Source organism: Candoia aspera, chromosome 2 (genome assembly GCF_035149785.1).
Source record: "Candoia aspera isolate rCanAsp1 chromosome 2, rCanAsp1.hap2, whole genome shotgun sequence".
Taxonomy (NCBI): domain Eukaryota; kingdom Metazoa; phylum Chordata; class Lepidosauria; order Squamata; family Boidae; genus Candoia; species Candoia aspera.
The window spans coordinates 19,887,046-19,947,993 of record NC_086154.1 but is presented as its reverse complement, the minus strand read 5'-3'; the positions used below and the strand labels follow the sequence as shown (position 1 = coordinate 19,947,993).

General features: G+C 43.7%; 2 protein-coding genes across 2 annotated transcripts; both read right to left on the bottom strand.

Moving 5' to 3' along the window:
* Nucleotides 1-2,141: 2,141 nt before the first annotated feature.
* On the bottom strand, nt 2,142-3,535 carry LOC134489041 (epidermal differentiation-specific protein-like). The gene has a single exon (XM_063291463.1). It carries the CDS (start codon nt 3,469-3,471, stop codon nt 2,422-2,424), a length of 1,050 nt encoding a protein of 349 aa, XP_063147533.1. The 5' UTR covers nt 3,472-3,535; the 3' UTR covers nt 2,142-2,421.
* A 7,273-nt stretch (nt 3,536-10,808) lies between these two features.
* Nucleotides 10,809-27,979, bottom strand: LOC134489042 (serine/threonine-protein kinase pim-3-like). Its single transcript, XM_063291464.1, has 6 exons — nt 27,771-27,979; nt 22,136-22,236; nt 18,081-18,131; nt 17,346-17,712; nt 14,686-14,862; nt 10,809-13,246 (listed from the first exon to the last, which is right to left on the bottom strand). Exons 1-6 carry the CDS (start codon nt 27,853-27,855, stop codon nt 13,089-13,091), a joined length of 939 nt encoding a protein of 312 aa, XP_063147534.1. The 5' UTR covers nt 27,856-27,979; the 3' UTR covers nt 10,809-13,088.
* Nucleotides 27,980-60,948: the final 32,969 nt, after the last annotated feature.

The following is a 60,948-nucleotide window of genomic DNA, read 5'->3' as shown; positions in this document are numbered from 1 at the left end:
ATGTACTTTTGGGTACGTGAACTAATGACTCATTTTTGAGTGACTCTCTGCAATCATCAGGGCTAGAAACTCTTTCAAAGCAAATTCTAACCAGCAGAGAGACACTTGTTTTAGCAATTGTTTCCTGTGAACATATGTCTCACTTCTTTCTCTGTTCTTATACCAGCTATGAAGCCCCGATGAGAACTGCATTTTGATTTACCTGCCATACCTTCGCACAATATATTGACTATTTTGGAGAGGGGCAAAGGAATGGTTAGCATAGCAGGGCAGGAAGCTCAGATATGGGAAAATGGGAACAAGCAAGCATTTTTATGTTGCTAAGATGAACAAATCCAATATTCAGAGCTGCAGCCTTTCATAGCCAGGAAAGTTAAATCTTGTCCTGCTTGTGTTGTTATGTTTTCCCCAGGTCATGTACAGACATAGTGGTTGTATCTGCAGAACTTGATAATATTGGTAGTTTTAACAGTGGTTTGTCTGATTTTGTGACTGTGGGTTTGTGTGTATCTTGAATGTGGGTATGAATCTAGCTTGTTTAATTTATGATGCCATATATTTTATGAACCCAGAAATGCGTAAACTAAGTAACAGAGTTAGAAGTGTTATATATTGGATATACTGTCATGAGCACTGATGGTGAGCAGGAGGGGGCCTCTATCCAGGGGGGAAAATGCATGCGTAATACTGGGGAATTAAGCAGCCATTCAAAGAGACACAGATCAGACCCGCCTTAACTTTTGGGGTTTATCTGTCTGGGTTTTCCCACGCTTCTTGAGTTTGTTAGGATTGATGTCCTAACAGTCAGAAATCACGCTGAGACGAGGAGTAGGTCTCTAGTGTTTATTACTGCTACATAAAACAGAATCCTAACAAACTGAAGCGTGGGAAAAACCCAGACAGATAAACCCCAAAAGTTAAGGCAGTCTGATCTGTGTCTCTTTGAATGGCTGCTTAATTCCTCAGTACTACACATGCGTTTTCCCCCCTGGACAGAGGCCCCCTCCTGCTCGCCATCAGTACTCATGACATATACGGTGCTTGAAATAAGCAAATAAAATCTGATTAGACACAGTAAAGCAAGACGTCAGCAACTGAGATCAGAGGGATAACTTTAATGAGAAATAAAGCTGGATCAGTAAAGTAAAAAAAAAAATTTCTTGAATTGAGTTTATGTAAGCTAATAAAGAACTGCTCGTTCATTTAAAAGCCAATTTCATCAGGCAAACAAAACAAACCATGACAGGTAGTCCTCGCTTAACAACCACAGTTGAGACCAGAATTTTGGTTGCTAAATGAATTGGTAATTAAGCAAATCCAACCCAATTTTATGACCTTTTTTGCAGCAGTCATAAAGCAAAACATGGCGGTTTTTAAGTGAACCACATAGTTGTTAAGTGAATCACATGGTTCCTCACTGATTTTGCTTGCCAGAAGCTGGCTGGGAAGGCCGAAAATGGTGATCATGTGACCACAGAATGCTGTGACGGTCATAAACATGAACCAGTTGCCAAGCACTCAAATCGTGATCATGTGACCATGGGGACGCTGTAACGGTTGTAAGTGTGAGCACTGGTTGTAAGTTGGTATTTTCAGCAAAGTCATAAGTCTGAACCATCACTAAATGAATGGTCATTAAGCGAGGACTACCTGTACTTCCTCCCCTTACTGAGAAATATGGATAGCCTTGTACATCTTGTAACTGTGCTATTTATGATAAGTACCAAGAATAGCAGGAGCTGTTCAAATTGGGGGGAAATTACTACAGTACACCCATCCTTGATTTTGCAGGTGCGGGTTAAACTGCTGAGCTGTTGAGCTGGCCAATCGGAAGGTCGGCGGTTCGAATCCGCGTGACGGGGTGAGCTCCCGTTGCTTAGTCCCAGCTCCTGCGTACCTAGCAGTTCGAAAACATGCAAATGTGGGTAGATTAATAGGTACCACTTCAGCGGGCAGGTAACGGTGTTCCGTGTAGTCATGCTGGCCACATGACCATGGAAGTGTCTACGGACAAACACCGGCTCTTCGGCTTTGAAACGGAGATGAGCACTGCCCCCTAGAGTCCGACACGACTGGACTTAATGTCAAGGGAAACCTTTACCTTTACCTTTTAATATATCCCTGAGAGAAGGTTTATGTTTTTTCTATATAAATTGCCATTCTGATTAAAATATTATCCCCAAACTATCTATAACCTAATTATCTAAACTCAGAAACCATCACCATGTCTAGGAACAGCAGACTCTTGTTTTCCTCTTCCTTCTCAGTCTGGAAGTATATGCAACCACAAGATCATCGATCCAAACGGAGCTTATTCAGGAACAACCTAAGCTCTCTCCCTTGTCCCTGGCCCAGCCTGTGCTTGGAAATGCTCTCCTAGATTCACACATGAGAGTTGAGCATAGCTGGGTTCCTCCTCGGTCATGCTTGCGGTTTAGCTTGGGAATCCTTTGGGGCTGCTGAGACAGGCTTCATGGTATATCTGGTGCTGATGGTACGGCCTGACACACAGCAGTATTCAGCATTCTCTTTCCTTTCTTTGCCATTCTGACAAATGGTGAGCTCAACCGGCACTGAGGTGGCGGTCTCTTTCTTGATCACCTGTATGGAGAGTTCAGTGCACGGAGGGATCTTGGCAGGCAGCAGGACTTCCACCTTCTCATAGGTGGTGGTGGACTCACATTTCCCTTTTTCCACTATAAATACACTGGAACATCCCAAGGTCACCTGGAAAGAAAAGCCAAGTTTTATGGAAGTGGTGTTGCTAAAATGGAAGCTCTGGAAAACTGTGGCAGTGTATTCCCGAGTGGAGTTGGTGGTGAACGCTTGTTCATACTCAGTGCAGTTGGTTCCCACAATCTCATCAATCAGAACATCCTTCTCGGCTTCCACTTTCTTTTGATTCCATAGAACCTTGGCAGTAATGATTGGGCGGCCAGGTTTCAGGGGCTGCAGGTGAGATACACTATCATCAAAGTTAATCTCGCTTTTATAATCATGAATACGTTCTCCTGGCCAGGCGATGTGAAACCATCCACCACGATTTGGATGTTTATAGAGCAGCCAGACACCCCTCTGCACCACATGAGAGGAGACACGATCATTGAAGTAACCATAGGCGAGGTTGGTCTCCTCCTTTACCACCTTGCTCTGACCTTCATAGTTGGGGTGTTCATACAGTGTAATTTGGGGGTCAGAGAGATCATAGTGAACTAGTCGGAGGGATGAAATCTTGTTGTTGTTGTCAATCTCAGCATAATCCCCTTCCTCAAAAACAACACCATCCTCTTCAAACTTTGAGAGCTTATAGGCCACCCAGGGCTGCCCGACCACCTTCAAAGAGGAGATACAATTACCAAAATCTAATTCATGCAGGTCAGGGACATCACTGGTGAATTCTTTGCTGAGGCCTTCAAAATTGGGCTTGTCATACACAACAATTCTATTCATGCTGAGCTCTTGGGAGGACATTGAGGCTTCTGCCTAGAGCTGCTTCCAAGGCTAGAGGAATCCAAAGTGGGTCTTATCCCAGTCTGTTTCCTACAAAGAATTTAGAGAGTTAATTTCTTGGTTCCACTGTAAACAATCTCCGTGAAGCAAAAGATTTGATATTACCTGTATGGGCCATCGCCTATCTTTCTCTTTCAGAACGTTCAGAAGGCCTTTTTTGTGAATCCTGTGGCTTAAGGAAAGGATGGGGAGATATCTTCTGTCTGAAGGAGGGTGGATCTGTTGGGTGGGGCACTTAGCAGATAGGACCAGAGTCAAACGTGGGGAGGATGACCCCTACCACATTCCTTGGTTTTCTTTCGTGCCTCTTCCTCTCTGCCATGTGGGCTGATAAAAGAGTGGCAGATCACTCATCCTAGAACTCTGATCTGACTGCTAACCAAGGGTTTTGAAATTAGGTCAAGGGTCATTCAGATTAGGTCCAGAGCTGCAAGAGGTCTGGAGGCCAAAGCTTGTTCACTCCTGGCTTAATGCCTCAGCACTCATCCTTAACTGCAGGAATTAAGCCCAATGGTATTTGCTTGTATCCACCCTTTATTATGTTTACCTTTGTCCTTCCCTTCATTGCTTTTCTCATCGCCAGTGAGTAGGCAGGATCAGAGGTTCCAGGGTGCAGGAGCAACTGAACCATACTGCATTGTCTACAGAGTTATGGAAAGCCACTGCTAATAATTCCCATGATTTTGAAATTAATTCAAACAGGGAGCCAACTGCTTGTTTGTTTTAGTGTGACATGCCATTTAACCTCTTGAGCCAGAAATAATCTTTAAGACGCCCAGCAGGTTCATAGAAAGGCCAATCAACAGTCAAGAAGTTGTGGACTCTCAGAAAGCAGAAGTGTTATACTGAAGAGAATGCTGAAGAGCCATGGGTACCACCAGCAGATATTGTATGGGCCATGCCTGTCCCAACATGTGCTTCCTTGATGTGAACTACCACATGGATCACTGTTTCTCAACCCTGGCAACTTCAAGATGTGTGGACTTCAACTCCCAGAATTCCCCAGCCAGCATGCTTGAAGTTGCCAAGGTTGAGAAACACTGACTGACGTGGATGCATATTCTGGGGCTGTGCATAAGAGAGAGATAGGAGAGACAGGGGATAGCCAGCTACTGTACTCTTTCTTGCAAGTTTCTTGAGAGATCAGGTTAAACCATGGTTAGAGAGGCTGCCTCTGCTTTTCTTCCCTCCCCTTTTGCTCATAAAGTTCCTTCAGTGTAGCAGTCCTCCTGTAATTTCATATAGTTCGTTTTGTAAGAGGGCGAAGGTGATTTAATCTGCTTGACAGATGTAAACCCGTTCGCCCCGTGTTGCAATGCTTGGGGGGCCGAAACATAGCATTCCACTGTAGCGTCAGCAACTTGTAAACAGTGAACCCCTGGGCTCCTAGAGACAGACCAACTTCTTCTCCAGCGACTAAGCTGCCAGGGCCTCACATCTGCTGAAATTAAAACACTATCAGCAGGAGCAGTTAAACTTTCTAACTCCCTGTACTGATTACTCTTTATCCTTGGTTTAAGCTTTGAACAAGAGGACGTAGCCATTTTAGGTAACGAGACATAGGATGAATTACAGTCAGTCTCTCTCTTCCTCTTCCTCTCCTTCCGCTCTCTCTCGATTACACGCACACACACATTTGCAGCACACCGTGGCACAGTTGCAGAAGATGTTAGCAAATGGTGAGGGAGAACATGAGGATACTGCAGGCATGGGATGAAATATTCATAAAACTACTGTTTGTCTGCTAGGCCAGGCCTGGAAGAAAATGTTTAAAAACTATCTTTGAGCCCTTTCTTGGCACATATATTGGGTACATTACACCACATATTTATATCTAATAGCAACCCCTTACAATCAGTTTCCTCCCCTTCCCTCGTTTCCTTTCTTGCCTTTTCCTCAGGAACATTTTACTGGGATCTCAAAAGATTTTTAATTTAATTTAATTTAATTCCTTTAACAACAAGGTAGATTGCGCTCAGACAAAGCAACCGATCCAAAGTCATCCAGGAGTTTCCAGACCAAAGGTGGATTTGAACCTGCGTTTCCTATTTCAACATTACAACCACTTGCTACTCTAGTAGCATCATACTATGCTGACTCTCAGATCAAGTAAGCTCATTTCAGAACTCATTCATATGACCACAGAAAATACAGATGAAGTAGATCCACACAAAATCGAGCAGGTGGGTAGTCATGAAATTGTTGATCCATGTAATTGGCTCGCAGTTCAAAGAGTGTTTATTGCACTCATAGTCTTTGTGTTTGGCAACTTCTAATTAATATGACTTAGACTGCAATCTGGACAAGTTCATGAGCAATTATATAACCGTTTCTCTGCATGAGCAACAGGTTCCTCACTCAACCTGAGTTTCCAGCATGCCAGTTTGGTTATTAGAATTGGCTAGGCCCTTGCCTGTCTTGGCACTACCCACTTTGACTGGGGGTGCCAAGAAAGCATGATGATGACTGAAGCTAATAGTATCAAACTGACCATCAAGTAATAATCTTTATTATCACAAGATTAGTATGCATACCCCACCACTCAGCTATCACTCTCAAGAGCTATTCTTAGTCTAATAAGTGGAATTTAATAGACTTTAATAAAGCTAGACTGCAAACAGATCATGCTATATGAATGACATGATGCTTTTCCCAGTTCATGCTTACAGTAGGGCCACCAGATCTGGAATGGTAAAATCCAGACAATCATTAGATGGGAGCAAAGAAACACAGAAAACTCTAATTATTTGCTGCCATCTAGTAGTCATTTGGATTTTAGCATTTAAGGTTTAGTAAGGGCACAATTTAAAGTGTTAGTGTTGACGAATAATGTTTTAAACACTTCAGGGCCCAATTATCTGAAGTACTGCATTCCAGCTCAGGCATTAGGTCAGGTCCTTCTGAAGGTGACCTGCAGTCAGATGCCCTTTTATCAGGTCAGCAGGAGGGGATCTTCTCTGTTGCTCCCAGCTATGGAAAGCTCTCTCAGGAGAAGTTGCCTCCATTCTCTTAGGGATTTAGTGAATAATTAAAATATGCCCTCTTTGGCTGTCTTTTAATCATTAATTGATTGTAGTATTAATTTTATTGTACCTTTTTAACTTTCTGGATTTATTTTTCAGCATATGAGTCATCCTGAGTTTGTAAACAACACTGAATAAAATATAAATCAAACAAATGAATAAAAACAAATATTCTATCTATCCTCTGATTTGTGCCCAACATTCTACAATTTCAAATCATCCTACAGAATCATGGGATCCAGAGGGGTAATTTAGACCACCAACTCCAAATCCTTACTCAGAATTAAAGCATCTCTGACCAGACAGATCCAGTGAAAAGGAGCTCACCATCTTCCTCTGGGAACTATCGTTATTTGGGAAGTCCTTTCTAATATCCAATTGGATTCTGTCTTCCTTTAAAGGATTCTGTCTTCCTTTAACTTAAATCCATTATTCTTGAACTCTGGGTGGTAGAGAGCAGCTCTTTAGTCTGATATCTGTTCAAGCATTTGAAGAGTGCTATCAGTCTTCTCAGGGTGAAACGTTACCAGATATTTCCCCATCTCCACTACAGGTAGTTCTCATTTAATGACCATTCATTTAGTGGCAGTTTGGACTTACAATGGTGCTGAAAAAACTGACTTATGACTGGTCCTCACACGACTGTCACAGCATCCCCATGGTCATGTGATCATGATTCAGGTGCTTGGCAACCAGTTCACATTTATGACCATCGCAGCGTCCCATGGTCATGTGATCATCATTTTCACCAAGTCATCATTTGATCATCACCAAATTTATGTGATATAAATTTAAATAATAATAATTAATAAATTTTCGACCTCCCTGGCCAGCTTCTGGCAAGCAAAATCAATGGGGAACTGTGTGATTCACTTAATGACCACGTGGCTCACTTAATGCTCGTGGTGATTAACTTAACCACTGTAAAAAAGGTCATAAAATTGGGTCAGATTCAATTGTGGTCATTAAGCAAGGTCTACCTATACAGTATTTAAAATATTATTTAGGGACCACTGGAAAAGAAAATGGGAAAGCCCCAATCATATTAACTGGTGAGGAAACAGTGATATTTGGCTGAAGATCTCATTTGTTTCTTCTAAGATCTACCTGGCACCAGATTCAACCTTGTCCCTCTGACATATCTTGTCTATATATTCTGGATGTGAAAATCAACTCCCTAAGCCACCAAAAATATTGAGCAATTCCAAGATTTCTCAACCCTGGCACACTGGATTGGAACTCTGAGCTGCAATCCCAACACATCTGCAGGGCACCAAATTGGAGAAGACCCATGCACATGAAGAAACACACACTATTTTAAAATGAACGAATAGGTGTGCACTGCAAACTGATATAGGATATATTGAGATGATAATTGATAAGCTGGAAGTTCCCAGTTCAAATCCCAAACATTTTTCTAGTGGTAGAGGGAGCATCTAAGACATGATCTTACAGTTCTCTCATTCTGAAATCTGCAAAATGAATAGAATACTATTGAGTTACCTTCAAAGCATAAATCAAGATTACTATTATAATGCAGGTAAAGCACAGATCATCAACATTACGCCTTCCAGATGCTTTGGATTTCAGCCTCCAGTAATCCAAATCAATGTGGTAAGTGATTGTGGGAGTTATAGTTCAAGACATCTAAAGGCATCAGGTAGTTATCATTGAGTTGGGCTTGACTCTAGCTGACTGCATGGACAAATGCTCACCATCTTGATCTGTCTCTAATATTAACTTGCAGCCCTTCCACAGACTTCCTGTAATTTATTCGATCTTGCCCCTCTACTTTATCCATTGTCTTCTTCCATGGCCTCAATTTGTCAAGGTTAATTTCTTCTAGTTCATAAACCACTTGTATTAGGACATCTAGGTATGTGAGTTTCAGTTCAGTTCAGCTTTTACGTTTTCCACTGATATTCATAATGATATTTTCTTTTTTACTTGCACTGAATGGTGCCATCTGTGCGTCTCAGATCATTAGTGCTCCAACCTCCAATTTTGATTCCTGATGTCACCCTTTTCCTATCCATTTTTAGATTTTTTTAATCTTGCCTTTATTATTTTTATAAATAACTCAAGGGAGGGAAAATACCTAATACTCCCTTCCTCCTCCTGTTTTCCCCACAACAATATTCTTATATTTGCCATTTCAGCTGGACACATACAGTGATGGTATGCTTCCTTTTCTCACTCTGATCTGTAATTTGAACAACTGGTTCTCCGGATTAAATTATTACAGTAGCTTCTTGTTCAGTGGAGAAGTATCATACTAAACAGTATTATTGTGGTACCTTTGTTCAGACTTTTACTTCGCTACAAACTAAGATGACCCTGCTTGAAAACTGTTGGCAGTTAACCACTGTAGTAGTAGTAGTAAATCATCCCTCTTAAAAAAATACTAGATTAATATGAGTATCTAATGAAAGAGACATCTGTGACATACTCACACCCCACCTGCTTCGCCAAAGCCCATTCTCTTACCTGAAGCACTCACTCCGTTTCTGCATCTCTCAAAACAGTTGCCCCAGCAGAAGCATTTATACTCCAGCATTAGGAACACACCTCTTTTAATAGGATGCTGAGCTGCCTTAATCTTGTCAGGACCTGACTGAGAAACCTCACACTTTATCTGCCTCAGACAACACCCACGTGCTTGGGAGAACTGGAATTTCTCATGCCCAGAGTATGAAATGAATGCCACTCCACTCACCCATCTCTTAACAAGATAGTGACACCTGCAACTTTGGTCCAGATTTTTGGTCTAATACCATCCCTGCTTCTATCAAACATTGCTGAGGGAGAGTTTTAATGGCAACTCCCTGTGGCTCATGAATCTGTGGGCAATCATGAACTCCTCAAAACAGGTTGAATCAGTCTCACAACTTGGCAAGGTAGCCAGTCTCTCTTGCTGCTTCCCTTGTGTCACACCACATCCAATTAAATTCAGATTCACACCCTGGAAGACAGGTATGCTACTCCAAATGAGAAGGAAATGCCTTCTGCACACTTCCTGAAAAGGTGTGACCAATCTTGTTAATCAGAACACAAGCACCAGGAACACATTTTGAGAAATTTAATTACATTTTAAGGTATCTGCAGTAGGAAAGACCTTTTAATGTCGGGTGATATGGAAACTGATAGAAATGGCATAAATGATAGATAGCAGTAGGGCATCCAAACATGGGTTTTGCTCAAACCAAATCTGTGGACTATATACTATACAGAGTGGATATTTTGTACATAATTGTTTGAGGGAAAACTGGTAATCAGCCTTTGACTAATGGATAAAAAAGGATTGGCAGCAACAATTCTGGTAATTCACAAAGCATCATACATCTTTGTAGACCCAGATATCCAGCTAAATTGCTAACGAAATTTGGCAAAAAACAAGAAGCTATGCAAACTGATGCCTTGCAACCCTCACCACCCAAAACAAACAACAACAAAAACAGATGGGGCTCAGGATGTTTAGCTTTTGTGGCTTAACATTTTGCATAAATCCAATTGATTTGATAAGCCATGAATAAACAAACCAAGACTTAGTACAATATGTAGATGCAGCATATATTCCCATCCAAACTGCTTTGAATGACTAAAAAGCAGGAGAAATTTTATTGTAAGGACCCGCGATGGACATCAATCTTGCCAACCTTTAGCTATTGCATAACCTCATTTTTAAAAAATCTGTTCAATTGTGTCTGATTCTTGGAGACTGCCTGGACAAGTCCCTGCAGTTTTCTTGGCAAGGTTTTTCAGAAGTGGTTTTCCATTGCCTTCTTCCCAGGGCTCAGCAAGAGGGACTGGCCCAAGGTCACCCAGCTGGCTTGATGCCTAAGGTGGGACTAGAACTCCCGGTCTCCTGGTTTCTAGCTTGGTGCCTTAACCACCATACCACACTGGCTCTCGTGTAACCTCATACACTTTCACTATTAGTTAGGCACTGTTTTCTCTGCATGTTTTACTATTTTTGTAATAATTTCAAAGGAGATTTTTAACACATTTGTTATCATTTATATTTCAAATTTACTTTGAAAATTCTTCAAAGTAAAAATGATGTAAAGCATGTGCAATTGCAAACCTTTGTATTCTTTGCTCTCAACCTTATTTGAATTTCTCAGAGGATGAAGAGTTTTACAAATATAAAAGTTCTGGAAATGAGCACTGAATTGGCCAAAAGAAGATCTATTTACCTTAAACCCAGGTCAGTTACACACAATGGCACTCAACAGATAATGTCCCCAAAATACATGTGCATACAAGAGAAAACAACTCTTTCTTATAAAAGTTTATTTAATCCCAGATTGGGCTTTGTAGATACAGGGGCCCAAAAGGGCGAGGCACTGTGTTATGTGGTTGCATAAATGTATATGAGAGGCAGTAACAAGACACACAAGTCCACAAATATAAAGTAACAACCTGAACTGGCATATAAATATTCTTTAGTTATAATTGCTAGCGGCAGTAGGGTTAGAAATGGTTGCTGGTAATATCCCAGGCTGGATCCCCGGTTTTGCAGCCCTTCCCTTTTTTGGATACAACTCCGACCCAGCTCCCACTTAATTAAGTATCAAGAGGCACGATACTTGTGTTAAATGGGCAGGAATTTTAAGACTGCTCAGCTTTGTGCAGATACAGGGAACCACAAGTTCATGCTTTGGTATGGCCAGGAAGCAATCAAGGGGAGACTTTGCTTTATTTTTTCTTCCCCATGATCAACAGAAGCAGAGGTCACTCCAAACCCTGGAGACACTCAGAAAGTAGTTAGACTTTTGTTTTCCAAATGTCTTTGAGATCCAGATTAAGAATGGAGTCTTGTTTCCCTTTCCAGATGAGAGCTAGAGCAGAATATTCAAGCTTTTGGTAAGCCTGAATTGTCAACAGTAGGATACCAAGCAAAGTCATTATCCCCCGCTTCGTTCTGGGCAAATTTGTGGCAAGCACTCCTCCTGGCTGACTACCAAGGCTGGCTAAAGTTTGTTGAGGCCTGTTTAGATGACCATGACTGATAAATCTGCCTGAAAATCAGCTTTAATCTTCACCTCTATTGTCAGTCTTAACTGCTTGTGGAGGTAGCGTCTGCCTCTCTTTACTAAGTGGCAAGATCAGAATTCAGAGCAACCGGAGGAATACAGAAATCTCCCTACTACAGAGGGGAATTCACTGAGAATCCCATATAGCCCAAAGTTTTCTAGAAGGCCAATTCACAGAGCCAAAAGGCCCTTGCTGCTACTCTTTCAAAACAAAGTTCTCATTCAAAGGTTAAGAGCACTTTGGCCTAATTCATTAAGATGACTAAGGCTAAACAGAAAAGTCCCCTGTTGACCCCTCAGTTTCTAAGGAAAAAAAAAAAAAAGCATGTGGGGGGGAGAAGAGAAGTCTCACAAAAACCAATAGATGAAAAGATATTTGCCAAGGTTAAGAAAACATCCATGGCACCAGACTTTCCCTATATTAACTAAAATCTCAGCTGTACTTGCAAGCCATCTCTTGGGAGGCCTAAGACTGAAGTGATGGAATGAGCAGCAACCAGGGCCACCTACATCCACATCTAAAGTCTCCCAGATGAAAGATCTATGAGAAGAGTCAAGAATCCTATCAAGAATTTCAAACAAGAAACTCAGGATTCTGAAAGCCATTAGAACCACAAGATTCTGCCAGCATTTTTGGAAAAGGTAGCATTTTCTTTGGAATGAAAGCTTGGCTTGAACGTGAACAAAATTTGAGGCTCTTGTTATAATAGAAGAGGCTTGGAGCCAGGATTTTTCAGAAGTTCAATTAACCCCACACCCCAACCTTGCCCTTATTTGTGGACTAATTTTGTATATACCCTTTTGAATGAGATTAGGTCTTTACTTTTTATTCCCTTCACCTTATAAAATAGGGCAATGCAAGGGAGGGCAGGGTAGAGAAGTCAAGCACTAGAACTTGGCTTCAGACTTGGAATGGCTGAACAGGAATGGATATATGGGGTAAAGTGGGGAGATGTTATTGTGTCAGTTTTGGGCTGTACTGGAGAAAAGTATTCCTAGACTCAAAACTTTAACAGGTAAACGCTTAGCATCAGCATAAAACGAGGCTCCCCAAATGGAATATCATGCTAAATAAATAAGCTGGCACCTCCAGAGACATCACCATATATCCAAGGTACATAAAAATGCAATGCAAACCATTCCTGCTGCCCCAAGGAGGTGGGTCCTGAGGTGCTCAAGTCATACAAGAGAAAGCGTTGAAACACTGCTTGCCTGGTGCCAGTCTCTGCCCCTTCCCAGCACACAGGGTCAGGCAGAGTCCTTGTGTAAACAAAACGGTACCCCTTGGTCTCTGTTGCTTTGTGTCGGGGCCGAGCGATAGCCCCATTGTCTAGTCAGTTGGGCAGGATTACTGCCACACCATTGAGATTTCAGAAATTGCCCCCAGTGGCAATTCCCCGCTCAGCTAATCAGCAGGAATAAGAAACAGTGATTATATCAGTCCATTGGTGCAGGAGAAGCCACAATGCCTTTGCTCCTTGTATGGCAGGCTGCCCCTATTCTGTCTGGAGGCTACCAGTCACAGGCTGGTACCACCTTTGTGGGTTGTGGGCTGTTGCACTTTGCATCCGCTTGGCTCTGAGAATGTGAGGAGCCAGGGGTGAGCCAGGATCTGCTCCAAGGAAGGTCGCTTCTCTGGTGTTAACGAGAGGCACCACTCAATCAAGTGACGGCAATCTATCAAAGGAGGAAATAATCATTGATATTGCACCATCCTATGGACAAACCACTCAACAAGGCTGACATCATTAAAAACAGGCAGTAATTATGCCATTTAGCCAAAGCATAGCTATTTTCCCACAGCCAAAATCTATGAATTGATTCATTGATTAACCAAACCAAGGGACAGTCATTCAGAGAAGAAAATTAATAATAAACTCATACAGTAAAGTGGCCCATCCAATGGCAACTGCTTGTCACATGTCCCTAACATTCCCACAGTCAAAGCCATTGTGAAGGTCTAAGTATTCATTGGCTGCCACTAGGTTTCTAGATCCAAATCAGAGCACTAGCCTTAACTCACCTAGCTCTACATGGCTTGGCTCCAGTGGGTCTTCAGGACTGTCTCTCCTGCCCAGGTTGTACCTGTCCAATGTGTTCTTCCTGAAAGGGGATTCTAGAGCTCATCCCAACATGGGGTGAAGGGCCTGGTGAGGGGCAGCGACAGTCCTCCTTGGGGGCAACCCCCACATTATGAAATAGCTTATCCAAGGTTTCTGGGGGCCCACAAACCTGCTATTCAAAGCAGTATGACCATTAAGTTTCACAGAACATTTGTGTGTTGATGAGGGTTACAAGCTCCTTTAATTTTGTTATTGCATGTTTTTACTGTGTTTTACTGGCCTAAAAATTTATTTATTTTACCTGTTGCAGCTGGGCTCTGCCTGCTGTAGGGGGTTGGCCTTGTTATTTCAACCACCTAGAGTCTCTGACTGGGGGATGGGTGGGAGGACATATACTGATTTTGTTAAAAAAAATCTGCTTTCCAATGGCATACACAAAGAACTCAATGGGGGAATGGCCAATTTAACCCTACTAGGGAGCCAGTTTGATGCAGTGGTTAAGGCAACCGACTAGAAACCAGGAGACCATGAGTTCTAGTCCCGCTTTAGGCATGAAGTCAGCTGGATCACTTTGGGCCAGTCACTCGCTCTCAGCCCTAGGGAGAAGGCGTCAAGGGCAAACCACTTCCGAAATCTCACCAAGAAAACTGCAGGGACTAGTCCAGACAATCGCCAGGAGTCAAACTGACTTGAAGGGACCAAAAATTTAAAAAAAAAAGAAAAAGAAACTAGACCAGGCAAAGAATATTGGCCTGGACTGACACCTGAAAGAACACCAGTTTTCAACAGAAAGCCAGGTAACTTCCTTAGACTAGAAGTTCCCAGACCAGCCCCCATTTGGGTCCTGTGACAGGATCGGATATACGTATTCATTGGCCTAAGCCAGTGTTTCTCAACCTTGGCAACTTGAAAACATGTGGACTTCAACTCCTAGAATTCCCCAGCCAGCATTGCTGGCTGGGGAATTCTGGGAGTTGAAGTCCACACATCTTCCAGTTGCCATGGTTGAGAAACACTGGCCTAGGCTCGCTGGGACCAAAGAGCAGTGCTCACCTGAGGATATCCTACAGTGATAGTGGAGTTTCCCAAGCAGGATCTCCTCATCACGTTCAAAAGGGATGTCCCCGCATACCATATCATACAGCAGCACGCCCAGGGACCACACTGTGGCAGGCACACCATGATAGCGGTGGTATTTTATCCACTCGGGGGGGCTATATACCCGCGTGCCTGTAGCAAGAGAAAGGAACAGCTGACAACATTGCCCAAAGAGACTTCCTCAGAACTAAATGCTTGTAAGCCAAATCTTATTTACCCTGGTAGGTCAGATTAGCCATACCACAATGGTCAGATAAACAGTTCCTCAGTAAAAAAAGAAAAAGAAAAAAAGAAAGTTGACCATATGCTGCTCCAGCCTCAGTTTTCCCATATATAAAATGGGACTTATTCTATCTGCAAGCTTAGGCACCATTGAAAATATTAAAGACCTTCTCTGTGTAAAATACAGTTTGTAAAATAATTATTTTGGAGGAAAAACCACCACACAAACTTTCACCTACAGTGTACAGTAGCACACTCCAGAGCAAGGTTTCTCAACCAGGGTTCCATGGAAGCCTAGGGTTCCGCGAGAGGTCACTAGGGGTTCTCTGGGAGACGATTTATTTAAAAAATTATTTCAAATTCAGGCAACTTCACATGAAGGAGATAAATTTCATTCTTCATTTTTAGTTTAAGAACGCAGTTAATGAATATAGACAGGCTTACACATAAAACGAATATAATAATTTTGCAACTTCCGGCCTATATTTGAGCCTGAATGTGCAGAGATTCCCCGAGGCCTGAAAAATATTTCAAGGGTTCCTCCAGGGTCAAAAAGTTGAGAAAGACTGCTCTAGACACAGATTTCCTATCTCATTTGCAATCAACCCTATGAGTTTAATAATATAAGGGAGAAGACACAGCTAAGAATCTGGAGTACGTAGAATTATTTTACAAATATATCAGGTATACACTTAGCACATAGAATTTCTGCTTCCCAGAAATATTAAAATCAGAAGGGTGCAATGAATCAAAAGAGTTAACTAGCAAATATTTGGGCAATGAAAGTATTCTGAAAAATTCCTAACCATCTGAGCCTCTTTAAGAAACAATGGCCAGTCTTAATCTAAAACAAACAGCCTAGCTTAAGAAAAAGATCAGTTTGCTTTTACCTTTAGCATACTTTTTAAAGGAATTCAAAATATGAGATCCCTGGGAACCAGATACATAGCACAAAACATTCTTAAGGTCTTCGGACACATGACAAGACACACAGAGGAGTTCTTAGGAGCAAGAAGGAAAACTATGACTACAACTGGAACTGAGCTCATTCCACTGTAATGTTCTGCACATGTTCTGGCCCATGCCTAAAATGTAACTCTCCACAGATAGTCCTTGCTTTACAAGAACAATTGGGACCAGAATTTTGGTTGCTAAGTGAAGCAGTCATTAAGTGAATCCTATCTGATTCTACGACTTTTTTGTGGCAGTCTTAAGTGAAATACTATGGGTGTTAAGCGAACCATGTGGTCATTAAGCAAATCACACAGTTCCCTATTGATTTTGCTTGCCAGAAGCCAGCTGGAAAGGTTGAAAATAGTGATCACGTGACCATGGGATGCTGCGACAGTCATAGATGTGAACGGGTTGCCACATGCCCAAATTGTGATCACGTGACTGTGGTGAAGCTGCGATGGTCATAAGGGCGAGTTCCGGTCATAAGTCGATTTTTTCAGCACCACTGTAAGTCCGAACTGTCACTAAACAAATGGTTGTTGAGCAAGGACACAAGATTTGTATATATAAAGATCTTTCCTTATAAATGTCCAATGGATGTTTATCAAGGGAGTTGTGGCATAGTTCTCTTGGTGAAAAGGTAGCAAGTACGGCCCTAGAACTCCTCTGTGCATTCACTAAACGTATGGGTGAATTCGTGTTAATTATCCATGTAGCTACTCATTCTACATTAACACACAGAACACCTTTTGCTTTTCTTATTGGTCAAGTGCTTCAGCAGGTGGAAACATCTAGGAGGCTAAGCAGATAAAGGAGACCACTAGAGAACACCAGGGCTATCTAGGCTAAACTGGAAAGTTTTTTTAAATTTTCAGAAGATGACGACATCAGACTACTTATTGCTAAGAACGTCTATAAAGTCTGCAGAAATCAAGCTTGGTTCAAAGGAAGGTTTACTTAATCAACTCAGAACTGAGCCTTTTGGGAAAAAAAACCCCAAAGAGCTCTTGCCTTTCTCTACCAATTCTCTGAAATCCTACGATCAGAAACTTTTCCGTGTCACATTTCAAGACCAGCTTTTCTGAGCCTGATTATCCTCCAAGTATTTTGGACTTCAACATCAAAAATCTCCAGCCAAATGGTCACTTCAAGTTCAGGGGCACCAAGTTTAGGAAAGCTATTTTGGAGACATTTCTGTGACAATCTGTTCAAGAGATCTGATCTCTCGGTTTGCGCAGGAGATTGCCACTATATGGGGTTCCGTGTCTTCTCCACCTTCCATAGAAAGTTGTCTTGTACAGACCTTTGGTCCACCTAACCCCGTGTAACTCCACAGTGACTAAGAGTAACTCACTGCAGTTTCAGACAAAGGTCTTGGCCTTTCCTACCTGCAAATGTTCCCCTTCCTTCTACCTGCCAACTACATAGCCTCTACTCACCATCAAAATCTGTGTACGGAGAATCCCGCAGCAATGCACCTGAACCAAAGTCTATGAGCTTTAAGTCGCCATGCAGAAGATCTACCAGGATGTTTTCGTCTTTTATGTCTCGATGCAACACACCACGCAGATGGCAATGGCGCACTGCCTCCACCACTTGTTGGAAGTAACCAGCAGCCACATTTTCAGGGAGCGGCCCCTGGTCTGTGATAACATCAAACAGATCCTGAGAAACAAGCGGTCGCTCCATAACAATGAAGTACGAGTCAGGCTGCTCAAACCAATCCAGAAGACGGACAACACCTCGGCAACCTGGAGATGACACTTTCTTCAGCAGAAGGACTTCCAGAGGAACAAGGGTGCCGTTCTAGAGAAAGAACAGAAATCAAACTGATAAAGCATTTGCCGCAGTTCTCCAAACAACAAAGGGTACTGCAAGAGTTTATTTATTTAATTTTTATCCCGCCTTCATTTTTATAAATAACTCAAGGTGGTGAACCTACCTAATACTCCTTCCTCCTCGTATTTTCCCCACAACAACAACCCTGTGAGGTGAGCTGGGCTGAGAGAGGGACTGGCCCAAGGTCACCCAACTGGCTTTTGTGCCAAAGGGGACTAGAACTCACAGACTCCCGGTTTCTAGCCCATTGCCTTAACCACTAGGCCAAACTGGGTCTAATTTTAATTGCAAAAATGTTTAATTGCGAAAACGTTCAAGATGGAACAAAGGCTCACCATATGGTGGAACTGCAAAACTCGGTCCTTGGCAACATATTTAATAGCCACCTGAAAGAAGAAAAATGAGCAAACTTTTAAAATGCAATCTTTACTGCAATCTTTTCAGGTCTAGAACAGTCTTTGCTACAACCCACAATGGTATCTAACCCAGTCCTTGGAAAGCACAGCTCTCCAGCATCCTTAGTACAGGCCTTCCTTATGCCTTCAAAGCTGGATCTCCTCAGTATAAACTATACAATTTTTCTCAAAAACAGATTGCCTCAGCTTTCCTTTCAAAAACAAATAGAGGTAGTCCTCATTTCAGTCATCACAGTGATGAAAACGTAACTTTGCAACAAGTCTTCACATTTACAACCTTCCCAGGTCTGTAAAGCAAAGAAAACCTGAAGTAAGATCATAAGCAGTCACAGTTTCACTTAGCAACTGCTTTGCTTAACAACCAAGTTGCTGGTCTGTCACTATCGCTAAATGAGGTCTACTTGTATAATAAAGTACATTGAAAGAGTCTCTTTGGCATTGGGAGAAGTATCTCTCATTCAGCATTATGGATTCTCCCATGAGTACTTTAACAGCATGGACCAGCAGCAGCCGGTTTGAGAACAGGGATAAAGATATTCTCATCCAAATCACTCTGTCTAAAATAAAACACAAGTTGTGTCCATTGTGTATACTGTATGATTTACAGTAACTCCTTTCACAGCTTTGGGGAATTCCTTACCAAGTCTTATCAGACACCAAAGAGAATGATCTGTTCTCCTGCTATTTCAGCAGATGCCAGCTTTGGCTTGAAATCAGCCTCACAATCAAGGTTATCCAGTCCACTTGGATGGGTAGAGTACCAGTAACCTCAAGAACAACCCAGCAGTTCTGGGCATTCAGTGAGGTGTCGCAGCTGTAGGAAGGGGTGATGCTGTCTTTGACATCATTTCTTGTGATCTACAATATCACTGGCTACACAGGATGCTGCTTTCACCACTTTGTGATGTTTGCCTATAATCTAAAGTTCCCTATTTGTAGAGAAGTTGCTTACAATATCCTGCTTCAGTATTCTACAAGTAGAAATTTTATTTATTTATCATATTTCTTCACTGTCCATCTCTTGTTGCAACGACTCTAAATGTCTAAATAACTGGAATGTCTTCTTTTGCTGGGAGCTTAACTCCTTTCTCTCTACCCACTCCCCCCATCAATACCAATAGTTTTTCTTAGCAGTTGAGGAAAAAAAATCGATGGAAACTGTAGTTGCCTTTTGATTGCCAACCACAAGCATGTGGCAAAAATCCCTAGGAATGCATGTAAATTTCTAGGTACTCATGTATTGTATGAGGATAACTGAATGCCCTAATCCAGGGTTCTGTAAACCAGCAGATTCGGTGCTATTTCACAGTCCCTTGTAATATTTTGGTTAGCCCTAATAAAAGTATCAACAAGATATGGAGTTAGATTCCCCTCCCCCATCAACTACTATGGCTATGATTACCTTTTAAAAATAGGCAAAGCTTTACAATCTCACAATGGAACTATGTACCTACCCAGAAAACTATTACAGTATCGGTGACCTTAAACGTCTTCAAGAAAATATCATACTTCCACAGTCCCTATAGCCAACCCTGATTTTCTTATATCTCCAATTCCCAGCATTCTTGACTCCATGGAAAAAATGGGATTTTAGTCCCTCTCTTTTTAATCTTCTGCTTGTCTCAGATCTAACTCAGGCAGTCTTTCAGACATGGGGAAGCATTTCAGTTAATGGAACATGCATTTCAGGGGTTGTTTTTTATGTTTTACACATAACCCTCATTGGGCAGGCTAAGGTGTACATTAAGATGTATTCTACTGGTTGTACTCAAATATGGTACAAAATTATTAGACTATACTGGACAGCAGAAAATTAACAGACCTATTCATATATTAAAACAGCTTTCTCCTCATCACAGGGTGACTACTGCTAGGCATATGTTTCTATTCAGTATTAAAGAACGCAGCCGTGTTCTGGGGGTCCTCCTGGATTCACAACTCCTGCTCAAAGAGCAGGTGGCAATCATGGCCAGGAGGGCCTTTGCTCAACTTCATGTTGGGCACCAGTTACGCACCTTCCTGGGTCGAGGGGCCCTTCAAACAGTCACTCACGCCCTGGTCATCTCCCATACAGACTACTGTAATGTGCTCTACATGGGGCCACCCTTGAAGGATATCTGGAAGCTACAACTGGACCAGAACGCAGCTGCACAAGCAATTTTAGGTGCCCCAAGGGTGACACATGTAACACCTTTGCTACTTGAGCTGCACTGGCTCCCAGTTTGCTTCTGGGTCCAATTCAAGGAGTTGGTTATCACCTTTAAAGCCCTACATGGCATGGGGCCAGGTTACCTGAGGGACCGTCTCATCCCCATCTCATCGACCTGTCCCACCCGGTCATGCAGGGAGGGCATGTTACAACCCCATCCATAAAAGAATTCCACGTAGCGGGGTCCAGGAAATAAGCCTTCTCTGCAATAGCTCCCGCCCTCTGGAACATTCTTCCCCCAGAGGTGAGACAGGCCCCCTTGCTCCTGGACTTCCATAAAAAACTAAAAACCTGATTGTGTCAAGGGGAACAGTCTTTCTTGGGGATGGCTAGCACCCTAGAATGGCCCTTTATACTCACGGGTTGAGATACACTCTTTAGCCATCTGGACTTTACTACGTTTTATATTTTTATTGTTTATTTATATTCATATTTATTGTATTTATAATGGCATTGAATTTTAAATTTTTTGTTGTAAACCACCCAGAGTTGGGCAGTGATAAAATTCAATAAATAAATAGCCAGTTCCTAGAAAATCCATCCCATAAGTTATTAACTACCCAGATGAAGTCTAAGTTTCTATAGGCAACTGAACACAGTGTCTAGGTCACCCTCCCAAATAATAATAATTTGGTTAGTGAATCAACCTATTTTCTGGCCCTACACAATATACCAAGTCAGGAATTAGGGCACATACCATATTAAGCACAAAAAAACAAACCACAGCTACCATGTTGTATGAAGCCAACCAGCATAGAGTCTAGAGCTACAACATACAGAATGAGGGGTTTTTTAAGGTTTTTTATAATATTTAATATGGGTTTTTAAAAAAATGATTTATTATATTTAATATTATTATGTTACATGAGTTTATCAGCATACTAATATTTATTAAGGCTGTGCTGAGATCAGGCTTCAAAGGACAAAATATGCTTCTGAATGAGTGCAGAGACATGGGCAGCCCCTGTTGGGAACACCTTAAACCAAATGCCTATTTCCCAGAATCAAGGGCAGCTGTGTGAGCCCACAAAAGCCACAGCAGGTGTTCCCAATAGGAGCTACATGCATGCCCACCCATTTTCCAAATTACACTTTGCCCTCCAAATCCAGATTTCTACACAGCTCAAATTAGTTAACTCTGTAAACAAGTTAATTATCCATGTCTCTATTTTCTGCATTTCCAATAGTCTTCTTCCCCAATCTCCTCCAATCATGGGTATCTACATCCTCTTGAGTAAAAATAACACCATTTCAAGCAGTTCAGGAAATTGGGCTATAGTCCACAGAACTTTATGTTCAGTTATGGTTGTCAGTCTAGAAGCCCTAAAGCCCAGATAATGGCTTAAATCAACAGCAGGAGGCAACCACTAATATATGCTCTAGGGTTTTTTTTTTCCATTATGAATTTTTTAAAAAGAAGGCACTCATGTCGTTAACAGGGAATCTGAAATATCTGAATGGTTGGGATGGTGCTTCAGTGGACCTCTCCTCTTTCCGAAGCCGATTGTAAATCCATCCGAGCACCGAAGAGGATAAACCCTGGAGCGCCTCGCCCTCCAGAGGCTTTAGACCCCTGCTTACCATTAGCCACGATAGCTAGAACTGATGGGAGTGGGCTCGGAGCGCCTTGAGGGCCGCTCGTCCACCCTACCGGCACCTTCCCCGCGAGAAGGGGTTCCCCGTTTCCTTACAGCCGCGGGGCTCTCTCTGCACGCGGTTGCTCCAGCCTGGTCTCAGAAGAGCCGCCGCTCACACGTTCACTCACCGGGAGGGAGTCGCTGAGCCGCGTCCCTGCGTAGACCGTGCCGAACCCGCCGCTCCCGATCAACGCTCCCAGGCGATAGCGCGTCTCCAAGGCCACCTTCCCTGCAGACAGAGAGGGGAAGACAAGTAAGGTGAGGTGCGCTCTCGCCTCCTCCTTTTCCCAGCGGGGACGCCCATTCACAAAGACGCCCGGGCGCTGCCACACGTGCTGCAGGCGCTGGGATACCTAAGCAGCCGGGCTCCTCTTGCACGGCGTCCGGGGCCAGCGGCCCGTCAGGACCCTGGTGGTGGCAGATGGGTCCCTGAGCCACAAGCATGGCCAGCCAAAGCAGCGGGCAGCCCCCCGCCTCAATCCAGGCTTAAAAGACTACGCCCGCGCCCCGCCCTCCTCCGCGGCCGCTGGCGCTGCCTCTGCCGCGCGCGCCGGGGGGATTCCTTCGTTTTTACGAGGCTACCCACTCCACGACCTCCCTGGCCAATAGGAAGGCGAGCCGCATGACGGAGGGCAGGGATCGACCAATGGGAAAAAGACCTTAAAAGTTTAATGGGCAGCCGGCCAAGTCTAATCGACCGGGCGACGAAACAGTCGGCGAAATTCGCGGGGCGGGGGGAATGCCCTACCCGGGGGCGGGCACGCGGAATACTCCAACCAATCAGGAGGAGAGCGGCGCGCGACGCCAGCCAATAGAGAAGGGGCGCGCGAGAACTCTCCCCAACCCCGCTGCTTGTTTATCCACGTGGGAGCGACCGGCGGATGAGTGTTCGAGTTGGGCATGGCAGAGAAGAAAGTTTATTCGCCGGACGCGACATCTCTGCCCCAGACCCGCACCCTCTTTTATGTTTTGTGTCTTTCCTCGTTCCCCCTAGTCAAAGCTCAGTCTTTTCTTCGCAAATGCGGACTAGGAAAAGCACGCGAGGGTTGAGCGGTGAAGTCAGGGAAAGTTTCAGTCGTGGTGGATTTGTGGTGTAGACTTATTCCTGCTCCTCATTCAGACGAACACACTAACTAAGAAGCGCACCTATGCATTTTTGCTTACAGGTAGACCTCACTTAACAACCATTCATTTAGTGATGGTTCAGACTAATGACTGCTGAAAAAAGCAACTTACAACCGATCCTCACACTTACAACTATTGCAGTGTCCTCGTGGTCATGTGATCACGATTTGGGTGCTTGGCAACCAGTTCACATTTATGACTGTTGCAGCATCCTGTGGTCACGTGATCACCATTTTCAACTTTCCCAGCCAGCTTCTGGCAAGCAAAATCAATGGGCAACGGCATGATATGCTTAACAACCACTTGGTTTGCTTAATGACCACCACAAAAAAGTAATAAAATCAGGTCAGATTTGCTTAATGATTGCTTCGCTTTGCAACTGAAATTTTGGTCCCACTTGTGGTCGTTAAGCAAGGACTACCTGTACTCTGCCCATTCCAGACAGCCTGTTTAGCTTATATAAAATAGGACCACAAGGCCTCCCTGCTCCCCAAACATTTTTTTTTCCCTTTGCAAACATAAAATGCAGGTATGCGTTAGTTAGCTCACGGATTAGGTATATTGCTGAAATTTTCCAGCTGAGACCTTGAATCTCTCTAGGTGGCCCCTTCCCCATAGCGGTGTCAGAACAAACTGCTGCTGACTGCATCTTTCCTGTTTGGTGCAACCTTTACTAACAAATAGTGCGGCAGCTGGGTCAAGGTCTGGATCTGGTAAACAGGCAAACAAAAAGATCCTTTTGTGCATCCCAATGAGAAAGAACAGCTGCTAATTCAAATCTCGTGTAAACAAAGGTGAAATTGGTTAATTTGAAATTTCAGTTTTCTAAGTACAGGTCCTTTAGTCAACAATTGACTTTATTTCTTAAATTGTATAGGGTTAGTATATTTCTGATCCTCTGAGGCCAAAAGTAGAGAAAGACAAGAAAAATATGCAAATTTTAATCTTTCTCTCTCTTTGTGTATGTGCATGTCTGTTTTTCACACAGCATTTTGCTGCCTCATCTTTTCAAAGTTTTCTAATGTATTTTACTCCTACTGAAACAACATAGGTTTCGGTATACAGTAGATGTGACAGAACCAGGTTGAACCTGGGCAATTGTAGCACAGTTTGGCTTGGTAGTCATGCTTATAGTTTCAAACCTTTACATATCTTTAAAATGAACCAGCTGAAGAAACTGCTAACAAACAAGCTGTTGACGCAGGGAGGTGTGAGACACTGAATTTAAAAACATTTTGTCACCGAGCAGATGAAACCTCTCCCTCAACAATTTAATCCAGATACCAGATGACTGAGCAGACATCTCTTTTTCTATCTCCCCCAGGAGAGTCTGCCAATTCAATTTCACTTTCCTACAATGCAACCCTATAAAGATAAGCCCAAAGCTATCAACTTTGCTGACAGACATAGCTAAATTCCCTAGGAATGCAGGAGTTGCCCTTAAGTCAGGGAGCTCTGGCTATAAATGACATCATCAAGGGGTCAGGATGAAGTAGGATAGTTTGCTCAACCTGAGAGAGAAATTGTGGCAGCAGTGACTGGTGGACAGGAGTCTGGACAGGATCTTGCACAATGGATTTGGAGGGACATGCTGTTTTTCTGCCTTCTGGGCAAAGAGACAGGCAGTTTTATTCACTGTGTACTTTACGGGAGATCCTATGTTGCTGGGAAATGGCGGGAAGGGGAAAGGACAGAGTAGAAGATATAACTATCATGTGAAACCGTGCTGTGAGGCCAAAGTACTGGCTAGCTCTACATCATCCCAGTGATTAAAGGTAGATCTTAAAAGGGCATTTAGAAAGGATATTATGGAGTGGAGGAGGAACAATTTTGTCACAAGGACAAGAGAGCAACCTTGACTGAAAATGTTTTTCAGTGACACATACATTTAGAAGGGTCACTGAAAAAAATAATGCAAACAAAATAGTTTTTTTTTACCCTGATATATCTGCAAGAGGGTAAAAAATAGAACAAGATTTGTTTCCAGCAAGCTTTCTTTGTCAGGCAAAGGGATCTTGCAAAGACATTTTTTCGCTTTACTCATAGACATGAACATCTAAGCCGGAAACATCAAAAGAAGCACAGAGGCAAATTTCTGTCTCTGCTGTCATCTGGCTAGGTGGGTTTAGATCAGGCAGTGTATCTCAACTCTGCTTTGCCTTCAATGAGAAAATAATTATTGCAATTTAATGTATAGAATTTTTAACAGAATTATTGAGATGATGTCTGGGTTCATACATGTACTAAGCCAATAGCCTAATGTTAAACAGTGGCAGGATCCACATTTTTGCTAAGCAAAACTAAACAAAAAACATTATGGCATAGTGGGTCGTGTGAATGTAGTCCCTGTAAAATACCATTATGAATATATAAATGCTATGTAATACATTATTTATTTATTTAAATTTATTGGCTGCCCAACTCCAGTGGACCCTGGACTTTAGAGTGGCAAAGCCAGTGTCTCTTTGTCTTTGACTTAATTATGTTTTTTTCTCTGTGGTGAATAGCTCTTTATCTGGTAATGCATATTATTTTATGTACTTCAAGCCACCCTAGCTAGGTCTGTAGAGCCCATATGCTCATCTAGCACCAAAGTCCTATCACAATGACCACATGGATTGCTTTAAAGGAGAACAGTTAATTTTTTAAGGACAGCTATTTATAAACAATTACAAATGATGGGCCACAGTGGTATCAATGGGGGATGGAAGAGGGCAGAGTCTGCATCTTGGCAGGTATGGCATCATAATTGAAGCCCTGCCCCTTTTGGAAATATGGTTGTGTTGTACATTTATACAAAAGGGGCAGGTTTTGATTATTTCCATCTTGCCCTTGGTTAAGAATAGTGAAAAAAGTCTGCCTATCCATCCCAGTAAACTGTTCATTCTTTTTGCAACTGCTGGGCATAAATTTACCCACTAATGCAAGGATAGGCACTTTTTTTAGGTGAAGGATATATTTGGAATTTTGGAAGCATTCACAAAATAGCCACCATGGGATATTTGCCTGTTCACAAAATCACTGCCATAATGGACATGGCCAGTTACAAAACATCCAATTAACAGAAGGAGAACCAGTTCCCAAGGAGGTTCTCCAGTGGGGCATTTGTAGAGTCCAAAGGCATTGCTGCAAATAAATGTGATGGTACAGACTGGTATTTGCATTGCCACATGTCCATTTCCTGTTTCACTTTAAACAATTAGAAGATTAAAAAAACAAATAGGAACAGGATCCCAAACACACAGAGGGTCTAAGGGCACATTTTGGTGCACATAGGCCATTCTGTGTACCCTTCTGCTCTGGCCATTGAACCCCCTGAGCCTCTGTGAAAGCCTGGTCCTTGCATCATTTTAACCAAACCTAATCCAGACGTGAGCTGGAGATAGGATGGCCAACTAGTGGATCACAACTCCCATCCTCCTCAGCCAGTGCTGATGCCATGCTGGCTTTGGGTGATGTGTATTGTAGTCCGATACCAGTTTAGAGAAAGTTAGCTCTAAGCTTCAAAGGAAGTAGCTAAAAAGCTTGTAAAGCTAGCAACTGCTGACAGGAGTCAGCACTGAGCTAGAACACCACAGTCTTCTTTACATTTGGCAACAAGCAACATGATGGAAATATCTCCGCACTGGTCTTCAAACTTTGTCAAGAATGGTATCCTTCCTCCAGTCAAGGGGAAAAAAAGCTATTAAAATGTACCACATCCAGGCATAAAATATAGCTTGCAGTGTAAATCCTTAGCAAGTATATCAGAAGTTGGGGTGAAGGAAAAGATGGAAAGGGGAATTTACACAAATCACAACCAGATTTAAACATGGGGAGGGTGGAAACAGCCCAAATCCCTGACATTTAAGAAAAGCAATCCAGCCAGTCTTCCCCAACTTGATGGTCTCAAATTGTGTTGAGAGTACAACTGCCAGAATGCCCAGCGTTGCCTACCAAGTTGGGGAAGGGTGCTGTTTTCCACTGTGGCAATTACCTATCTACAGCTGCAGCCTCTGGTGCGGTGTTTCTCAACCTCAGCAACTTTAAGATGCTTGGACTTCAAATCCCAGAAATCTCCAGCCAGAATGCTGGCTGGGGATTTCTGGGAGTTGAAATCCACGCATCTTAAAGTTGCTGAGGTTGAGAAACACTGCTCTAGTGTCACCAGTCTCCGATCTGTGAGGAGTCTCTAGAGACACATCTACATGGGCTTAAGAGTCATTCCATCTCCCCATGGAACACTGGGAACTGTAGTTCACTTGGGGTGGGAGTGAAGCAGAGGGTTTAGAAAAGGTCAACCCTCCTCGACAAACTACACGTCCCAAGATTCTTTGGGGGGAAATGGTGACAGCTAAATTAACAGAAAGCCAATACAAGGTCGTAGTGCAGATACCATAAGCCCCCTTAGGCACGCAGAACTTTTGGTAGGAGGCCAAGATCCCATAACCAGTGGACAATTTGAAGGCACTCAGAGGCGAAAGCGGTGGTGAAGCGCCCACTACAAGCAAGATCGAGCCTGCTCCCTGAGAAATACCCAAATGCTTACAGTACATTTGTGCATAACCAGGACGGCTGGGGCTTGTAAAATATCCCCCAGGCAAGCGATCCCCAGCCCTCTCCATTTCCCTTCCCTCAAGTCTCTCCTTGGACGCTTACCCTGAATCGGATCATCTCTGAGGCATCCCGGGTTAATCATGCTGTGATGAATCTTGGGAGGGTAAAGAACCTGCACGGAGGACATCGCGGCCCCCTCGACCCCCGGGGTGACAAACGAGCAGAGCTCTGGCGAACCAGGAGCAAAGAAACGCAACTCTAGCGACCCCCTCCCGCAGCAACGACCAGAATCCCAGCGAAGCCTGCAGGGTTGGGAAAGCGACGTCGCCCCGCCCCCCCCCCGGTGACGCCACGCCCAGCTGTCGCTCCCGGCCGGGCTCTTGCCCGCTGGGACAGCCACCCCCCTCCCGCTCGCTCCTTTCTTGGCGTGCTCCTCTGGACTCGGTCGACCCCTTCCTTCGCGCTAAGAGACAGGAGGGGCTGCCCCATTGATACTGAAGGGGAAGGAGCCCATTGGGGAGGAGGGACAATTCAACGGTCTACAACATCTCTTGCTGCCCTTTTTTTTTTTATCCGTTCAGTCGCGTCTGACTGCCCAAACAAGTCCCTGCAGTTTTCTTGGCAAGATTTTTGGAGGTGGTTTGCCATTGCCTCCTTCCTAGGGCTGAGACAGAGGGACTGGCCCAAGGTCAACCAGCTGGCTTTGTGCCTAAGGCCGGACTAGAACTCACCGGTGTCTAGCCCTGTGCCTTAACCACTACACCAAATTGGCTCTCCCTGCTGCCTTTTGGTGGCCAGCAAATTATTTCCTGGCTCTTTCCTCTTCTGGATTCTGCTGCTGCTTCTAAGATGGAGGAACATCTGTACAAAGGGAAGGGAGCATCCATCCTTTCCTTTGCTTCCTTGCTTAGATTTCTGGGTCCTGTGAAAGACACTTTGCCCCATAATGCTGCCTGGAAGCAGAGACTGATCATGCTTATGACTAGTTTTTTTTTTTGGTGGTTTGCATATTTATGGCTTAACACAAAATGTAAATCAATTAATTCTGGTTATTCAACAAACCATAGTTAAGCAAACTATGGTGTAGTGGAGTGTATGATTTGGAGCAGAGCGTAGACAGTTTCGTTTCTTTGCTTGCTGTCTTACCGTGTTGGGAGCTGCCATATTTGGAGGGCTGGTGATAGAAGTGTCACTCATGCACTTCCAGTGTCCTGAGGCCAATTCCTCACGATTTACCTTCTAGCATCACCTAGCCATCCCTCTGGTGGCATACAGTTCTGTGCAAAAGTATTTGCCTCCTTTTGGATTTTCTGAATTTTTGCATACTTTTTCCACTAAAAGTTACCAGATCTTCATGTAGATTCTACTAATACATAATGAACAAATACCATTTGTTGTTCGTTTCATAAAGAAAGTAATCCAACATGCAATGTACCAGTGGGAAAAAAATCAATGCAATCAGAAGGGCCAGTTGTGTAAGTACTTCTTTAAAGAATTTATGTATCAATTTATATATCAAATTTAGTCGCCGCCCATCTCACTCAGCGACTCTGGGTGAATTAGGGTTGATCTAGCCAGCCCTGCCCTAGATAAATCTCACAGACTTGGGCTTCCTGCATTACAGTGAAATTCTTGCCACATGGAGTCTAAGATGCATTTTTTGCCTGGTTCCAAAGAAAACACTGAAGGCCTCTGTAAAAAAAGTAACTGATGCTTCTCAATCTGGAAAAGAGCACAAAACCATTTGAATGCTCTTAGACTATACCAATCCCCAGTCAGAGACGATCTTGAAAAGGAGAAGATTTGAGCTGATAGCAAATCTTTCCTAGAGTGATTGTCCTGTCAAAATCACCCCAAGAGTGCAGCATTAAATTGTCCAGGAGGTCACAGAGAAACCCAGGATGACATCCAGGGATCTGCAGGCCTCTCTCATCTTGGCAAAAACAGCGTTTGTGACTCCACAATCAGAAATGTCCTGGATAAAGGTGAGATTCAATGGAGAGGAGCAAGCTAGAAGCCATGGTTCACTAAGAAGAACATCAAGGTTGGCCTTAAATTGGTGCAAAAGCACCTGGATGACCTTCCAGATTTCTAGAGGAATGTTCCATGGACACAGGAGCCCAACATTGAACTTTTTGGGCCACAGGCAGTGGTGTTTCAATAATGTTTAACAACCGGCTCTTCTAGTTCCATTGCTGCCACCACGCCACTAGCCACTGAACAGCCGATCTGTGCACTGGGCATAGTGGCTCAGCTTGCTCTCAACTGGCTCGCAGAATTCCTGAAAACTTAACAATCAGCTCTTGCGAGCTGGCTCCAGCACACTACTAGCCACATCAGTATGCTTGTCTGATGGGAACTAGTGGTTAAGGCAATGGGCTAGAAACCAAAAGACCATGAGTTCTAGCCCCGCCTTAGGTCTGAAAGCCGGCTGGGTGACCTTGGGCCAGTCCCTCTCTCTCAGCCCAAGAGCCAATCAGGTGTGGTATGAGAGTTCTAGTCCCGCCTTAGGTCTGAAAGCCGGCTGGGTGACCTTGGGCCAGTCCCTCTCTCTCAGCCCAAGAGCCAATCAGGTGTGGTATGAGAGTTCTAGTCCCGCCTTAGGTCTGAAAGCCGGCTGGGTGACCTTGGGCCAGTCCCTCTCTCTCAGCCCAAGAGCCAATCAGGTGTGGTATGAGAGTTCTAGCCCCACCTTAGGTCTGAAAGCCGGCTGGGTGACCTTGGGCCAGTCCCTCTCTCTCAGCCCAAGAGCCAATCAGGTGTGGTATGAGAGTTCTAGTCCCGCCTTAGGTCTGAAAGCCGGCTGGGTGACCTTGGGCCAGTCCCTCTCTCTCAGCCCAAGAGCCAATCAGGTGTGGTATGAGAGTTCTAGTCCTGCCTTAGGCACCAAGCCAGCTGGGTGACCTTGGGCCAGTCCCTCTCTCTCAGCCCAACTCACCTCACAGGGTTGTTGTGGGGAAAATAGGAGGAGGAAGGAGTATTAGGTATGTTCGCCACCCTGGGTTATTTATAAAAATAATAAAGGCGGGATAGAAAATAAATAAATACTGCATTCCCCAATATATATCTAATAACAACTATCAAGAATAGGAGTGTAGTGTCATGTTTTGGGGTGCTTTGCTGTTGTCTCAGGACCTGGATGACCTACCACCATTGAAATAAAGTGCTCCGTATCACAGATTTCAAGGGGAGGGTGTCAGGCCATGAGCAGAAGCAACAAGACAATAATTCCAGACATGCAAGTCTGCACATATAAGGGCTGAGACTATTAAGATGGGAATCAGGGCTGGAAAGAGACATCACATAAACTTTTATTAGCTGCCTCCCAAGGCCAGCAAAAAAACCCAATCAAGTATCTGTTTACTGAGACAGGAAAAAAAAAGCCTAGTGTTTAAATACTGGAGCATAACTTGATACAAGTGCTCTGACTGCCTTGTGGTGGGCAAATCAACTCTTGCACTGAAGGATTCATTCACACCTGCAATAAATCTTCTGACCTAGTCCTGCCATGTATGACTCTTCAGCCAAGTAAAGCTAAGTGCTGACTGAAGAGTTAAGTATTTGGAGAAATTGAGATTTACTACCAAACCCAGGTGTGAAGTCTGACAAGATTTGGCAAGAAGAACAACTCCAATGTTCTGGATGACAGACCCTATAGCCATTTTGTGGTGGGACCTGAAATGAGCTGTTGATGCTAGAAAACCTTCAATCTTCTTGACTGAAGTAGTTTGCCAGGAAGTAATGGGCCAAAACTCCTTCCCAGCAAAATGAGAGGCAGATCACACACTCCAGGAAGTGCTTTATTGCAGTTATTGCAAGTTAAAAGTGGTGGAACCAGTTAGTGAATCTAGAAGGGCCATTATATTTTTACAGTGGCCCGCGATGTTATTTATGAAATAAAAGAAACAGGCACCAGTTGCTGGTGCTATTTCTCCACTCGCCCTGTATATATCAGTTGTTCCACAAAAATCCCTGATACTCTTCAGTGGCAAAGATACGCAAATATATGGAAAATCCAAAAGGAGAGAGTACTCTTTCATAGAACTCCACAGCTCATTATTATCAACTCAGCCCAGGATGGTTGGATGATATGGGCTTTTCCTCAGCCAGGCTAAGTTTAGACACAGGTTTAGCGCCCTTTCAGAAGAGCGCTATACCTGTGTTCAGAAATAGCCTGATGGATCACAGGCATGGAGCAGTTGCACTAAGCAGGAATACTGGGGGCATCCTACCTACTTCATCCTGTGCACCCCTCTGCGCTTATGATCTGTTAGTTGAGCAACTTTACAGGTGACAGGTGACTATCTCTTGTTCTGAGCAATTTCCTACACTTGCCCAGCCCCACCCCATCCTGGGTTAAGGAGCATATAGTTGTTTTCCTGCCAGTAGATGGGAGGGGGAAAATAGCTGAGGAAAATCATTTCCTTAACTTTGTTGGCCAAGATGCATAAGGTCAGCACCTTTTGTCAGCCCTGTTACAATAGGGGCACTACAATTTATGCTGGCATGCTTTTCTGCCAGCTCAGGGACTGATGGATAGCACTTTAAATGCAGCCGTCTGGCAAAGCTGTATAAGACACTACAAATCACTACTAATCACTGGGTGTCATTAGGGGTGATGATGGGGCCCATCTAAACTGGAGAAGACTGATCTATTTCCTTCAACTTTGTGACTGTGAAATGAGAAATAAAAACAGGCTGCTATTCCAGATTAGTGGATATGAACTCATGTATCTCCTGCTGCCACAAGCAAGGACCATGTTCTCTTATGATGTTTAACAGATACCAAAATTGTAGTTATTTCCCTAAACAAAGGAATAAAACTTGACATTACTGGAGCAATTTATGGCTAGAATGCTAAGCACCTGTGAGACTTCCTGATCCTCTGCAGATTACTGCAAGGTATGTGCAGTTTAAATCAGCATTATTTCAAAGTGGCTCCTATCAAATGTGAATGTAAAATCTTCCCTAGCCAGGATATTGAGGATGGCACAGTAGAGTCAGTTTTCCTTGCAAATTCCCTCTTAAGATTCATCCATGGTATTTCAGAAGGGCCCAAGCAAATACGTTTTTGAATCTCATCTATTGATGTCTGGTTTTTCTTCTGAAAAGAAGAAACAGAAATAGTGGAAAAAAGATACTCATTTGGTGGTGCATCAAGCTGGAGTTTGCTGTTTTTAACCAGTGGTAAATGTTTAACAACCTGGCCGGCTCCATTGCCACCGCTGTGCTGCCTGCTACCCACCAAACACCTGATCTGTGCACTAGGCATCAGGGCTCAGCTCTGCTCTCAATAGGCTTGCATAATTCCAGAAAATTTTAACAATCAATTCTCACAAGCCAGTATGAGCCAGCTTCATCACAGCACTGTTTTTAACCCTTTCTTTATTAGTAGATGTAAGCTGCTCAGAGTCTTCGGGAATTGTGTGGCATAGAATTCACCATACACTCCTACGTATCCAGAAAACTGATCATTCTTACAAGTTTTATATGTACATTCCAGGCAGGCTGAAGATATTCTTAGTCTGGGTTCATTTATTCACTCGTTCATTCAATTTATATTCCTGCCAACTTTCAGGTGCTTAAGGAGGCTAACAGCACATTCTCTGCTCCCATTTCCCCCCATAAGAACAACTGCTGTGAGGAATGTGGGACTGAGAGAAGGCCCCATTGCACCTCACGACAGGACAATCATTCCTCAAGAACACTATCCCCCCCCCGACACTCCCTGACCTCCAGATATCTTTCCCCAGACCATGAGTGAGACAGCCTTAAATTGTTCTTAGATGTATCAGTGTTAGAGTAGTATTTTCCCTCTTATTCTGAAACCAGCCAAGGGTAGCCTTCAAGCATGTCAACAGATTTTGACACCTATAATCTGGAAGGGAAGTCAAGTGACTGGGAACAAAGACATGAGAGGGATCTTAAAGGGGAACAACAAAGGTGATGCCAGCATATAGTAGTTTTCTGTAGATTCAAGAATGAGTGGTTAACACTGGAAGTCCATAATAGGGAAGGGCTCAGAGAATGACTAACCCAACAGTATCCAGTAAGTTTCCATGGCCATAGGTGAACCTCAACCTGGATGTCCTTGATCTTAGTTTAATGCCTTAACCCCTATGCCATAATTGGCTGGGTTTACACAACACACTAAGCCATAAATATTGGCTTACTAAACAGTGACTATGTACACAAACCATAGTAAGTAAAAGCCAAACAGGCCACCCTATGGCTTAATGCAGTGTGTAAAAGACAGTCATTATACTGTTGGCAACTTTTATAATCTTTGCTGTATTGAGCATATTCACACAAATACCTCAAGACAGATTTATATATTCTTCTTGTCTTGAAAACATTCTTCAGCTTGTTTATTTGATGCAGTAATTAAACATTTGTCTTTTCAGATGCCTGGGGCAATGTGCAGTAAATGCTGTGTTGCACTTTGTAAGATAGATGGCTGATGCTAGAAGGGGTAGCCATATGCAAAGCATGTATAAAAGGGGCAGGATGTTGATTGTGTGGTCTCAGGTGCCTCTTGACTTTTTTGACCCTCTCCGTGAACACCTAATGTTTCAGACCTACATGCTTTTTGCAACCCCCCGCCCCCGGCTTCTCTGACCAAGCTGTAGAATATTGGTGACACAGTTTCCTGCCTTTTTGCAATGGCAAAGACCACAAAACTGTAATGTGAGACCAAAGAGAAGCTTTGCATAGTTCATTCCTCCTAACCTGTTTAAACTTCAGCTCCCAGAATTCTCATCAATGGCCAAACTGAAGTCACCCAGGTGAAGATGCCCAGGTTGGAGAAGCGTAGCCTAGTACAAAAGCAAGCAAGACCCCCAAACTCCTCCCCCAACCCCCACCCCCAAAAGAAAAAGCAGACATTTGACCTTCTCCTTTGGCTACATCACCCCAGTCTTTGTGGCCCCCTCCCTCCCACAAAACATAATTTATGGCCCCACCCACCAAAAGGTTGCCCAGTCCTGCTTTAGGATTGGTTAGGGTAACCTTGGGCCAGTCACTTTCTCTCAGCCCTAGGAAGGAGGCAATGGCAAAGCACTTCTGAAAACCTTGCCAAGAAAACTGCAGGGACTTGTCCAGGCAGTCTCCGAGAATCAGACACGATTGAATGGATTAAAAATAAAAAACTTCCATGAGGATGGTGAAAATATGAAATACACAACCTCATTTGTTTGTTTATAGATTTAAACCCCTCATTCAGGACTAACAAATCCCTCCCAGGATGAATTTAACTTCTAAATTTAATACTTTTCTTCATATCACAAGTACACGGACTGAGTCATAACACCAAACATGGATTCCAGGCTGTGTGACCTTCAGTAAACTATTACAACGGTTGTGTTTTTCACAATACAGAAAAAGCAGTGCACCCTCTTTCGTGACTCACAACAGCCCCGTAAACAATCAACATCTTGGTCTGCCCATGCTTTTCGAACAAATCAGTCTTTCCCATTGGATCTGCAAGGAGAGGATTCTGTTCTCTTGGAAGCCAGTGGCTAGGTCTGGCTGAAGGACTGCAAATCTTCTCTGTGACAGCTGGCTTTGGGTGAGTTCAGTGTGTATTATATTGTGTTGGTTTTAAATGATCAATTTTTATGTTGCTACCCAATTAATTTTCCTCAACAGTAGCTTCTGTAATGGACAGGGCTAAAATCAAACACTCCTGCTGGCCCCCACAATAAATTAGAAATCCCCCAAGACCTCATATTAGGTAATTAATACAATAGAGTTAATCATTAACATTTCAAATCAGCCTGCTGATGTTATGATGTTAAGATCCTGTATGCTCAGCAGTAGCCAGAGAAACTGCTTATCATGCAGCAGCAACAGCAGCTGAAGGTTCTTAGTTTCTCCAGTCCTGGTCAAAACTAATCATTCCCATTCCTTGCCACAGTGTCTGATGTTCTTAAAATAGGACTCACTGCTTCTGTAGAGGGAAGTGGACACCGCTGGCATTACTGTCTGAGCATTAACTCCACAGCCATTGTACTGTCTGAACTAACTACCTAGCAGCCTTTCCCAAGCAGATGCCTTTTGCTGGTATTGGATTTCAGCTCCCATAATTCCCCAGCCCTCAGGCACAATGGCCTTACAGGCTAGGGAATTATGGGAATTAAAACTAACATATCTCCAGAGAAAAGGCCACAACATTTCTTTATGTGATGAATGAAAATTAGTTTGATGAACTTTGGGAAGATTTAAACAAGGTTTCAAAATTCTGACAATGTGAAAGAACAACAACAGTAAAACCATAAAAGGAAACTACAGTAGTAACTGGCAAAGCAAACATAAAATTGATTATTTCACTATTTTAAGAAGAACCAGTTTAAAATCAAATTGAATGAGGACCCACAGTAATTCCTGGGGCAAGGGGAGTGCATTTGCCTGGGGCTAAAAATACATGAATGTGGGAGCCAGCTGTGCCTATCTAGAGAAGATAAGCCAAGATGCCATAAGCCATGATGCCATTTCAGAACACCTTCTTCCTCGCAGCCTGGTGAGGGTCATGCAGAAGAGAACTTTCAGCGATGACTGAAGGGCCCACTCATGTATTGTATGGACAAATCATAGATGGTAGTGCTATTAATAACATAAAGGATAATAATGGAATGTCCATCTATGAGGACAATATCAGTTAACTGCTTGTCCTACTTATGTGCTTCCAAGAAGTGGTTACAATATGGACTTTGATTGGGGAGGTACAGCTTCAAATCCTCATCAACCATGAAGTCTGCTGAATACAACTTGGAATGGCCTAATCAACCTTACAGGGTTGTCGCAAAAATAAAATAGGAGGGGGAATGGACTCTTTGAAAGGGAGCAGAGGTAAAAACTAAGTAATGAAGCTTTCTTCCGTTTTCTCTGCTTGCAAGTCCCCAGGCAAATGTGGCGGTCTTTGTTCTCCTCTAAGGGACCCTGTGATGGCTTATTGTGACATTAACTGGGTTTACTGACACTCCAGAGTCAACAGTGCCTATGTATTTCTGAGCAAACCTAATTGCTGGATCAGTCATCCCAGAGACAGACCTTTCATTACATGGTTACTTTCGGATCTGTGGAAACAGAGACGAAGTTGCTGCAAACCAGGGAAATCATTTTAGTGCTTGGAGTGCCCCAAGCAAAGCCCCTTGTGCCAATTTCAGGATAGAAAATTTCCAGTGCTGAGAATGGAAAGTGAAAGAGCATTGGAATAACTTTCTTTTTATTAGGCACAATTTTGCCTGCTGTGCTAGCTGTGCCCTTCCCGGAACAGGTGGAAGTGACCCCAGTGATCTACTTGTTAATCTCCTCTCTAAAAATGTTTGTAAAGTAAGCTAAACAAAATGTTCTGTCCAACCTTCAGGGTAGAGGCACTATTTTCTGTTTCACTTCTACCCGTAAGATGCTCTTTGCCAACATGCCAATGAACTTTTTTTATTCATCATAGGGTAAAAAACACGTTGTCAGTAGATTGTTATAACAGTGGGCATTGCTACTTGTGAATATACAGCAGCAGTGGGGGTTATTCCAGGCTCCAGTTTAATTAATTTAAAATAAGCAGTTAAAGTTTTGTATTTATATTAGGCATGTTTCACTCCTTCTCTTTCTGGTGGTTCTTGTACTATCACACACACACACACACACACATGCATTCAGTCTTTTAACTTTTCCATGGGCTTGAGAGGGAGTAGAAGGGTAGCAAAAATAAAATAATTAAAACCTAGTCCCTAAATAAACAGGAAACATAATCTCCAACAAAACAAAACATCGTTATACATGTAGTCCTCGTTTAGTGACCACAATGGGACTGGCAACTGGGTCGTTAAGCAAAGTGGTCACTAAATGAAACCGTGACTATGCTTACAATCTTACTTCAGCTTTCCTTTGTTTTACAGACCGTTAAGATCATAAATATATGGGACGCGGTGGCGCTGCGGGTTAAACCGCTGCGCTGCTGAGCTTGCCGATCGGAAGGTCGGCGGTTCGAAACCGCGCGGTGGGGTGAGCTCCCGTTGCTAGTCCCAGCTCCTGCTCACCTAGCAGTTTGAAAACATGCAAATGTGAGTAGATCAATAGGTACCGCTTCGGCGGGCAGGTAACGGCGTTCCGTGTAGTCATGCCGGCCACATGACCATGGACGGGTCCTTACGGACAACGCCGGCTCCAAGGCTTAGAAACAGAGATGAGCACCGCCCCCTAGAGTCGGACACGACTGGACTTTACGTCAAGGGAAACCTTTACCTTTACCTTAAGATCATATATGCGAGGATTGTCACAGTTACTTTTTCATTGCTGTCATAACTGCAAATGGTTGCTAAATGAGGCAGTCGCTAAATGAGGACTACTTGTACTGTATAACTACCCAGTAGGTTGATGACTGGAGCAGCATAAGCCTAGTAAAAGAGAGACACAGAGACAGACAAGTAAAGCAAATCACTGATTAATGATAAATAAAGCCTGTTGATTTGTGAATGTGAATCTGGGTATCAGAGTCATTTGCAAGGACAAAAAAAAAACAAGGAAAGAATTGCATAGCTGAGGAAGAGAAAGGATATAGATTTGTATAAAATGTTTGTGCACCAATTTATATGCACAGATAAATTATTATACCTAATTTAAATAGAATAAAGTGCATTTTACCATGGTGGGAAAGACAGCGCCCAGGTGATTTGTGTGCTATTAACTACAAGTCTATCTTACTCATCCTTCTGAAGCTTTACATAGAATAGGATCAGGCAGCCTCCTTCAAATAGAGTTCTGCCTTCTACGCATGCTCAGCCTACCTGTTGGGAGCTGAGACAAGACTTCAATGGGGACGTTCTTTATTCATTGCATTGCATTTCCTCTCTGAAAATTTAAGGCAGTGTACATGGGTCTCCCTAATTTGATCTACCCAACAACAATCCTGTGAGGTAGGCTGGGCTGGGAGAGAAGTAAGAGGCCATGAGCAAGTCGCTCATGAGCTCCAGGGTAGACTGGAGACTTGAACCTGGGTCTCCCATGCAAAGGCGATATTCTGAGAATTAGCCATATAGTAATTCTCTCTTGCACCCCTCCCCCAACTTTTAAAAAGATTCAGAGGTCTTGAACTTGTATATATAAAAAGAAACCCACCTGAATGTCTACTCTTTGTGCCCTTAATCCAGGGCAGCCTTTATCACAAAACTCTTGGCGTGCCAAAAAGTCACATGAGGAACATCCTCTGACCATTTTTAAGGTGACCTCTCCAAGGTCCGCCCGCATAACAGTAGCAAAGCCAGAAATAGAACCAGCCCAACCTTTCAAGTCAGGACTTGATGATTTCATGCCACCAGACTTGATGGGAAGGGGAGTGAGAACGGGGCCTGCCAGGGCCGGGGCAGGGCTGCTCATGGACCTGAGGAACCACTGTCTGCAGATGAGATGGGGGGGCAAAGGATGGGGTCAAAAAAGTCAAGGTGGCCACAACCGTGCAGTCAAAGCCCAGCCCCTGTCTATATGCAAAAAATGGGGCAGGACTTTGATCACACGGTTGTGGCCACCATATTGACTTTTTTGACCCCCTGCAGGCACTCCTGAGGCTCCTGTAACTGAAGGCTTTTGAAAAACCATTTTCTTTGCAGTAAAAATCATGTCTAGCCTTCTTACTTTTCTAAGTGATGTTTAGAGCAAAAATAAATGTGGATTTTTTCAATGCAGTAGCAGATTAAAGGCATTTTATTGTTATGGCATATAAAACATGTTTCTAAATTTCCTTTTCCTGTTACATCATTCTCATCTGATACAAAAATAATAGGAAAAATGACTTGTAATTCCCCACTGCCATGAAATCAGGGGTCGGGGAGGGCAATGTCCAGGAGGAAGTGTTTTGCTGTCATGAGCTTTCCTTGGAAGTTAAATTTAGAATCAAAGAAACCATAGTATTGGAAGTGCCCATAGAGATCATCCAGTCCAACTCCTTTGCCTCAACCTTCTAGAAACTTTCTAGAAACAAGTTAAAACAGAATTCTTCTGGAAGGCTTTAAAAAAAAACTTTGTCAATAACAGCATAGGAATTTTCATTTCCATTTCTTTGGGTTTTATTTTTATTAATTTTATTTTTGTTTTCATGTCTTGTATTTATTGTAGCAATATTTATTTATTTATTTATTTATCCATCCAATTTGTCCCCCCCGCATCTCCTCCCATTGGGGGACTCTGGGCAGTTTACAACAATCAATTAGAACAGCAATCACAAATATACAATATAAAAATACAATAATAAATAATATAAATAAGAGTAAAGATAAAAAGTCCAGGTGACAGGAGAATCTAAAACAGTCCAAGTATGGGAGGAGTGGTCTATAGCAGCCATCCCCATGTAGATCTATTCCCCTCTCTGCCCCAAGTGAGGCGGCAGAACCAGGTCTTCAGACTCCTCTGGAAGGCCAGTAGTGATGAGGCCAGTCTCACCTCCGGGGGCAGCGTGTTCCACAGGGCAGGAGCTACTGCGGAGAAGGCCCGCTTCCTGGACCCTGCCAAATGGAGTTGTCTTAAAGACGGGGTCCGCAGCATGCCCTCTCTGCATGAGGGGGTGGGACGGGTTGATGTAATGGGGATGAGACGGTCCCTCAGGTAACCTGGCCCCATGCCATGTAGGGCTTTAAAGGGCCCAACACCTAGAATTGGACCCAGAAGCAGACTGGTACCCAATGCAGCTGGTGCAGCAGCAGTGTTACATGTGCCCTTCTAGGGGCACCAAAAATAGCTTGCGCGACTGCATTCTGGACCAGCTGAAGCTTCCGGATACTTTTCAAGAGTAGCCCCATGTAGAGCGCATTGCAATAGTCTATATGAGAGATAACAAGGGTATGAGTGACTGTTCGAAAGGCCTCCAGATCCAGGAAGGGGCGTAACTGATGCACAGCACGTAGCTGCACAAAGGCTCTCCTGGCCGCGGCTGCCACCTGCTCTTTGAGCAGGAGCCGTGAGTCCAGGAGGACCCCAAGTTATGTACCGGGTCTGTCTGGGGCAGTGCAACCCCATCCAGAACCAGAGATGTTAATGTCCCAGATACAGAAGAACCATTAACCCACAGCCACTCAGTCTTACCAGGGTTCAGCTGAAGCCTGTTGTTCCCCATCCAGGCCCCCACAGCCCCCAGACACTCGGAGAGGGCAGTCACAGCATCACTTACTTCACCAGGGATGGAGATGTATAACTGGATATCATCAGTATGCTGATGATATCTCATTCCATCGTGACGGATGATCTCACCTTCCATATATATAAACATCTAATACTATCAATGAGTAAATTTTAAATCCCTCCACTGTTATTCCTGAGGAAAGGGACAGTAAAATCTCATCCTTCCATCAGCCAATTAAGCTCTGAAATTTAATTTCATTTCTGATTGTCTCTCTCTCACCTTTGCCCCCATCCCAACTTAATCAAGAATATTTATTTATTTATTTATCATATTTTTATCACCGCCCATCTCCCCCGCACGGGGGACCCTGGGCAGTTCACAATAAAAACAATTTAAAACTCAATAAAATCATAAATAATACCAGTTGTTGTTGTTGTTGTTGTTTATTCGTTTAGTCGCTTCCGACTCTTCGTGACTTCATGGACCAGCCCATGCCAGAGCTTCCTGTCGGTCGTCAACACCCCCAGCTCCCCCAGGGACGAGTCCGTCACCTCTAGAATATCATCCATCCATCTTGCCCTTGGTCGGCCCCTCTTCCTTTTGCCCTCCACTCTCCCTAGCATCAGCATCTTCTGCAGGGTGTCCTGTCTTCTCATTATGTGGCCAAAGTATTTCAGTTTTGCCTTTAATATCATTCCCTCAAGTGAGCAGTCTGGCTTTATTTCCTGGAGGATGGACTGGTTGGATCTTCTGGCAGTCCAAGGCACTCTCAGAATTTTCCTCCAACACCACAGTTCAAAAGCATCGATCTTCCTTCGCTCAGCCTTCCTTATGGTCCAGCTCTCACAGCCATATGTTACTGCAGGGAACACCATTGCTTTAACTATGCGGGCCTTTGTTGTCAGTGTGATGTCTCTGCTCTTAACTATTTTATCGAGATTGGTCATTGCTCTTCTCTCAAGGATTAAGCGTCTTCTGATTTCCTGACTGCAGTCAGCATCTGCAGTAATCTTTGCACCTAGGAATACAAAGTCTTTCACTGCTTCTACATTTTCTCCCTCTATTTGCCAGTTATCAATCAAGCTGGTTGCCATAATCTTGGTTTTTTTGAGGTTTAGCTGCAAGCCAGCTTTTGCACTTTCTTCTTTCACCTTCATCATAAGGCTCCTCAGTTCCTCTTCACTTTCAGCCATCAAAGTGGTATCATCTGCATATCTGAGATTGTTAATGTTTCTTCCAGAGATTTTAACTCCAGCCTTGGATTCCTCAAGCCCAGCTTGTCGCATGATGTGTTCTGCATACAAGTTGAATAGGTAGGGTGAGAGTATACAGCCCTGCTGTACTCCTTTCCCAATCTTAAACCAGTCCGTTGTTCCGTGGTCTGTTCTTACTGTTGCTACTTGGTCGTTATACAGATTCTTCAGGAGGCAGACAAGATGACTTGGTATCCCCAAACCGCTAAGAACTTGCCACAATTTGTTATGGTCCACACAGTCAAAGGCTTTAGAATAGTCAATAAAACAGAAATAGATGTTTTTCTGAAACTCCCTGGCTTTTTCCATTATCCAGCGGATATTGGCAATTTGGTCTCTAGTTCCTCTGCCTTTTCTAAACCCAGCTTGTACATCTGGCAATTCTCGCTCCATGAATTTCTGAAGTCTGCCTTGCAGGATCTTGAGCATTACCTTACTGGCATGTGAAATGAGTGCCACTGTTCGATAGTTTGAACATTCTTTAGTGTTTCCCTTTTTTGGTATGGGGATATAAGTTGATTTTTTCCAATCTGATGGCCATTCTTGTGTTTTCCAAATTTGCTGGCATATAGCATGCATTACCTTGACAGCATCATCTTGCAAGATTTTGAACAGTTCAGCTGGGATGCCGTCGTCTCCTGCTGCCTTGTTATTAGCAATGCTTCTTAAGGCCCATTCAACCTCACTCTTCAGGATGTCTGGCTCTAGCTCACTGACCACACCGTCAAAGCTATCCCCGATATTGTTATCCTTCCTATACAGGTCTTCTGTATATTCTTGCCACCTTTTCTTGATCTCTTCTTCTTCTCTTAGGTCCTTGCCATCTTTGTTTTTGATCATACCCATTTTTGCCTGGAATTTACCTCCGATGTTTCTAATTTTCTGGAAGAGGTCTCTTGTCCTTCCTATTCTATTGTCTTCTTCCACTTCCGCGCATTGCTTGTTTAAAAATAATTCCTTATCTCTTCTGGCTAACCTCTGGAATTTTGCATTTAATTGGGCATATCTCCCCCTATCACTGTTGCCTTTTGCTTTCCTTCTTTCTTGGGCTACTTCTAGTGTCTCAGCAGACAGCCATTTTGCCTTCTTGCTTTTCTCTTTCTTTGGGATGTATTTTGTTGCCGCCTCCTGAACAATGCTGCCAACTTCTGTCCATAGTTCTTCCGGGACCCTATCTACTAAGTCCAGTCCCTTAAATCTATTCTTCACCTCCACTGCATATTCCTGAGGAATATTAGTGAGCTCGTATCTAGCTGATCTGTGGGTCTTCCCTAATCTCTTTAGTCTGATCCTAAATTGTGCAAGAAGAAGTTCGTGATCTGAACTACAGTCAGCTCCAGGCATTGTTTTTACCGACTGTATAGATGTCCACCACCTTTGGCTGCAAAGGATGTAATCAATCTGATTTCGGTGTTGTCCATCTGGTGAAGTCCATGTATAAAGCCGTCTCTTAGGTTGTTGGAAGAGAGTGTTTGTTATGCAGAGTGAGTTGTCTTGGCAAAATTCTATCAGCCTATGTCCTGCTTCGTTTTGTTCTCCCAGGCCATACTTACCTGTAATTCCAGGTGTCATTTGACTGCCCACCTTAGCATTCCAGTCTCCTGTGATGAAAATAACATCTCTTTTAGGCGTGTTGTCCAGTAGGTGCTGCAGATCCTCATAGAACTGCTCTACTTCAGCTCCTTCAGCATTTGTGGTTGGGGCGTATATTTGGATCACTGTGATGTTAGATGGCTTGCCCTGAATTCGAATTGAGATCATTCTGTCGTTTTTTGGGTTGTATCCAAGCACTGCTTTAGCCACTTTACTATTAATTAGGAAGGCTACTCCATTTCTTCTGTGGTCCTCTTGTCCACAGTAGTAGATCTGGTGGTCATTTGATGTGAAGTGGCCCATTCCAGTCCATTTCAGTTCACTGACACCCAAAATGTCTATCTTTAATCTTGACATCTCACCAATAACCACATCCAATTTGCCCTGGCTCATAGATCTTACATTCCAGGTTCCAACGGTGTGTTGATCCTTAGAACATCAGATTCGCCGTTCACCACCAGCACCGTCGACCGCTAGCCGTCCTTTCGGCTTTGAGCTAGCTGTGTCATCACGTCTGGGGCTAGTTGAGCTCATCCTCTGTTCCTCCCCAGTAGCATTTTGACCATATTCCGACCTGGGGGTCTCATCTTCCGATGGTATACCGACATATCTCTGGTTGTACTGATCCATTTAGTTTTCACGGCAAGAATACTGGGGTGGGTTGCCATTACCTTCCCCAGGGATCGCATTTAGTCTGACCTCTCTGTCATGACCTTCCCGTCTTGGGTGGCCCTTCACGGTTTAGCTCATGGCATCATTGAGGTGCTCAAGCTCCAGCACCACGACAAGGTAACGATCCTTTGCTGAAGAAATAATACCAGTAATCAATAAATATATAAAATACAGTCAAATCGAAGTAACGGCAGATCTAATTCAGCCCATAAGACGATAAGACCGGTCCCGGGCAGGACTAGGGAACCAACCAGCCCCAAGAATGGCTCTTCCCCTCCCCACTCCAGGCAAGGCAGCAAAACCAGGTCTTCCGCTGTTTTCTGAAGTCCAGGAGGGAGGGGGCTAACCTTACTTCCGGGGAAGGATGTTCCAAAGGGCAGGAGCCGCTGCAGAAAAGGCCCGCCTCCTGGACCCCACCAGATGGAATTCTCTTACGGACGGGGTCTGCAACATGCCCTCCCTGCATGACCGGGTGGGACGGATTGATGTAACGGGGATGAGACAGTCCCTTAGGTAACCTGGCACCATGCCATGTAGGGCTTTAAAGGTGATGACCAACACCTTGAATTGGACCCGGAAGTAAACTGGGAACCAGTGCAGCTCACATAGCGAAGGTGCTATGTGTCCCAGCCTTGGGGCACTTAAAATTGCCCACGTGGCTGTGTTCTGGACCAGCTGTAGCTTCCAGATATTCTTCAAGGGTAGCCCCATGTAGAGCGCATTACAGCAGTCTGTATGGGAATGACCAGGGCATGAGTGACCGTTCGAAGGGCCCCTCGACCCAGGAAAGGGTGTAACTGGCATACAACATGAAGTTGAGCAAAGGCCCTCCTGGCCACAACTGCCACCTGCTCTTCGAGCAGGAGTCATGAGTCCAAGAGGACCCCCAAGTTACACACTGAGTCTGTCTGGGGCAGTGCAACCCCATCCAGAACTAAAGATGGCAAATTCCTAGAAGCTGAGGGGCCATTAACCCACAGCCACTCCTTCTTACCAGGGTTCAGCTGAAGCCTGTTGTTCCCCATCCAGACCCCAACAGCCCCCAGGCACCTGGAAAGGGCAGCCACAGCATCACTTACTTCCCTCGGGATGGAGATGTATAACTGAATATCATCAGCATATTGATGATACTTCATCCTGTGGAGACGGATGATCTCGCCCAGCGGTTTCATGCAGATGTTAAAAAGGAGGGGAGAGAGTACTGAACCCTGCGGCACCCCACAAAGGAGGGGCTGTGGGCCCGATCTCTCCTCCCCTATTAACACTAACTGGGACTGGCCCTGGAGAAAGGAGGTGAACCAGCGGAAAACTACACCGCCCACCCCCAACTCCCTGAGTCGTTGTAATGGTTGCCTATTCTAAAACACTATCAGACTCATGAGCAGGAATTCAAAGATATCTGATTTATTAAAGAATAGTATGCAGGATCACAGAGAAAGCTGAGAATGACGAAAGCGCGCCAAATTCAAACTAAAAACCCTCGGTGCAAGTGAAATCCCTCCCCCCGTAGAGTCTTCTCAAGTTCACAATCCCAGGTGCTCCTAACGGTTTCTGATGGTCCGCGGGAAAAGTCCTTGAGCAGAGCACATAACCCAAACATATTCCATTGTAATGAACACAGATACAGAGCTTGGTACAAGGTTTCACAGCAGCTCCTTCCCAAACAGAAGCGCGCGTCAACGCCATGGCATGTGAAATGTTACGATGTATAAACTACATTGAAACAGTGAACATGACAGTTGTCCCAAAAGGATACCACAGTTGATGGTATTGAAAGCTGCTGAGAGGTCAAGAAGAGCGAGGATGGATGCACTGCCCCCATCCCGCTCTCACCAGAGATCATCCATAAGAGTGACCAATGCCGTTTCCGTCCCATTTCCGGGCCTGAAACCTGACTGAAAGGGGTCTAGATAATCCGCTTCATCCAGAATCCTCTGGAGCTGCAACACCACCACCTTCTCAACCACCTTCCCCATAAAGGGGAGGTGGGAGACTGGATGAAAATTGTCCAGCACAGTTGGGTCCACTGAAGAGGGCCAAACCAGAGGACTCAACCCATTTCAGAACTATAAGTGGTCCCAAAGCTGCAAGTTGGTCCAACCACGTCCTAACCTGCTTTGCAAGGCTGTTGTAAGAAAAGGGTGGGGGAAATCAGGAGATTGTAAAGCTCCTCTGAGTTCCTTGAAGGAAGGGAACAATGAGAATATGTACAGGACTGTAACAGTAATGACACTTATGACGATGGGCTTTTCTGAACCTTTGGGTTTTGTAGTGCCATTCCTCTATATCAGCCTTTCTCAACCTTTTGACCCTGGAGGAACCCTTGAAATATTTTTCCGGTCTTGGGGAACCCGGCACATTCAGGCTCAAATATAGGCCAGAAGTTCCAAAATGACTATATTTGTTTCATGTATAGGCCTGTATACATGCATTAACAGTGTTCTTAAACTAAAAAATGAAACTTACCTCTTTAATGTGAAGTTGCCCGAATTTGAAATAATTTTTTAAATAAATCGTGATCTCCCAGGGAACCCCTAGTGGCCTCTCGTGGAAACCTAGGGTGCCACCGGACCCTGGTCGAGAAACCTTGCTCTGTACTGTAACTGTGATCTTAAAAAGAGTATATGGGTGTTCATGGGGGGGGGTCAAAAAAGTCAAGAGGGTGGATATGACCATGTGACAGAAGCCCCACTCCTTTTTTACATGCATCACACATGCAATTCATATAAAAATGGATCAGGGCTTCTATCTCATGGTTGTACCCACCCTTTTGACTTTTTTGACATCCCTGTGCATAGTAAATCTAAAAGCAGGGTTAGGATCCTTTAGTCTGCCCTTTCACACTACAATCAGTCCAGGCTGTCTCTGCTTTTCTGAGCTTCGAAGTCTGGGCTTTTCCAGGGCGAAGAAACTCGGTGACTCTTTCCTTCTCCTACCCCACTAGCAATAAAGGATTAAATATCACTTGGCCTTGAGCAGTTCTCTTCCTGTTTTGTTTAAGGTTCAGCAGTGAACCTGCTGTTGACCCACATTTTAAGCCATCTTGGGGAACAACAGATATGCCATCCGTGTAAAAAAGATGCAGGTTGATAAAAATGAATAATTGCAACCTGCAAAAACCCAACTTACATGTCGCACTATAGAGTTCTATGGAAATGGGAGAGATTGCTCATGAGAATCTGGAGGACAGGGACAACCAGGAGTGATTGCGGCCCTGCGTGACATGAAAAAGGAGTGGGGCTTTGATCACAGCTGCCATTTTGACTTTTTGATCCCCTTTCCCATTGATGCCCCTGGGAGCATAGAGATTTGTGTACTCTATCTTTATTTAAATGTCTTTGGAATCTTGATGCACCTTGATTTCTCTGCTTTGGAAAGTTTTAACAATGAAAAACATTTTTTATCTCCAGATATTTTGCCCATCTCTACCTTAAATATTTCAAGCAGTGTTTCTCAACCTTGGCAACTTTAAGATGTGTGGACTTCTGGGAGTTGAAGTCCACACATCTGAAAGTTGCCAAGGTTGAGAAACACTGATTTCAAGGAATCTTTTATCTACATTCTAGCAGCTTTACATTCCTTAGAGCAGGGTAGCAAAAGATGGATCCTGGTTTATAGAGATCAGCAGGAGAGCAGCTCCTAATGACTAGATACCAACACCCCAATCAAGAAAGCTTTTAGCAGGGCAGTGGGGGAGCCTTTCACCCCATGCAACTAAACCCAAGGCAAACTTGCCCTGGCGACCTGCTTTTTCAGTCCCCACGACATTGCTTTCTTCTTCTGCTGAACCCACACCTAGGCATCAAACCCTCGCCAGTGATGGAGTTTTTAAAGGTTACTAAAAGAACTCCAAGCAGCTAACAGCAATCTTGCAGAGTAGAAGAGTGAACCAAAAGAGAACTTGCACATTAAGCTTAATTACGTTCAGAAATAAATTCAGTCTTCACACAGTAGTTAGATGAGGAAAAAATAGAGATAGCTTACTTTTATTCAGTAGATCTGGATACAGGTAGGTTCATAGTAGAAAGCACTTAATCACTGCTTCTTGGTAGCAGAGGATGGTTGGGGGAGGGCTACATTCCTGCAGCAGCTCCTGCTTGCATGTCTACCCACGAGGTGTCATGTTTCCCCTTTCAATGTTCTGTTAACATTGTAACGTTTCACATGTCAAGTCATTTTCCGTGTATACTCGCTTGGCTCGTTCGGGGTTTTTCCATTCCTGCGCTCTCCTTTGTTTTGGATCTTTGGAATGTATGTTTGGGTTTGCAACCCTGTTCAAGGTTACTTTCCCAGGCGCGTCTAACGGTTCCTAACACCTGGGAGGGTGTGTGTGCTGACGGGTGCTTGGGGCGGGACTGGATTGAAGGCAAGGCTTTTAAGTTTGCATTTGGCGCACTTTTGCTCATTCTCAGCTTTCTCTGTATTTGCATACTATTCCTTTAATAAATCAGTTATCTTTAAGCCCGAGCTTGTGAGACTGAGTATTTGGGATTAGGCAACCATTACATGAGGTAATGGAGACTGTTAATCCCCAAGCCCAAGAAGAAGGAGGAAGTGGAAATCAGGTGACCCATGTGACATCCCACAAGCACAATAGAGATGCTTTGCTAGAGAGACCCCCCTTATGCTTATGAGACAATACTGAGTTGACCCCTGATAATTCCAACAGCCAGCTTGGCAACAAGAAAGCAAGAAAAGACACAGACTTGAAGGGCCTCTGTTAATGCTAGTCTTAGGGTGGATTCAGAATCTTGGAAACTATGGAAGAATTCAATTGATTTTATTACGGTCACTGACCAGTACACTATGGAAGAATTGTGAATCCTCATTTATAGTGAGTTAATTAAGGTGGAATCTCTTTGCCACATTTGCTGAGTTGCGGTTTATGAGATAAGCCTCGAGAGTTCTGTTGTTGGAATCCTGTTACAGCAAAGGTTTCAGGGAGGGGCATAAAACAAATCTCTATGCATACGATGAGAACAAGCTGTCTTTCAGATTTCATGGCCCTAAACTGTTTTAGAGTTTTCTTCATCAAAATAAGGAGTCTGATGTGAGCTCAGCAAGTACGGCTAACAGGTCTGGACCACAAAAATTCAAATGAAGCGTAAGGGTTTCGGTATCTCTTCTCTGCAATCTACGGGTCATCCCAATTTCTGCGGGCCAGATCTGGTAGCGCTGGTGTTTGAGTTCAAAGTCAGTGTTTTATGGGCTCAAAGCATCTCTCTTTGGCATGTTGTGATTTTGGAAGTTTTCAAGCATATTTCAAGAACTGTTTCACATAGTGCATTTCAACAAAGGCATAGTTCATGGTGGCCTGGTCCCATTTCCCAGGTCCTGGTTATAGTATCTACTTGGTGGTCCAAGAATAAAGGCCAAGAGGAACAAACCTGACATTCCAATAGAGAGAATGCAACCTCAGTTTCACTTGCTTGCATCTGATCTTGTAGTGTATCCAGATGATGCATAATGCTTCTATAGTTCCTTGAATTTTGTTTACAGAGAGGCAGAATCTTCACCATAACAATGAGATCTAACCCCAAAACCCCAAGTAACCTTACCCAGTTGCTTTAAGTAGATGTTAACAAGCTTAAGCAACAATATCAAGTCCTTTTGGTTATCCCAAAAGCCAGTGGCAGAGGACCAGGGAAGCTACCTGACTGATATGCAGTAGGTTAGAAAGCCACATTATATGATTAGGCAACCTTTTTTTTCCAATTTATGGCAGCATAAACCAGCCACCCATGTTCTCTTTTTCTTCTTTCTGAAGCCCTCTTTTTTTCCTTCCCATGAAATAGGCAGTAGGGTAAGAGGCAGTTGCTCTTGCCAGAGGTCTACATTGATCTCCTGCAGGGAGTAGTAGTTGAAATTAGCCTCAGGACTGTACAAATCCCTGAATCCCCAGGTTGTCAGCCTGTAGCTTGGTCGAGCTTCTGCCATGGCACATGGGAGCAAAGTTCCTTCCCCCTCCCCCTGTTGTCCTACCTGTTCTTTTGCTCCATGGATCAGTGGTGCAACCCCCTTAAACCAAACCAAACCCAACCCAACCCAACCCAACCCAACCCAACCCAAACCAACCCAAACCAAACCAAACCAACCCAAACCAAACCATCACTCCTCTGCTTGGTGTTGGCATGGCCTGACCCACAGGCATGAGGAAGGGTGGATTCCTTGTAGTTCATGTCACACTGTGCTGGGAAAGCACAAATGTGGCAAATGCAAGAGTAATATTCACCTAAACTGCCCAGGAGGTAAGTTAAAGCAGAGAGATGTGCAGCTCTGAAAAAACACACATGCACAGGCAATTCTCAGGAAGAGCAGAACATTTGCCCTGGTGGAAGGAAAAGACTGCTTGGCTTTAATCTACCCAAGAGGTGTCATATAGCCAGCTATATAATCACCCTCTGGATGATTATGAAGTCTTGAGATTCCTCCATGCTCAACTTTGCTTCTTGTTTCCTACCCTGGAATCTGGCCCCGGCCCATTAAAACCTGTCATAAGATGCTCAGGTCCAAAGGCCACTTGAGTTACACTGGAACATTTCCTTCTACAGGCTTGGGTCAAACACTTTATTCCTCCAGACTTCAAGGGAAGAAGGGGTTTGTTATTCTTCAACAACTCTTTTGATGAATAAGTCACAGAAAATCCATGACGTGAGCTTACTCAAAAGTGTTGCATGGGCTAATGGGCTTTCCCAGGCCACTCTATGCCTGGAACAACTCTTACACTCTAAAGGGACCCAAGACTAGGAACTTCCTCTTACCCTGACTTAGTTATTCTCCAAAGAAAAAGGAGAAAAAGACACAGCATGACCAAGGTATGGATGAGAATGAAAGGGTCTTTCTTTCGATGAGAGATTCGTCTTCATTGTCTCTTGGTTTGAGACACATTTTCTTAAGTTAGTTTTTAATACTTGCCTTAGTGCAAGGTAGCAAGTTGCTGCCCTCCATTTGTCTTCCCTCCAAGCAGGGTCAATGGTAAAGGGCTATGGGAATTGTAGTCTAAAAATGTGAAGAGCACCAAGTTGCCAACAGCCCTGTGTCACTGTTTTTTCAAACAGTGTTTTAACACAGATGCAATTACACCTTACAGTATTAAAATAGCTGCTGTATTTTTTTTTTCCTGTGATGTGTCTCCTTGATGGCTCATCATACGAGGTTTAAATATTTACAAATGAATAAATAAAAGTTGGCTTAAAAGGAGTCTCTAGTGAGACTTACATAGCATTAGGGACGTTGGCTTAGAGCTGTTCTGCATATTATCATGGGTTACACCTGGATTTTCTCACAATATTAGACCAATATTACCTTAGGGTGGTGCTTTCCAAATGAGGTAGACTTCAACTCCTATATTCCCACTTCTGGAGGGTACCAGATTGGGGAGGTTGAAATAAACCCATTGATATCAATGAGAATTAATTTAATTATAAAGTCCTGGTTACTTCAGTAGAATTTATTCTAAGCAGAAAGAGAGCAACCCTTGAATGTAGCAATGACTATTTATATATTTATTCATTCATTCATTCATTCAATTTGTAGCAACCACAATCAGCAGAACTTTGGATGGCTTTATAGGAATATTAGACAAATTCAGGGAGGTTAAAGTTGCTAATGGTGATTAACCATAATGGTTATGTATTGCTTCCAATACGAAGGACCACAAACATGAGGATTCTATCATCCCAAAGTCTTGCTTGAGGGTTTCCCATTGGTCTTTGGTTTGGTCCAGCTGAGCTCATTTTATATTCTTATTAAGTTTGGGAAAGTTTGTTTAAAACTTAATATGCTCTACTTCCAACAAACTTAATGACCTGCTTGATGTCCTGCAGACAACACATCTTAAAGTTACCAGGTTTGAAAAACACTATTGTAGATGTTAAAGAACAAGGGGAGAGAAACATCAGTTTGATACTTTTTATTTGTATTCCCTTTTATTTGCTCTTATTTGTATTTCTTGTATATTGGGGTTTTTGTTCTGATTGAAAATGATGATGATAACTAATAGTGATAATAATTACTTCCACTTTAGTTGATGGGGTTTATTCTCACAAGCTTCAGTACTGTGCATTTCACAAGGGCTTAAGTCCTGCCAAATACTTCAGAGCTTACTTCTGAGTAAATATGGGTAGGACTGGAGTACTAATAAATTTGAAACATGAGTACTCTGGTTCAGTGCTAAAGCATGTGTACTTATATGCAAAAGGAGCCATGTTCACTTAACATGATTTTTACAAAAATTTCTTTATAAAAATTCAGTTGTCATCTCAAGCCCTAACAAATTAGGGACATTTGCTTTCAATAAATTAAATTCGTCAATAGGGCAGTTGCCTTAGAGGCCAACCGGGAATGCTGTTTATTGCTTTGACCCCTTGGTGAAAGGGTAGCAATTAAGCAGATAAATGATCTTCTTATATTTTGCCAAAGTGATTCATAAAAGGGGAGGCCCACAGATCCTACGCTGTTGCTTTACCCTAAAGGGTAACAGGGGCCCCGTCTATAGCTCTGCAATTTGGACGTGGTTGGGAATGCAAGACCCGGTGTGCAGGATTTCAAGAGCCCCCTCACAACGTGCAAAGCCAGGATGATGCCCGCAATCCAATTATAGCGAGCCCAGATTCACCAAAGTCTCTTGTTAAAATGGGGTGTGCTTTTGTCTTAGCCTGTGCTGCTGGAAAGAGCAGGCTAAAAATAGCCTCTGTGCAGTTGTGTGCAGGTAGTCGGCCACTTGATGGAAAAGATGAGTCTGCCAATGTTTACACGGATGCTTGAGCAGACGCTGTTCTGCTGATAGCTGCTTTTCTGCTCTCCGGATTGGAAAGAATTTGTCTGGACACATTCCAGCCTCTGGGTGGTTAAGTGACTAAACTTGTGCTTGGAGGGAATTAGGTTGGGGAGTGCGGGGACTTGCTCTTGGCGTTATACCTTTCAGGGCTTGGAGTATTCTTTCCACAAATAACCCCTGTGCAAATCTGCTGAAATAACATGGTAACGATGTTTGTACTTATCTAATTGGCACCTTTGGAACAGACTGGTGGAAGCATCTTGTCTACAGAATGATAGAATGTAAGGGCTGAAGAGATCTTGAAGAACGTCAACCCATTGCCCAGTGCAGGAATCCATAGCTACAGCTTAGCATCTGTGCCAGATGCTCATCCAGCCTCTCCAATGAAGGACAGTTTACTCTGACCCCAGGTGGTCTGTCCCATTGTTGAATAGCTTTTCCTGGTAGGAAATCTACTTCCTTGAATTTAAATCTACTGATTCTTGACCTGTCTTCTGGTGCAACCCTGAACCATTCTGTTTTGTCTTCTATGGCAGCACTAATACTGAGAGGTAGCTATCATGGATCCTCACAATCTTCGCCTCTCCAGGCTAAATAGGCCCAATGGTTTTAATCATTTCTTATAGGTTTTTCCTTCCAGGCATTTTTTTCATTTTGGTTGGTCTCCTCTGGAAATGCTCCAATTTGTCAACGTCCTTCCTAAAATTTGGTGCTTAGAACTGGGTGCAGTATTCTAGGAGTGGCCAAATCAATGCAGGATCAGAGGAAGGATTATTTTTCTGGAGCTTGACCCTATGTGGCCTAAGATTAAATTTGCTTTTTTTTGCAGCTGTATTACACTTTGGCTGGCATTCAGCCTGTGTTCCACCAAGACACATAGATCCTTTTGGGATGTGTTTTTGCCTAGTATGGTCTTCTCCATCATATACTCATGCCTTTGATTCTTCTAAAAGTCAGAAGACTTCTTCTGACTTTGGTCCTGCTGGAAATTCATCCTGTTGGTTTCTGCCCTTTGTTCCACCTTGTCAAGACCCTCCAAAGTGTTTGCTATCTCCCCTAACTTTATATAATTTCATGGAATTCAGAATATCTATACTAAAAGTCCAAATGAATTAACCAAACTGAATTTTTGGAATTAGGTAAAGAGGTTTAGGCTAAAGGATAGTGTACTCTTTTTTTCCTTGAGGGTAACATTTACTTTCTTCAGCAAAGGATCGTTACCTTGTCGTGGTGCTGGAGCTTGAGCACCTCAATGATGCCATGAGCTAAACCGTGAAGGGCCACCCAAGATGGGAAGGTCATGACTGAGAGGTCAGACTAAATGCAATCCCTGGGGAAGGTAATGGCAACCCACCCCAGTATTCTTGCCGTGAAAACTAAATGGATCAGTACAACCAGAGATATGTTGGTATACCATCAGAAGATGAGACTCCCAGATCGGAAGATGGTCAAAATGCTACTGGGGAGGAACAGAGGATGAGTTCAACTAGCCCCAGACGTGATGACGCAGCTAGCTCAAAGCCGAAAGGATGGCTAGCGGCCAACGGTGCTGGTGGTGAACGGCGAATCTGATGTTCTAAGGATCAACACACCATTGGAACCTGGAATGTAAGATCTATGAGCCAGGGCAAATTGGATGTGGTTATTGGTGAGATGTCAAGATTAAAGATAGACATTTTGGGTGTCAGTGAACTGAAATGGACTGGAATGGGCCACTTCACATCAAATGACCCCCAGATCTACTACTGTGGACAAGAGGACCACAGAAGAAATGGAGTAGCCTTCCTAATTAATAGTAAAGTGGCTAAAGCAGTGCTTGGGTACAATCCAAAAAACGATAGAATGATCTCAATTTGAATTCAGGGCAAGCCATCTAACATCACAGTGATCCAAATATACGACCCGACCACAGATGCTGAAGAAGCTGAAGTAGAGCGGTTCTATGAGGATCTGCAGCACCTACTGGACAACACGTCTAAAAGAGATGTTATTTTCATCATGGGAGACTGGAATGCTAAGGTGGGCAGTCAATTGACACCTGGAATTACAGGTAAGCATGGCCTGGGAGAACAAAACGAAGCAGGACATAGGCTGATAGAATTTTGCCAAGACAACTCACTCTGCATAACAAACACTCTCTTCCAACAACCTAAGAGATGGCTTTATACATGGACTTCACCAGATGGACAACACCGAAATCAGATTGACTACATCCTTTGCAGCCAAAGGTGGCGTACATCTATACAGTCGGTAAAAACAAGACCTGGAGCTGACTGTAGTTCAGATCACGAACTTCTTCTTGCACAATTTAGGATCAGACTAAAGAGATTAGGGAAGACCCACAGATCAGCTAGATATGAGCTCACTAATAATCCTCAGGAATATGCAGTGGAGGTCAAGAATAGATTTAAGGGACTGGACTTAGGGGTCCCGGAAGAACTATGGACAGAAGTTTGCAACATTGTTCAGGAGGCGGCAACAAAATACATCCCAAAGAAAGAGAAAAGCAAGAAGGCAAAATGGCTGTCTGCTGAGACACTAGAAGTAGCCCAAGAAAGAAGGAAAGCAAAAGGCAACAGTGATAGGGGGAGATATGCCCAATTAAATGCAAAATTCCAGAGGTTAGCCAGAAGAGATAAGGGATTATTTTTAAACAAGCAATGCATGGAAGTGGAAGAAGACAATAGAATAGGAAGGACAAGAGACCTCTTCCAGAAAATTAGAAACATCAGAGGTAAATTCCAGGCCAAAATGGGCATGATCAAAAACAAAGATGGCAAGGACCTAACAGAAGAAGAAGAGATCAAGAAAAGGTGGCAAGAATATACAGAAGACCTGTATAGGAAGTATAGCAATATCGGGGATAGCTTTGACAGTGTGGTCAGTGAGCTAGAGCCAGACATCCTGAAGAGTGAGGTTGAATGGGCCTTAAGAAGCATTGCTAATAACAAGGCAGCAGGAGACAACGGCATCCCAGCTGAACTGTTCAAAATCTTGCAAGATGATGCTGTCAAGGTAATGCATGCTATATGCCAGCAAATTTGGAAAACACAAGAATGGCCATCAGACTGGAAAAAAATCAACTTATATCCCCATACCAAAAAAGGGAAACACTAAAGAATGTTCAAACTATCGAACAGTGGCACTCATTTCACATGCCAGTAAGGTAATGCTCAAGATCCTGCAAGGCAGACTTCAGAAATTCATGGAGTGAGAATTGCCAGATGTACAAGCTGGGTTTAGAAAAGGCAGAGGAACTAGGGACCAAATTGCCAATATCCGATGGATAATGGAAAAAGCCAGGGAGTTTCAGAAAAACATCTATTTCTGTTTTATTGACTATTCTAAAGCCTTTGACTGTGTGGACCATAACAAATTGTGGCAAGTTCTTAGTGGTATGGGGATACCAAGTCATCTCGTCTGCCTCCTGAAGAATCTGTATAATGACCAAGTAGCAACAGTAAGAACAGACCACAGAACAACGGACTGGTTTAAGATTGGGAAAGGTGTACGGCAGGGCTGTATACTCTCACCCTACCTATTCAACTTGTACGCAGAACACATCATGCGACATGCTGGGCTTGAGGAATCCAAGGCTGGAGTTAAAATCTCTGGAAGAAACATTAACAATCTCAGATATGCAGATGATACCACTTTGATGGCTGAAAGTGAAGAGGAACTGAGGTGCCTTATAATGAAGGTGAAAGAAGAAAGTGCAAAAGCTGGCTTGCAGCTAAACCTCAAAAAAACCAAGATTATAGCAACCAGCTTGATTGATAACTGGCAAATAGAGGGAGAAAATGTAGAAGCAGTGAAAGACTTTGTATTTCTAGGTGTGAAGATTACTACAGATGCTGACTGCAGTCAGGAAATCAGAAGACGCTTAATCCTTGGGAGAAGAGCAATGACAAATCTCGATAAAATAGTTAAGAGCAGAGACATCACACTGACAACAAAGGCCCGCATAGTTAAAGCAATGGTGTTCCCCGTAGTAACATATGGCTACGAGAGCTGGACAATAAGGAAGGCTGAGAGAAGGAAGATCGATGCTTTTGAACTGTGGTGTTGGAGGAAAATTCTGAGGGTTCCTTGGACTGCAAGAAGATCAAACCAGTCCATACTCCAGGAAATAAGGCCAGACTGCTCACTTGAGGGAATGATGTTAAAGGCAAAACTGAAATACTTTGGCCACATAATGAGAAGACAGGACACCCTGCAGAAGATGCTGATGCTAGGGAGAGTGGAGGGCAAAAGGAAGAGGCGCTGACCAAGGGCAAGGTGGATGGATGATATTCTAGAGGTGACGGACTCATCCCTGGGGGAGCTGGGGGTGTTGACGACTGACAGGAAGCTCTGGCGTGGGCTGGTCCATGAAGTCACGAAGAGTCGGAAGCGACTGAATGAATAAACAACAACATTTACTTTATCAAATGTCCAATAGATTCCTTCAAAACATTTTTGTTGAATTATTAATAATTTTAAATATCTAGAAAATGCTATCAACATTCATATACCAGATATTTCAGTTCCTTATTTCAAATCTTCCTGTACTGCTAAAAGTCTGATTTCATACATTCTAACCATGTTTTCTAACAACTGCTTTTAAATATCTGTTAAAAGCTTATTAGTTTGTAAAGAATATATCAAATCATCTAATGCAAGAATAGATTCTAAAGCTGTTAAGGCCGCCAGCCCATATCTAGACGTGAAAAGGTGTTTTAACTGAAGCTACTTCCACTTTTCACTTTTTGGCAAATAATAACACAAACACCCAAACACACAGACACATAAATATGTTAATTTAACTAAGGCATATGCTCCATACTCTGCCCAAATTCTGTAATGAAAGGACTGAGTTGCTCTTTTTCAAGCTTTGATTCATTACTAAATTGTTAACGTAATGAAATCATAAGGATCCGACCATACTGAGTGTGCTACACTCAGTGTACACACACACACACACACACACACACGTTCAATCATGTCCGATTCTCGGAGACTGCCTGGACTAGTCCTGGCAGTTTTCTTGGCAAGGTTTTTCGGAAGTGGTTTGCCATTGCCTCCTTCCTAGGGTTGAGAGAGAGTGACTGGCCCAAGGTCACCCTGCTGGCTTTGTGCCTAAGGCAGGACTAAAACTCACGGTCTCCTGGTTTCTAGCCCAGTGCCTTAGCCACTACACCAAACTGGCTCTCAGATGCTAATATAGTAAGTGAATAAAAATCCATATGTTCTAAGGTAGTTGGACTGTAGTAATAGCCTTTATGTTTTGCATAAAGCATGCCGTCTCTCTCCTTCTCTCTCTCTCTCTCTGTCTATCTCTGTCTCTCTATCTATCATCTGATACGCCTTATGGCATAGACTGAGAGCTTAAAAAACTCCCTTTTGAGCATGCAATCAATATGCTAATTAATTAGCCCTGGCTTTCCCAACATCACCTGCAAACACCTCAGGGACCCCCTCATGCAAAGCATGTCCTTGGTGTCCTCCCTCACTGGGCTACAGCTCCTGCCTTGTATAGAGTCTCCCAGCCCTCCCACCTGGCCTTGCTCTTCATGCAACTCATAGTCTGGCTCCAAAGGAAGTGCAGAAAGTCCTCTTTGTTTCTTGAGATTTTCTTTGAATTCCTCCAAAATGGAGATGGGAAGATGCCCCAAAGATAAATTATGGGGATGGGACTCATTAAGACTCTGGAAGCCACAATATGTATCATTCCCCAAATCTAGATATGTGACAATGGTACAAGTTATGAGGAATCAGGATATAGGTAGTCCTCATTTAGCGACCACAATTGGAACCGGCAACTTGGTCATTAAACGAAGTGGTCACTAAGTGAAACCAAGACAGGCCCTACGATCTTTCTTCAGCTTTCTTTTGCTTTATAGACCTGTGAAGGTCGTAAATGCGAGGATTGGTCGGAACGATTGCTAAACGAGGCAGTTGCTAAACAAGGACTCCCTGTATCACTTTTATCATTTTAGCAGTAACCAAGAAAGCCCTTAAGCCTGGATGTGACACAGTTAGGCCTGCGTCCCTCTGTCTCCTTTCTTGAACTTCTGGATGTTCCCCTTTTCAGAAGCCTACAACTAACATCTCATCAAGGCATCTTACACAAGTCATCTGAACGGCAGTGAGCCCTGGAGTGGGACTATTCCATAGTCATCTCGTAGCACAATTGCCATAGAAGTCGGCAACCTTTATTTGCCATTTGCAAAAGCCAGCCTCCGGCACAGAAAACAAGATTGCCAACAGGTCTTGGCAAACCAAGCCCTGCACATTCAAATACAGAGCAAGACGAGAACAAATGCTTTGACATCAGCACGCTCCTTCTTGGATTCTGGCCCAGCTGAGTCTGGAGAGCAGGAAAGGTCACCTATTTATAGAGAGGGGGCTCCAGCCTGGCACGGGGCTTGCTTAACACTGAGTGAGTCACTTGCCCAGCACAACAACCGACTGATTCGCAAGGCTGCTCTGCCATGCCCTGCCTTTATCTGGCTCTGGGATAAACAATGGCATTTGTTGGGGAGAGCCCGATGGGGCCTCCGCCTTGCCTAAGAGCATCAAAGCCATTGCACGGGCAGAGGTGAACATGAAGCCATCCCTTGAATTGTGAGGTGTGTGGGGCCCTCTGCCTCTAAGGCCAAACATGGGCTGACACTCGTGGGCTGCAAAAGGTGTCACAGGCAGTCTGTAGGCTGAGTCATGGCAACTGGATTTCTTTCTTTTTGGTAGAAACATTTCGCTGCTTGTCCAAGCAGCTTCTTCACTCTGGGCAAAGGTTGGTGAGGGGACCCCATATATGTCTTCCAGGGTGGCTGCATTGTCCCTGAATGGCTGTTAATTGTGCCATGGAGGTGTGGATTGTCTTTGGGATGTCTTACTCCTAGATCCTTTGTTCATCCCCACGTGGAGTGGATCGTTAAGAGTTTGTTCATCCCCAAGTGGATCGTAAAGAGTGCCCTTCCTGGTGGTCTTAATCTTCCTGGGGACTGATGAAAGAGCAGCATGAAAAATGGGGGACAAGTTGTGTCTGAGGCCTCCGCCTCTATTGAGGGAAGGACTTTCCACTTCGGCATGAATGGATTCCTTAACCCCTCTCTCAAACCATCTCTCTTCTCTGTCCAAAATGTGAACATTGTTGTCCTCAAATGAGTGTCCTTTTTCTTTTAGATGAAGGTAAATTGCTGATTCTGGTCCTGTGGTGTTGCCCCTCCTGTGTTGGGCCATCTCTTGTGTAAAGGCTGTTTGGTTTCCCCATGTAGAACACTGCTCACTGCACTGGACTGCATATACTACGTTGCTCCTCTTATGTTTTGGTGTTGGATCTTTAGGGTGTACAAGCCTCTGTCTCAGTGTGTTAGTAGGTTTGAAAAATACAGGTATGTGGTGTTTTCCAGATATTGGATTGAGTTATCGTGAAGCTCCCAGATCATTTTGGCCTCTGGGCAGATTCAGATGTTTTTAAAGAGCACTGAGACTATGATCACAAGACAGCTGAACAGGGGTTAGAATGGTGAGTGACGAAGCATTAGGAGCATCCTCTCTTGCTATTTGTGTGCATCCTGCTCCTGTCTGCGTACCTTTATCTTGGAACTCTGTGGCACTTTGGAATCCGTTCTGGATCTGCTTGTTCTCTCAATGTCGGCAGTGTTCTGGGAGCAGAGCTCATTTTCAAGAGAGCGCAGAATAAAAATCACAGTGATGTGGAGAAGCCTGCTTTATCTTGTTGCAGAGACACCCATGCAGAAAACAAAGAAGAAAATGCACAGATACATACACCTACAGAATCCAAAGTGCACGCACACACACACACACACACAGAAAAAAATACACTCTTTCCTGAATTATGGTGCTATCCGTCCACCTTTGAGTTGGAGA

What these genes read in the sequence shown, in the direction of transcription:
- LOC134489041 (XM_063291463.1), bottom strand. Translation starts at nt 3,471, where the DNA reads ATGTCCTCCCAAGAGCTCAGCATGAATAGAATTGTTGTGTATGACAAG.
- LOC134489042 (XM_063291464.1), bottom strand. Translation starts at nt 27,855, where the DNA reads ATGTCCTCCGTGCAGGTTCTTTACCCTCCCAAGATTCATCACAGCATG. An exon ending in GGCTCAGCGACTCCCTCCCG is followed by an intron (nt 18,132 to 22,135) that starts GTGAGTGAACGT and finishes TTCTTCTTTCAG; the next exon opens with GTGGCTATTAAATATGTTGC. An exon ending in TCACTGTAGGATATCCTCAG is followed by an intron (nt 13,247 to 14,685) that starts GTGAGCACTGCT and finishes CTCCTTTGATAG; the next exon opens with ATTGCCGTCACTTGATTGAG.